Consider the following 72089-nt stretch of genomic DNA (forward strand, 5'->3'; position numbering starts at 1 on the left):
TTCGGGGAAGTGGATACTTGTTCTTGATGGTCACTTTATTGAGCTGTCTGTAGTCGATACAGAGTCGCATTGATCCATCTTTCTTCTTAACAAACAAAACTGGAGCTCCCCAAGGTGATACACTTGGTTTAATAAATCCTTTGTCTAGTAACTCATAATTGAATCTTTAATTCTTGCAACTCTTTTGGAGCCATCCTGTATGGTGCCATTGCAATGGACGTTGTTCCTGATATTATCTCAATCTGGAATTCTACCTCTCTATCCGGAGGTAAACCTGGAAACTCTGTAGGAAATACATCGGGAAATTCTCTGACTATAGGAATTCATTCAATCTCTTTCTCCTTGGATCTAACATCCAACACATTAGCAATGAACCCTTGACATCCTTGTAGCAATAACTTCTTCGCCGACATTATTGAAATTACATTTACCAATAGATTCCATCCTTCACTAAATACTACCACATCTACCCCTTCTGGACTTCTCAGCGTTACTCTTTTCAATCTACAATCGACATTAGCGTAATAACGATATAACCAATCCATTCCCAGTATCACTTTAATTTTGTCGAAAAGTAATTCCATCAGATTAGCAGGGAATTCAATTCTTTGAATTCGTATGGGACATCCTCGACTCACCATATTTACCCGAGCACTGTGTCCTAACGGATATGTCACTATCACCTCATTGTTAGTAGTTTCTAACGGAATGTTCAATTCTCTCACTAACTTACTTGTAATGTATGAGTATATAGACTCCATATCAATCAATACAATAACACCTTTGTCAAATAATAGAAAGGTACTTGTTATAATATATGGGTCATCACAATCCTCATTGGTCTTGAGGTTGTACACTTGAGCAGTGGAGTGTATCTCCTGTTCAGCAGAGGATTCCGGTTGGCTTTTTCCTCTGCCTCTACCTCTTCCTCTCTGGCCTATAGAAATAGATCTCTCTGGCTGTGTAGATTCACTGGTTAATATTAGACAATCCCGAACAAAATGCCCATCGTCCTTACATCTAAAGCAGACTCCAGAAATCATATGGCATATCCCTGAATGATTCTTTCCACAATGTGGGCATTGTCTGGCTTGACTCTGATTAGATCTCCCAGCTCCAGATCCCACTGACTAAGTTTGTCTATCTCTCATATGATTTGATCCTCTAGCGGAGGATGCCACTGACTCTGATCTAACTTGGGATCGAAAACCAGCATCTCTGCCCCTTTTTGATGGTATAGAACTCGAAGAAGCACCCGTTCTTTTGACTGTATGAGCTCTCAAATTTTCAAACCTCTCGTTCTGAGCTCTTTCCAGAGCCTTGGCACGGTTGACTACCTCTTGAAACGAGGATAAATTCAAGACAATTAACATTTCCTTCAACCGAGGACGTGACCCCTCTATAAACCACTCACAAGTATCCTTCTCCGTAAGAACTAGCTCGGCAGCAAAGTGGCTCAACTTATTGAATTCACACTCTTACTCATATACAGTGTGATTCCATTGCTTCAGATTCATGAACTCTTGCTTCATTTGACGAACAAATTGATCTCCGATGTACTTATGCTTGAATTCTTCTAAAAATAATGACCAAGTTACTTGGGCGTTAGACATCCTTAATGTAACATTGGTTCACCATATCCTTGCTTGTCCTCTCAACAAGGAAATTACTCCATCCAGCTTCTCAGCATCGGAACAATGAAGTCCCGTAAGCATGACCTTCACGTCATTAAGCCAAAGGTCCGCTGTAACAGGACCTTCATCGGTTTCCCCTCTAAACTCTGAAGCTCTTAATCCCTTCAACTCTTTCGCAACATTCATTTTTGGAGTTGAAGTAACAAGAGGTTGGAAACGCGTCAATACCGCGTCTAACGTTCTAAAGAATATATCTTGATCATTTACAGGCATTCCAGAGGATGTATGTTCTTCACTCTGCCTGGCCAGGGCAGGTGAATTACTGCTTTCAGTGGGTCTGTCATCTCCCGCTTCATTCCTAGAACTACCTCGTCCGGACATCTATAAAAATACAACCATATAGTTCTATTAGCAAAACAACATACTTAATATTCTATCAGATCAGAAGTTTCCACTATTTTGTTGGTATGTATACATTATCAGACACTTTAGACTCCAGTTTATATCGAGAATTGACTAAACCGTAGCTCTGATACCATTAAATGTAACACCCCTAACTCATATTCGACCCGAATACAAGTCCGAGATGTCACATTGACTTTTCTAACTTTGATTCTTAAAGAAAAACCCCGGGAATTTAAAACTTTCATTAAAACAAAATACTTTAATTTACATAAAAGAGACCACTTAATACAAAATCGATCAGAGCATTCGTAATTAACCACTTATTACATACCAACACTCTATACACAATAAAATACCTACTTTGTCAATTACTTCTGATCTGATTTCTTAGTAATGTTGCTGTCCGTGCCACTTCTATTCTGAATCTTCTTATTTCTTAGTACCTACGTGTAAATCACTTACACGCTAAGTCATAGACTTAGTGAGACAATAAATGAATATGCAACAATATCTTCATGAATATGCATTCTTATCATTTCCTTCATGACATTTCAATATGCATGTATCTATTACACAATAACATATATAATCATATCATGCATGTATGAAACTTACCTTCTTGTACCACTTTCACTTTACTTTGTATTTCAATTGCCCATGTATATTATTCAGAATAGAGGTATGTGAGTACATGAAGGTTGTACACTAATGCTGTCACCACAGCTCGTATCAATTCCCTCATGGAGCACCAAACCTTAGTTCAGTATTCGTCTCGAATGACTGTCATATATGTCCCGTAGGACCACTACATCCCGAATGACTATTATACCCTCGACTCTTGGCATGCCAATTACAGCTATAACTCTCATATCGTATACTATGGGCATTATTCTTATATTTCATATGTTCATGTACTCATGACATTTCTCTTGTGATCATGTAGCTCATGTCACTTACTTCATGTCATGTTCTCATATCGCATATCATATCACATGTGTATTTGAATCTATTCATATATATACATCATTTATCCATCACATGAACATATATATGCCTTATGCATGTATTACAATAATTATCATGTATGCATGTTCACAACTATTGTACTATGAAAATCAATATAGGGATTAGACTTATCACAAGTCTTATTCCATTATACTATACATATAATATGCACTCACCTTAGCTTTGCTTTGATTCGATTCTAATCCTTTGATCGTTCCGGAATAAGCTTACTTTTAGTATCTACATAATCACACATGCATCTATATTAGTATTATAGCTAATATACTCTAATGGTTCGCTCTTTAGATTAAGATAAATGCCAATTTCCTCTTTTAATGAAGGTATGCATCGATGCACTACTTGTGCATCGGTGCATAAAATGCATTCGATGTTTTATTATTAATGGGATGCATCGGTGCATGCCTTATGCATCGATGCACTAATTGCATTCGATCTTTTTATTTTAAAAGAGTGCATCGATGCACTACCTGTGCATCGATACACCTTCAAACAATTTCTGGGTTTTAACCTTGATGCATCGATGCACTATGAATATGCATCGATGCACTCTGCCTAGAATCCTCTTTTTGAACCCGAAAATTCATTCATTTTGGATTAAATCCTTCATGTTTAATCCCCTTTTTCATTCTTAACTCTAGTACATATCCTTAAACCAATTTATACTCATTTATTTCATCTTAAACCTCCAAATCCTATCTTTCATATGTAATTCAAGAGTTACATCAATAATTCAACATGTTTGAATTCCACTTTTAACACTTCGTATATCTTAACTAGATTGATGACAAGTCAAATTTAACTTTCAATTCTAGTTAAGAACTCTCTTCCAAGATTTCATTTAAGAACTTCAAATCTTAAATCTCTCCTAACTCCATTATCCTTTGATGTTAAGATAACTTAAGCTTTCCTTAAGCTTAGTTATCATCTAATAATCAAAACCCAATATTAAATTTAACAAGAAACTCAATAATCAGAAATCTTACCTTTGCTTTGGTTCACACGCACAAGGAAGAAAGAAGAAGAAAACTCTAGAATCCTTGGGTGTTTTCTCCCCTTCCACCCACGTGTATCCTTATATATATATACTTATCCTTTCTTTAATTATTTTTCCTTGCAATTACTCTTTTGTCCTTCTATTCCTTATTCCTTTCAATTCCATCCTACACAATAATTTACATGTAAATCTTTATACTATTCATTCATTTTATTCTAACCACTAAATTCTGAGACTTTACAATTTAGTCACTAACCCGTTATTGAGGATGTTACACTCTCGTTGAGGATCATCCATATGAGTATGAATTCGAGTAATTCAAGTCGACCCTTCAACTTCCTTTGTAATTGTAGATTTGGCAACCATTCTTCATAAATTGTTGGTGGCCAATAAGCATCATTTGGGAGATACTTAAACTCACAAATGTATATGTTGCGCATAGTATGCATGCTATAACAATCATCAACATACGAGTATGGATCAACATTAGCATGCAAACATGCAACAACAACGTGGACGCATAGGTATCTGATTGAGACATACTATTATCATTCTATGTGTAATACCGGTTTGTTTGTAGAGGTCGTTGATGTCGACCTTGCTCGTATGGTTGAGGATGCTGCTTCCAGCTCGAATATCCCACCAACTAAGAATAATGATGAAGAAACAAAGGTAGATGATGGAAACCCGGAAGCATGGTTCCAATTTGTACGTGAACACCAACAAGAAAAAAACATGGAGAATTGAATAACTTAATATTACTTATGATGAGTATACTGATTACGAGGATTAAAACAAGAAAAAAAATGTAGAATTGAACACCAATGCGTTAATTTTTTTGTTTATATCTTTTTAATGTAATGTTGTTTTTATATTACAAAATCTATTTAAGTGTTCAATCACATCATTTAATACTTTGAACTAAATAAAACCTCAAAACATTTAATATTTTAAACAAAATAAAACATCAAGATCGAACTCATCACGCCAAGGTAACGAGTTCCTTTTTTTAAAAAAAATGTATAATAGACTCAAAATATAAATATATATTATTTTAATAAACTCATCACATAAAGGTGTCGAGTTTCAATAAAAATAATTAAATATTGATACGTTGATTTAAAAATAATTTTTATTAAAACTCATCACGTCTAGGTGACGAAAAAAACATTATAACAAATACCGTAGATTCCAAAATAAACTCTAACCTACCTAATTAGGCTAAATAATTAAAATATTTACCTATTGAAAGAAAAACCCACCAAAGACCTATCTTTTGAGGCCACCGTTCACGTGTGTGCAGTAAAGGCCTGAGGAGCCTGCTCCCAAATTTTAGCAAATTAGCATTTGCCCACTCAAATATTTTAAAATTTCAATTTAATCCATTCAAAAATTTAAAATTATTATTAAGTTTTGAAAATTTTAAATATATTTAAAATCTTCTCTTATATATATATAAATATTTCATTAAATCTCAGAAATTTAAATTCTTTTATCCATATCTTTAAAAATTTTAAATTTTAAAAGTCCCACAAATTATAATGTATGATTCTTTAAGTGCATTACTGTTTACTTGTTTGCTTATTCTTGACTTAATAAGCACCTTGTCCTTGAGCTGCCCAAGTAAAATCATTATATATAAAAAAGTTATTTGATGTAGAATTAGGTCAACTTCAACTTAAGATATCGTCATGGGATCCTGGTTTGTTGATCCGTGAATTAGGATTTAGGTCGGTCCCATAATTTTTTTCTTAAGAAAAAGATTAAACAAGCCAAATTCTAACAAATTTTCATGTGGATGGGACTTAATCATGGTGATCCAAAACTTCAACCAGGCTTGACCTTAACCTAAAACAAAGCTAAACCAAGCTTAATCATGTGAATGAGTGACAAAATCTTCAATCATATTCAGCCTTTTATGCTCAGATGTTCAACCATATATACCAAGAAAAGATGGTTGCATTTGTTCTTAATCATGTGAATGAACTTTATTGGCCCGATGGATACAATAGTCATTATTGGTAGATAATACCTTTTTGACATTGATACTCCATGACAAATTATGGGAGGTTCCTTTCATTTGTTTTCTCGAGACTTTAAGTAGTAAATTATTAGTGGATGATGGGTTGGTAGCATTGCATCAAGTTACTTTTTCAGTATTTTTATATTGATCAATAAGAATTGAAATTTAATAATCATATTAGTTATATTTTTGTCAAATTGTAGTTTTGGTCCTTTTAGTATGTTTAAATTTAAGACTTAATATGCTTTAATCTTCATAATTTGTTTTCTATTTTTATATTGCTATTTGTTAATATAACAAATTAACGTCATAAACTATTTCGAATTAAATACAGATGTTAATGTTAGGTTAGCATGATGATTTTAAATGAGAAATTCTATGAAAAATTTTGTTCAAAATTTATTTTGATATAATTTTAAATTACACAAATATCTCTAAGTCATTATTATAGATACTATATACTTAACTCACGTCCTCTTGAATAATCATGTCAATCGAATTAATATTCGATTATTAGTTTAGGATAAAATTTTAACTTAAAGTGTTAGTATTGTTAATGATATGAACTAACTAAAAACATTTGTATTCTCAATTTCAGAAGAAGAAAAAAGGTTCTGAAGGATACAAAACACAAAGGAGGCTGCCTGAGCCCTAATGAATTGCTGGCTCATGTAAGTAGAAGAATAGAAGGTGGATTGAGCTTGGGGCTAGGGTAGGCTACTATTGTATTGCAGAGCAAAGGGCTTGAAAAAGAACCCAAAGAGCCGGAATGGTGCATATGGTGGGTAAAGTTGGTGTGGCTTACCTGTCCTTAACAGTTTCCAATGCAAGTCAGATTTGACAGTCATTTCTCCTTTTCACTATCCCCTTATTTTCAGCCTGTTTTGCCCCATATGACAAAGAAATTAAACTCAGGCTCAGCTAGTCTGTCTCCTTCGATTCCCACTATTCTCCTCTATTCCCTTTCCCTCTCAGTTATATTGTCCATTTGTTTTGTTTCCTCTTGTTATCAATTAGGTGGGGCTGCTCAACTTCTCTTTTGTCAGAGTTTTCCTACAAGTCCCTGACCAAAAAAAGCATTTACCTTCCCCACTCCCGATATGAGTTAATAGATTGGCACTCTTTGTTTATTTATATATACTTGGTTCTCTCTTCACTCACCCAAACATAAAACTTGTTCCAATATGAAGGCAATCACAGCTAAGAGCCCCTACGATTCTTCTTTCTCCTTCTCCAGGCGATATTTCAACTGGAAAAAGAAGGTCGAAGATGATGATGATGGCAACGATGAAGAAATCCTAACCTTCAGCTCCTCGTCTCATTTTTGTGATGAAGCCAAGGAAGCAGAGGAGCTTCGACCCGGTCAAGTTCCTTTAGCTTCAGCACCGAGAAAGAAAGTGGCAATCGTGTCGGTTTCTAAGCTTCGGTCGGCTCTGAGTGTGTTCGGGAAGAATCGTTCAGGTTTAGGCACTAAAGTCATAGGAACCATGTTCGGATACCGGCGTGATCACGTACATTTTGCGTTTCAAGAAGATGCAAAACAAAGTTCAGCGTTTTTAATCCAGCTCGCAACACCAACTAGTGTTTTAGTCAAGGAAATGGCTTCTGGGCTGGTTAGAATCACCTTGGAGTGTGAAAAGAAGATGGGGAAGAAAATGGTGAAGCTGCTGGACGAGCCTGTTTGGCGGACTTACATCAATGGCAAGAAATGTGGGTTCGCAACGAGGCGGCAGTGCGGCCCCGAGGAATGGAAATTGTTGAAAGCCGTGGAGCCTATTTCGATGGGCGCCGGTGTGCTGCCGGAAAGCTGCAAGGGGAATGGAGGTGGTTCGGAAGGCGAGGTGATGTACATGAGAGCCAGGTTCGAGAGGGTCGTAGGGTCTAAAGACTCGGAAGCCTTTTACATGATGAATCCCGATGGCTCCGGTGGCCCTGAACTCAGTGTTTATCTGATTAGAGTTTAGGGTCTTTTCTGTTTTGGTGCTCCAAGCTTTATATTTTGTTGTTAAGCGATGAAGAAGATGAACTTATAGTGGAGGACCTGGAGGTTTAGTTTGGCTTTCTCATAATAATGGAAATGGCGAAAATGGGTTATCATGTTTTTATATCGTTCTAATTCCAGTTTACTATATTAAATAAATCATTGGTAATGGCTAGAGTCCTGCTGCTCTCCTTCGTATAACTTTCGATTACATTCGTTTATTAAAACTTTGGCTCACATTTGTTTATTGAACAAAGTGAATATGAACAAAATTTATATATAATAAACGGACAAACACAAATACATGTTTATTTAATTCATATATGTTAATAGATAAGTTCATTGAAAGTTTGTTTATTGGCTTGTTTACTTGGTCCTCTTTTTTATTTTTATTTTTATTTATTACATTTTATATATTTGTTTAAGGCCGTATTTAATATACGATTGGGTTTATGCATGTTAAACAAATATGTTGAACGCTAAAAAAATTGAACACGAACACTTTAAAAACTAATACGAATATGAAACTAAAAATTTAGTCAAACACGAATCAAATGTAAACATCTTCAAAAGTAAATAAATAAACACATATAATCTTATTTGTTTAATATGTTTTTTTGGGGCAATTTTAATTTGATGGTGTTGTCGTGATAAACTTTGAAGTTGTTAATATCATGACACAGGGTACGTACTTTATCACTGTGCGTACTTCATATATAGGCATGTGTGTTAAATGCATTTGAAATTTATAGACTACTAGAAAATATATGAGAGTAGTAATTTTCATTCATAGCATGAGAGGAGCATGACTGTTTCTTTTATACAAGAGTACTTGATTCTAGAAAGCACTGTAACAAACTATCAATATTGATTTTCACGATGATGAGGGCTAACGTTACTTTGTGGATGACTCATCATGTAGCTGGCTCTGTATTCTAGAATAGTCTTCACATTCTTCCTGATGTTCTGTGGGTTGATCATAGTCATAACATTCTTTCACTTCTTCTGCAGTTTGATCGTTCTCAGCATGTATTTTTTCTCGGAATGAAACAAAGGAAGCTTTTGACAATGGTTTTGTAAGACCATCTGCAATTTGATGAATAGCAGGGACATAATTCACTTTGAGCTCATTGTTTGTCACCTTTCATGGACGAAGCGCATGTCAAGTTCAACATGTTTCGAATTGGCATAGAAAACAAGGTTCGCGCTCATGGCTATAGCGCTTGTGTTGTCACTCCATACCTCTAGAGTTGCTTCTTACCTTTCACTCATATCATGCAGCACTGTTTTCAACCATACAACTTCAAATATAGTGTCGGCGATGCTTCAATACTCAGATTCAGTGGTAGATCGAGCCACTGTTTTCTGTTTTCATGAACTCCATGAGACCAGGTTATTGCTGAGAAACACACATTGTCCTAAAATAGATTTCCGATCATCAGGACTACTCGCCCAATCGGCATTAACAAAGGCCACAAGTTTGGTTGTCGAGCTGTTCGCATGAAATACAAGGCCATAATTTATGGTGCCAGCAAGGTAACACAATATTCTTTTAACAACTACCCATTGTCATTCACAAGGGTTATGCATGTATTGAGCTACCGTATGTATGCTGAAAGCCACATATGGTCAGGTGTGGCTAAGGTATAATAAAGAACCCACGGTACTTCGAAACAATTGTCCATCGAGAATGCATGCCAAATTCTTTTGAAAGCTTGAGTGATAACACCATGGGGGTGGGAATTGGTCTAGCATGACTCATCCTTCTTCTTTCGAGCAGATCGCGAAGAAGCTATTATTGCCTTAGAACAAGCTTGTTATTATCTCTCGTAACTTCCATACTGAGAAAGTAACTCAAGGATCCGAGGTTCTTAAGAGAAAACCGTTGTCCTAATTGTTGTACAACGATTTCAATTGCATATGAAGAATATTCGTGTTATGGTTCGAGAGAAATAGAAGAGAATTCGATAATAAGGTAATAGGAAGAATGAGAGAATTGAGAGAAAAGAAATGTTTTCATTCATAACTTGAGGAAAATATGCCTCCATAGTCCAGTATTATTTAGTTACAAGGGCTAAACGAAAAATCTAAGGAATGACAGATGGTTGTCCTTTCTAACAGATTAGAACAAACTCAACTTATATTTTCTTCTCTTTTGTAGGTATTGGGCTTTTGGACTCGGACTGCTCCAACTCTTCTTGGACTGGTTTAGAATGCTCCACTTCAGATGGTAAGTAAATCATCTTCCCTTCACGTGCCTCAATCCCTAATTCCTCCTCTTCAATCCCTAACCCTTGACTCTCTCTTTCCCCAAATTCCTCTTCGTTTTCACGTCATTCTCCCTCGACTGTGACAATACCCGCCGCTGGAGACGATCCTTGTCCCTAAGGATCAAAGTTTGGAAACTGTCCTCTGAGAATGGTATAATCTTCCCAAGTATCACTTGTCTCGTTGAGGTTTGTCCATCGCACCAGTAATTGAGTAACATGTTTGTTTTGTCAATTCACGATTCTTCTTCCCAATATCTTATATGGCTCGATTCGAAACTGACCATCTTCATCCACTGCAGGAGGATCCCTTGGGGATATTACTGAATTCCCAACGTGTTTCTTCAAGAGACTCACATGAAAAACCGGATGTAAGCGTGTTGTCTTTGGTAAGTCTAAACGGTATGAGACCTCTCCAATTTTCTCCTTAATTTTGTAAGGTCCATAATACTTAGCTTCTAACTTCAAATTTTTTCGCAGGGCCAGGGAAGTTTGTCGATAAGGTTGCAATTTCAGGTAAACTTCATCCCTAACTGTAAATACCCTTTCTGATCTTTTCTTGTCTGCTTGATGTTTCATTTGATTGCATGCATTTTCTAACTATAATTTCACTAGTTGTCGAATATCTTCTCTACTACGCATTAGTTCATTGACAGACTGCACTTGTGTCTCTGTTTGCCATACCATTGTAGGAGGTTTGTAGCCATATAATGCTTGAAAGGGTGTAAGTTTTAGGGCAGTGTGATAGGTGTTATTATACCACCACTCTACATGAGGCAACCATTTAGCCCACTGCTTTGGTTGAAAAAACATAAGCCCCTTAGATATTGTTCCAGACACTGGTTAACTCTTTCTGTTTGGCCATCAGTCTCTAGATGGTAAGCAGTACTAAATAGGGTTTTAGTACCCAGTTGCTTCATTAGTTCTCTCCAGAAGAGACTAGTGAATGTCTTATCTCTGTCAGAAATAGCCATTTTAGGCTGGCCATTAAGCTTATAAACATTATCCAAATAAAGTTTAGCTACATCAGCTGCAGAGTAAGGATGTGACAATGCTAAAAAATGGTTGTATTTAGTAAACTTGTCAACTACCACCAAAATGCAATTTTTTTTCTCAATGATGTAGGTAAACCCTCTATAAAGTCCATAGTAATTACCTCCCAAGCCTATTGAGGAATAGGTAGTGGTTATAACAGTCATGGTTTAGCAATATGCTCCACTTTAGTCTGTTGACACACTGTACATGACCTTACATAAGTTGCTGCCATAGCTTTAAGCATGGGCCAATAGAAATAAGCTCTAATCCTTTGATAGGTGGCATGGATTCCTGAATAACCTCCATGAGGTGAATCATGCATGGTTTGAAGGATCTATATTATTAGAGCCCTAACAGTACCAATATAGACCCTATTCTTAAATCTAAGAATACCCTTAGGGTGTGTTTGGTTCACGGAATGTAAGATTACTAGTGGGAATGTAAGATTACCAGGGAATAGGATTACTGGGAATGTTGTATTTTGTGTTTGGTTGACTTAGCAGGAATGTAAGATTACCGTGTTTGGTTAATGGAATAAAAGATTATTGGAATATATATTTGACCAAATTGTCCTTATTATATATTTGTATAATATTACAAGTTGGAAAATATTTATATATTTTCTTTAAAAATTTAAATTTATAATATTTATATAATTTTTTTACAAAATTAAAAATATAAAAAAAGGTTTAATGAAAGGGTAAAATTTTATTTTAACCCCTGAACTTTATATAAAATTTAATTATAGATTTTTTTTGTAAATCTAAAATAATTTAAGGATAAATTTGTAATTTAACCTTCATAGAATTTTTATTATTCAATGACAGAAGAATGATATTTTTGAAAAAAAAAAAAAAATTTAAGGGCATTTTAGTCCAAAACACCGGTAATCCAACACCTAAGGAAATGGAGGTAATGACATTCCCGGTAATATACCCCAAAAATCCACTATTGGTAATCTTATATTACTGGGAATGAGATTCCCGGGCTAACCAAACGGGGGAATGTGGATTCCATTCCCATGGGAATCCCACATTCCCCCATCCAAACATCCCCTTAGAATATTTCCACTTAGGATCAACATTGGGATTAACAATTAATATATAAATCCATTCAATAGCCATTAGATCCTCCTTATAACTTCCCTCAACTTTCTAAACCCAACTAGGAATGACCAAGGTAGTTCCCATAGGAAAACATTGACCTTGATCTTCCCACTGTCTAGATAAGGCATCAACAACTACATTTGACTTGCCTTTCCTGTATTGAATAGTGTAATCCAATCCCAATAGTTTAGTCAATCCTTTCTTTTGAATTGCAGTAGTTAATTTATGCTCTAATAGGTACTTTAGAGGTTCATGGTCTGTTTTGATAACAAAAGGATTGCTCTCTAAGTAATGTCTCCACTTAGAGACTGCTAAGAGAATAGCAAGATACTCTCTTTCATAAATGGAGAGGGAAACATGTATGAGACTAAGAGCCTTACTAAGATAGGCAATAGGTCTACCATCCTGAGATAATACAACACCAACGCCCCCTGAACTGGTATCTGTTTCCAAATAAAAACTCTTATCAAAATCTGGTAAAACTAAAACAGGGGCATCACACATAGCTTGTTTCAAGTTTTCAAAAGCAGTTAAAGCTTAAGTGTTCCACTTAAAACTGTCTTTCTTAAGCATCTGTGTCAAGGGTTTACTTATTGTTCCATAATCTTTTATAAACCTTCTATAGTATCCTGTTAATCCCAAAAACCCACGCAAAGATTTAGGCACAAGCCAGTTCCTCATAGTTGCCACCTTGTTAGGATCAGTAGATACTCCAACAACTGAAATAATATGGCCCAAATATTCTACTTGAGTCTGTCCAAAGAAATATTTGGACAACTTGGCAAATAACTGATTATTTTGCAGGACTTCTAAAACCAGTTGTAAATGAGTAATATGATCTGTCATAGAGGTACTGTAAACTATGATATCATCAAAAAACACCAAGACAAATTTTCTGAGGAATGAACTAAACAATTCATTCATTAGAGCTTGAAATGTAGCAGGGGCATTAGTGAGACCAAAAGACATTACCTTAAATTCATAATGGCCCTGATGAGTTCTGAATGTTGTCTTGTATATATCCTCAGTCTTAATCCTGATTTGCCAATAACCAGACCTTAAATCAATCTTTAAAAATAGATTGCTCCATGTAGTTCATCAAGTAGATCCTCCACAACAGGAATGGGAAATTTATCCTTCATTGTCATACTGTTTAGCTTACTGTAATATACACAAAACCTCCAAGTACCATCTTTCTTTTTGATTAAGAGACATGGATAAGCAAATGGACTTTTACTAGGTTGAATAATAGAGGAGGAGAGCATGTTAGCAATATGTTTTTCCACTTCAACTTTCTGATTATGGGGAAACTTGTAAGGTCTTAAATTAATAGGAATAGACTCAGGTTTGAGAGGAATAACATGGTCATGGTTCCTTGTAGGTGGTAGACCTGTAGGCTCAGCAAAAATAAAGTTATATCTTTCTAAGAGAGGTTGGAGAGCTGCAGGAATAGGCTTTGAACCCTCAGACATATTCAACAATACCACATGTCCCAAAATAGCTGAATCTGAGGCTGTCATCTTCAATAGTGTAGTCCATGAAATTTGCTACAAAAAATTAGATGGTTGTTGTCCCTGTATAATAATATTTTCACCATGATGTTCAAAACTCATTGTCATTTGATTGAAGTCCATCAAAATTGGACTGAATAATTTCATCCAATCAATACCTAACACCATATCACTGCCACCAGTTTAAGGAGTCTAAAATCATGTATAAAAGAATGTCCTTGCATATGCCACTCTACCTTATTACATCTTGATGAACGGTAGAGTTGCTGACTATTAGCTATTGTAATAGCCAAAGGGTAAGGGGTAAGCACTTGAATGCCAGCATCAACCCATTGTGGTGTTAGAAAACTGTGAGTACTACCACTGTCAATCAGAATGTTTAATGGCATGCCTTGAAATGTTCCCTGAATCCTTAATGTATTATGGCTAATGCAGCAGTAATAACATTCATAGATATTTCTAGGCTCTCATTTTCTTTCAACATTTGCTGATCTGATTCAATAAGTAAAGTTTATGTAGGTATAACAGGCTCCTCAATCATCATATTTAAATTCCTTACCTTACACTGATGCCCTGGAAGAAATTTCTCTCCACACTTAAAACAGAGGTTATTTTGTCTTCTATAGTCTATAAGGTTCTTTTTAGGGTTTGGTAATACTGTGGTCTTAGAAGGTATTGGCAGTGAATTTTCCTTAGAATTAGTAATGAGGTTTGGGTATGGTGGGTTTTTAAAAGAAGGCCTCAATCTTTTTTTTTCAAACTCAACAGATAATTTATAAAGTTTAGCTTGTTTGCATGCTTCAGACAAGTTTTTAGGATAGAGCCTTAACCTTGTGTTTAATATCTTCCCTGAGTCCACTGATAAAAAGTGATACAAAGAAATCCTCATTTAAGGTAGGATTTTGTAATAACATATGATGTTGTATCTCTTCAAATCTTTCTTGATAATCCTCAACAGACCCCTTCTGAGTTAACTTAGTGAATTCCTCTACTATATCAGAAAAAGACATGTCACTGAATCTGTGACAAATATATGCTTCAAATTCATGTCATGTCACATGGTGTTTCTGCATGATGTAGCCATCAAACCAAATTTCTACTTTTCCAGTTAGATATATAGTGGTTACTTCCACTCTCTGATCTGTAGGAACACTACAAAGAGAAATATTTAAGGCATTTCTGAAGCCACCCTTAGGATTGACCCCTTCTAAAAATATCAGTTGAATTTTAGGTCGATGTCACATAGACCCTGAACTAATAAAGAAACCCCCTGGGCCTCTTCTTTCTACTTCAGAACCCAACAAAATAAGTCTAGATTCATTGTTTTCACCCACTTGATTCTCATGTTTAGAACAATTTTTAGGGGCTAAACAAACATTAGGTTTAGCTTTTAAAATCCCAGGTTCGTCAGTTTTGTAAGTAAATCTTGTTTTATCATTCACTAAAGTAACCAAAACAGGGTTCTTCCCTTCATTTTTAAAGGTATTAGGAGTTTGTACCTATTCACCAGCAGAATTTTCTTGCTCACCATTTCTGTCTGTTAAGATCTTTAACAGCTCCTCAACATAACCTTGATTAGTAGACATCCTTGATTCCAATGCAGTAATTTGATTTTCTAAGTTTCCCACCATTTAGGTGGATTAGTTTTTTCTTGGCCTTGTTTCACCAACGCAACTAAATCTTCAATATGTTTTTGTAGCGCAGAGAAATCAGCTTCAACCATAAGTCTAGATTCATTGTTTTCACCCACTTGATTCTCATGTTTATAACAATTTTAGGGCTAAACAAACATCAGGTTTAGCTTTTAAAATCCAGGTTCATCAGTTTTGTAAGTAAATATGGATTTGTCATTCATTACAATAACCAAAACAGGGTTCTTCCATTTATTTTTAGAGGTATTAGGAGTTTGTACATGTTCACCAGCAGAATTTTCTTGCTCACCATTCTGTCTGTTAAGATCTTTAACAGCTCCTCAACATAACCTTGATTAGTAGACATCCTTGATTCCAATACAGTAATTCGATTTTCTTAAATTTCCCACCATTTTGGTGGATTAGTTTTTTATTGGCCTTGTTTCACCAACGCAACTAAATCTTCAATCTGTTTTTGTAGCGTAGAGAAATCAGCTTCAGTCATATTCTGGTTCTTTTTGGCATACCCACTGAAACTTGCCAGGAATTGAGGCTCTGATACTAATTGTTATAGTTCGAGAGAAATAGAAAAGAATTTGAGAATAAGGTAATAGGAAGAAGGAGAGAATTCAGAGAAAAGAAATGCTTTCATTCATAGCTTGAGGAAAATATGCCTCCATAGTCCAATATTATATAGTTACAAGGGCTAAACGAAAAATCTAAGGAATGCCAGTTGGCTGTCCTTTCTAACAGATTATAATAAACTCAGCTTATCCTTTTTTCTCTTTTGCAGGTATTGGGCCTTTGGACTCGGGCTACTCCAACTCTTCCTGGAACGGTTTATCTTGCTTCACTTCAGATGGTAAGTAAATCATCTTCCCTTCACGTGCCTCAATCCCCAATTCCTCCTCTTCAATTCCTAACCCTTGACTCCCTCTTTCCCCCAAATTCCTCTTCATTTTCACGTCCTTCTCCCCCGACTGTGGCACTCCGGTGAGGACTATGTCGTCAACATAAACAAGCATGAAGATACGCTCCCATTCTTAAACCGAACAATGACATCTGCAGCTGTGTCTTAAAACCTAAGCTGGTCAAGAAATGTCTTAATTTGGCGTACCATATTTTTGGTGCCTGGTTGAGGCCATAGATGGCTTTTCATAACCCACAAACCAATATACTTCCAGTAGGCCCCATTGTTCAAAGCCTGGTGGTTGTGTCATAAAAACCTTTATTGTAGTTCGCCATTTAAAAATACATTATTCGCGTCCACATGACGCAGTGGCCAACTATGAGAGAACCACACAAATAACAATATTGATAGTGGATGTTTTAACCACAAGGCTGAATGTATCCAAAAAATCACAGCCTGGTGTTTGTGAAAATTCTCGGGCAACTAATCTGGCCTTGTGACGCACCACAATTCCATTAGCATTGTGTTTAACCTTGAACAACCATTTGCAATCCACTGACACTGGATCAGCAGGTAATGGTTCAAGTATCCCAGTTTCATTACGAATAAGAGCATTATACTCGTCGACGACCGCTTGTTTCCAAAGAGGTGTTTCAAAAGCTTGAAATACCGTTTTTGGCACACTAAGGTCAGTATGAGTTGTGGAGATAGTAACAAAGGTCCTGGGTTTAAAAATCCCAGCTTTACTCCTTGTTGACATTGAATAGATATTACGAGTATGACTTGCTTCCTCATGAACTATAGGAGGTGTTCGTAGCATGCTTAGTGATATTTCTGCAACGACATGTGAACCAAGAGCTGCACTGGATTCATCAGATATAGGATCATCCTGAGGTGCAGAAAGAGGAACGGTAAGAGTTTGAGTTGAATGTTCATTACTCACTGAAGTCAAGACAGGAGTGCCTAGCGCTCTAGATGAAGTGCTAGTCGTCTCCATTACACACCAGTAGTTTGTTGAGTATTACCCACCCGAGCAGCACCTGGAATTATCAATAAAGAACTAACAGACTGACTTGGTATGGGTCGAGCACCATTTCTAACATCCTCCTTGTTAACATAAGGACAGACTTCCTCATCAAAAATCACATGCCGAGAAAGATACATTCTGCCATCTTTCGCCAAAAAATGATAGCCTCGATGCAGTAAGCTATACCAAATAAACGCAAGGTTCAGACTTGAAAGTTAGCTTATGCGATTGAAACGGACGAGTGTAAGGGAAAACAGTGGCACCCAAAAACACGTAGGTGAGTGTACGAGGGCTTATTCCCAAACAGACGCTCAAAAGGTGAGAGACCATCTAAAACAGAAGACGGCAATCGATTTATTAGGTGAACGACTGTAACGGCTGCATATGGCCAAAACTTAAACGGTAGAGAGGCTCGAGCTAGCAATGTAAGAGCCATTTCGATCACATGTCATGCTTTCGCTCAACCACACCATTTTGTTGAGAAGTGCGAGGACATGTAATCCTACGTTGAATACCTGCTTGAGAAAGAATGGGAGCAAACGATCGATATTCGCCCCCTCCATCACTTTGCAAAACAAGGATTTTAGAACCAAATTGTGTAGACCATCTGATTGAACACTTGAAAACACTGCAAGGCTCGACTCTTTTCTTTTAGAAGGTACAACCATGTAAGGCGAGAATACGCATCAACAAAGGAAAAGCAGTATTTGAACCCATTCGATGGAGTGTGAGTAGGACCCCATAAATCGGTAAAATTCAATTGAAAAGGCTGAGTGACACAATCAATGATTTCGTGAATGGTAATGCAACCTTTGCCCATTTGACAAGCAAAACACAAGGAAGGAGGCATTTTATTCAAAGCATGAAAAGAAACTTCATTACAACTATTTCTTAACTGAACGAAATATTGTGAGATGGGTGACCAAGACGGTCATGCCAAACACGATAATCAACGCCTATTCCATTCGAAACATAAGCTGCTGAAACAGAACCATCTTTGACTACTCCTGTGGAATTAAACTCGTATAAGCCTCCAACCTCCTTTCCTCTCAATAAGACTGCACCAGAAACTTCATCTCTCACGACACAGCTATCGGCATGAAACTCCAAATATACTCGGTTGTCTCTAGCTAACTTTGACACCGAAACAAGGTTCTTTGTTATGCTTGGCACATGTAGCAAATCATTTAAACTCAAAGAACGAGAAGCAGTTTGTAACGAAGAACATACAATCTTACCAAGACCATTGTAGTCTGAACCATCAGTAATAGTAGTGTCATTGGCAGTGACATGGTTAGTGGCTCCAGAATCGACAAACCAAGTACTTGTCTCACCACGATTCTTTGAAACATTAGAACCTCCTTGTCCATGACTAGTAGCATTTCAAAAAAAAAGAACAACTTGATGCAAACACCCACAAGGATGAGAATCTGAATAGAGACAAACATTGGCGGAAGAAGATGAAGTACGCACTCGATCATTGTTTCCTTGAGCAGAAACGCCAGGGAAACTTTTGTCGAACCAATACTAACATCGATCGACCAAATGTCCCATTTTTCCACATAACTAACACTGAAGCTTGCTTCGACCTCGTCTATATCCGAAAAACTTGACCCAAACCCGATTATCCGAATCGATTTACCTAACTCAATACCCAATATTAACCCGAATATGATAATCAAATTTGATCTGATACCCTATTCAAAATTTAGCGAAACTGAAATCAACCATAACTAAAATTAACCCGAACCAAAAGCAACCTGAACCGAAATTAAACCGAACCGAAAACAACTTGAACCAAAATTAACCCGAATCGAAGGAAATCTGAATCGAATTTTACCCCGATCTAAAAGCAACCCAAACCGAATTTAACCCGACCCGAAAGCAACCTGAACATATTGAAATTGATAAAAGCTACTAAACTATAAAAGTTATTTTTAATAATAAATTAATTTAAATAAAATTGATAATTTGTTAAAATGTTAGATTTATAATAAAATAATAGAAAATTTAAGAGAAATATAAAAGTAAGAATCTAATTGTAATATTAAAAACAATAATAAATAAAGTTTACTTATCTTATAAAAAAATATTAGATTTATAATAAAAATAATAGAAAACAACTAAAACAAAGGAAAAATATTAGATTTATAATAAAAATAATATAAAGTTTACTTATGTTATAACTAAAACTTAACAAATAAAATTATGTATTATTTTTTAAAATTTAATCAAAATATTAAATTTATACTTGGGAATAAAAATTTTAATGAAAAATTATTTTTTTTATAAAAAATCACATTATAAACTTTTCATACAATATCAATATAATATTTTGATAACAAATTCTAACACGTATTATAGAATCGTATTTGTGTCAAACTATCGATTGACCATCTCCAAATAATGGTTTAATTCAAAAAATTGAACGATTGAGAACCAAAATTAAACATAAATGATAAAATTAACAAATAAGAAGACATATTTTTACAAGTATATATCAATTATTCTATATATATACTTGATTTTTATTAGACTCATAACTAATTCAACCCGAATTGATTTGATTTAAATGTTAACCTAAACTGAAAAATCAGTCGATCCCATATTGATCCGACCCGAAATCTAACCGATCTGGTAACAATCGATCTAGTATTGACTTGACCTAATATTAATCCGATCCAAAAATCAATCGATCCGATATTTGATCCGAACCGGAAAACAACGGATCCAATAATCTCCCGACCCGATCCGATTCACCGAACATCCGAATTAGATCGAACCGATTCAAACAAATTAAATCGAATTTAATTTAGACCAAAATTACCATATCCAAACCCAATCCGTATGACCCGTTTGCCGCCTCTAACCACAGATACGACCTTCATTAAAGTTCTGAACGCGACTCGGTTGCGAAACCAAACCATGGTCTCTATTATCCCCGTGATTAGATTCTGACGATTTTAGAGACATACTAGCAAGATTGGCACTCATATGCACAGCATCAGTGTGCTCAAAGCTTTTCTGCTGAATTTCAGCATCCACTAGAACAGAGATAACACCTTCTGCGGTTAAATGGCTCACGACTGGCAGTGATGACAGCGATGAAAGGCCAATATTCTGAAGGTAAGCCGTTGAGGATGGTAGCTATTCGTTCAAACTCTAAGATGGGACTGCCGCACGCTGCTAGGGCATCACAAATTTTTTTTTACTTGAGAGATGTAAGGTCTCATTCCAAGCTTCCCTTTCTTGACCATTTTGAGTTTATAATGAAGGTTCATTAGTGTTGTCGTGGACTTGCTTGCAAAGAATATGGTCATGGTTTGCCAAACTTCAGCAGCAGTTTCGACACCAACAAAGTGCGGAAGTAAATATGAACTGATGGTGGAAAGAAGCCAGGACGCCAATGCACTGTCCTGAGCCATATAGACCTCATAGTCTTCATTTTCAACAGCCAGTCCATCAGCTCCAATAACAGTAGCAGCCGGTGGTTGAAGAACTTCAATTAGAAGCTTTTCCAAGCGGTGGCTCCTTACTGCCAACAGAATTTACTGCTTCCACAGTAGGAAGTTAATCTCATCAAAGACAACACTTATCTTCTTATTGGTGAAGACCTTACCACTAAGATAATCGGACGATCCACCTGAACTGGAATCGCCAGAAGCAACTGCTCCACCAACCATAACAAGGAGCAAAGGAAAAATAAAAACTAAGCTGCCACAAATCCCCGAACGCCGGTGACTGATACCATATTAAGAGTACTAAAAATATATATGAGAATAGTAATTTTCATTCATAGCATGAGAGGAGTATGATTGGTTCTTTTATACAAGAGTACGTGATTCTAGAAAGCACTGTAACAAACTAACAAGCTGATGAGGGCTAACGTCACTTTGTGAATGACTCGTCATGTAGCTAGCTCTGTATTCTAGAATAGTCTCCACAAAATTTAAAAGCAGAAGAGGGGCAAAGCAGAGCCAAAAATATATGGGGATTCTGGAATGGTCAAATAAGACGGTGTTGTTGATTTGATATTTGGAGTAGCTGTTTTCATAAAGAATGTGAGCATCATGTTTTTTGGTATATGCTCCAATACTTGATTGTGTAGGTACCACTGCATGGAGTTTGGTGCATTCATTTCTGTTAATGGTGGTTATGTAAAACCATTTTGGTTCACGTGCCCCAACCCCAAGGTATAAATGCATAATGCTTCTTCATCAAAGTGAATAAAAATAACTCAGAGTATGATTAGAGTTCTAATATTTCCAAACTGCTCTAAACCATCTCAAAACGACATCATTTTAAAAAGACTATTCAGACCCAAAACAGTATCGTTTTAGACTTCAAATTTGATCTTGGACTTGCACCTGGCTCGTATCTACCGTCAGGATCCACAAATTTTCGAGCCTTTAAAGTAAATTTTATTTTCAGCCTCTCAACTCTGTATATATTGTAATTTGATCCATTTTTAATACAATTTAATTTCATTTTAGCTCTTTAATTTTGTTTTCTTTTAGTTTAGTCCTCTTTTACATATTATTGCCTTTGGACACTTGTAAGTCCTATTTTTTTTTTTGCAATTTAGTCCTAACATATTAATTAATTAGTCAATTTATTTAACTATTTTAGCATTGTTTGTTTACCTATTTATTTATTTTATGTATTATAGTAATATTTATTATAATAATTATAACTAATATTTTTAATGTTTCATTCATTTAAAAACAATCGAGGTAATATGTTCTTTTGAAGGTATCAATTTTGGATATCATGAGGGTGTTCTAGCCTTCTCCATACACAACTAAATCTTGAGCATGGTTTTGATTTTGTATTTAGACGAAAGCCTATTTTGAAGGTATTCAGTCATGCCTAACTCAAAACGATCGTTGGTGACTTTATCTCTTGATGAACATTTCACAGACTCAACAAATTCAAACCATCAAATAATGAGTTGGATAGTTTAATAACTCCGCTGAGAACATTTAAAGAGTCAGATCATAATTAAAGGAAAATATTGTCTTGAAAAAGGAATATGGCCCTGGAAGTAAAATGTTTCCGTAACCAATATTACGAAGGTTGTTTTACCATGGCTAATTGTAGTATTAACGCCCTTTGTGAACATATGTGCATGTCATTGAATTTTTTTTTTACCAGAATTATGTCCCAATTAAGTGGGAGCAAGAGGTTTTTTTACCCAATAGGGAAAATAGTTTTATTAATTAACTTAATAGGCCATATTGAAGTTTATTTTTGAATCTACGACATTTGATATAGTGTTGAAGAAACTCATCACATCGAGGTGACGAGTGCTATTAGAAATTATATTTCATTCGATCGATTAATATTTAATTATTTTTCAAGGGCACATCATGTTGAGGTGACAAGTTTCATTAAAATATTTTTTTTTTAATTTTGAGTGTTTTTTTAAAAAAGAAAAAATAATGGAACTCATCATCACAAGGTGACGAGTTTCTTTGGTTTAAAATAAATAGTGGTTTATAGCTGTTGGCAAACCAACGCCATGATTTTTTGAATTGATGAAACTCATCGTATGGAAGTGACGAGTTCAACGATTTTGGCAAAATTTTCATTATAAATAGGAGTGTGATGAGTTGATAGAGTGTAAATGAGATTGAAATCATGCATTTGTGGGAAAAATATTGCAAAAAAATTCTAAATGACATATTTGGGTCTGATTACTCAGGATCAATGATTCAGATTATAGCTCGTCTTCAGACGACGAGTGGGTAAAGGAGGCAATAAAGTTGATACTTGGTCAACGTAAGGAAAGATGAAACTTGAAGAAGTGATAAAGAGATGAAAATCAAGAAGAAAAAGAAGAAAAAGAAAAAGAAGTATGAAGATTTATCTTTCCGACGTAGAAAACGACTTATAGAGAGGAATTAAAAAATGAAAAATAATTGTGTAGAAATTAAGAAGAAGAAGACAAAAAGTTATTTTTATGTTGATTTTTTTTAAAAAAATTAATTATATGTATGAATTGGTGTTTAGTTAAAAGTTATTTATGTGTAGTTTGCAATTATGTATGAAAAGTTAAAAATCTAGATGGATAATGATGTTCATAAATTATCTAAAAAAAGGTACAACAAAAACATAAGAATAGAATTACGAAGGTTTTATCGGCTCGCTCGATATTTAGGAAGATGTGGACAATGCTTCTTGTTGTGGCCTTCACCTCTGCAGTGGTCACAAAGTTTTGGCAGACCTTGCTCTCGTTTGTGCACATTTGTCTGCCCAACTTTACCCAATCGAAAGTGGAACAGATGTGGAAGCTCATTATATGACTGATCCAAATCATCATACATTAGTGTCATCACATTCATTTTTGCCATCCACGACTTGTAGTAAGACAAAATATAACCAAATGTATTCCAGATGGATACAATTATCATTGAAAATAAGATCCTTGTATTTTTCTCGACCAAAAGATTCATATGAGCATATAAAATTATCTAAGTGTTTGTGGTCTTGTGTCAATGAGCTCAATGTACAACTATGTTGTCCATAGAACCTTGTGACCTCCATAACATCTTTTACTGTAAGTATGAAACATGTATCCTTCACTTACAACCGACATTGTGTTTTATACACCTGACAAAATATGTCTTTCGATCATACTCCACCACATAGAATACTATATGAGTTTGATACACAACTTTTGACTACTAGTTGGTCATCTTGGTTAGTTTCAAATTGGGACCCAACTGCTAACTTCGTTGATCCGTTGTTAAGGTACGCTAGTAGGCTGTACATATATCTGACATATCAGGAATCTCAGCATTCCTAATGACATGTAGTTTGTGTCATGCATTACAATTGGATAATGATAGTGAGGCATTTGGGTTGAGGAATTTGGGGTTAAAGGGGTGTTACTGAATGGGCTCATCCCCTTGAAGCATTTTGCAATTCATGACCCCGTGAAACCACTACCTCCTAGACATCACTCTCATCAAAACCTTGTCCCTTTGAAGTAGACTCAACGATATAAAAATTATCAATTATTAGTGTGTCATTGTCTACTATCATTGGAACAAAAGTTTCATCATCTCCGCTAAACTCAACAAGGCTTTCACTGATCAACCAACAAGGTTATCATTTGTTGATGGTCTTACTTCTTCAATGACGAACAAACCGCTGATGAGGTAGGAATATCTGTAATATTTTGTTTAAGCGTATATCTCGATCATTGATTATTGAAAATTGATGTAGTTCAACTATCACATGAACATCGTCATCATCCTAAAGCTACATCATTCCATATGTGAGTGGAGTCTCTAAATTATGTGTCGATAACTCAAACATGAAACAAAAGCTCCAGTTTTCTTTTAATTTCTACTTCATGCGGTGATGAACATCTATAGGGAACATCATGTTTACGAGCATTTGTGACGTAAACACAACACCATCATCAATTTGTACTATTTAACCATTTGAATGGACAACTATGAAAATTTTTGGTCATCGCTTGAGAAAAGTTTCTGGTGGTTCAATGAAGTTGTAAAAGTAGAAGTTTTGTGAAGATTCACATAACATAAGCAAATTTAAAAGAAAAATGCTATCATCATGAACATTCAATTCGCTAACAGAAACTTTTAGTCATTTATCACTTCATTTCAGAAAAGCATCTTTTCTCGTACACCATTTAATACACAAGACAAAAAAAATAGTACCCAATTACTTACTTCAGAAACTTTTCAGTGATATACTTTATTTCCAAAAACTTTTAAACAAGATATCTTCAATGACCATTTATAAACAATGACAAAAACTTTTGAATGTCCAATTACTTCACTTTAGAAACTTTTCAGTGAGATATCACTTCATTTCAGAAACTTTTCAGTGATATATCACTTTATTTAAGAAAAATCATTGTAATATCTCAAATATCAGACCAGAGACTATCAAGAAGATTTGAAAATTTAAGATTAAATTGAATAAGTGGTAAAATGAGAAAAAATGATTGGAAATAGTGCTTAGACTAATTTGTATCAATAGATAAGTTAAGAGGGCACTTTGGTCTTTTAAGAGGAAAATGAATTTAAAAATAGAATAGGGATTTTAAATAGAAGAAAGAGGAAAATAAGGCATTCCTACACTTCTTCTTATTCTTCTTCAGTTGGTGCTCTCCTCTCTAGCATAAGGTAAATTTCTATTAGCTAGTGTTTTCTTTAAAATATGGGTTGCTTTGGTAACATCAAGTGATATATACATAAGGATTAGATGAGATTAAAATGAGGAGATAATGGAAATAATGAGATTTTAGAAAATGGGTTTTGAAATGATATGTTAATATATAAGTGTTTATTGATGTTTAATGGTAGATTTAACTTGTTAAAGAGAATGAGAGATTAGAAACATTGGACGAATTTAAAACAAGATAGAAATTGTGGTGTGATTCTTAGAATCAAATGATCTTGAGGGATACTAGATGTTTTGAGTATCTAAATGAGGAAAAGTTAGTATGTATAAGTATGAAGAGTTTGGTAGCATTTTGGGAGGTAATCATAACGAAATTTGACCTCATTTGTGTAATAATCGGTTAAAAATTGAAAAATCTGGCACATGTATCGTACTGATAGAACATTACCGATACTATAGGCTAAAATGGGATAAATCAGCTGCATAGTATCGATAATGATTCAATCATATCGATACCGAAGGGAAGATATCGATACCATTTTAAAATAGAATGCAATAATGGTATCGATACCATGGGAAGGTATCGGTACCCTAGTATGGTAGTATCAATACCATGGTAGGGTATCGATACTGTGGAACCAGAAATTGTATGAAAGGCTAAGATTGTTGTGGAAAGTTAATAATTAATATTTTTGAGTAATGTTTAAGTATAATTGTTAGGAAATAAAACAATTGATATTATACATGTATCTAATGGATATGAATAGATTGAAATCAAGTTCCTGAGTCAAGTAAAGCAAAAGACAAAGGTCAAGTTCCGGAGTAGTTATTTATGCGTTTTAGATATCAAAGCAAGGCAAGCCAGGTGAGTACATTTATTGTATGTAATCTATTTAAAGACAATATGCAATAAGTCTAATTAGAATGTTTAAATTTTAAAGTATGTTTTACTGTAGTTATTAAGTTTATTTAATGTATGGATAGAATATGAATGAGTTTTAGAGTATGAACTGCTCTAGAATGAATGAATAAAAGATAATGCATATGGGTGCATTATTACATGAAAGATGCCATAGCTGAAATGTATATGGGTGCATTATCGACATAAAAGAATAATGCATATGGGTGCATTATTGGCATGAAAGGATGCCATAGCTGAATGCAGTTGAGTGCATTATCGACATAAAAGAATAATGCATATGGATGCATTATTGAAAGGATGTCAAAGCTGAAATGCATATGGTGCATTATCGACATAGAAGTATGCTATACTTGAAATGCATAATGGTGTATTATAAACATGAATGAATAGTTCAACTGAGAAGGATTATAAAATCCTTAAAGAATATACAATTCAACGCGAATTCAATAATATGACATACTTATGTATACATAAAGGTTACTTTACAATATATGACTCATTAAGTATTTACTTAAAGTGTGTTTTACACACGTAGGTAACAACAGTGAATAATCAAGTAAGGAGTGCAGCCGTAGCAGCAGATATCATCCACTAAGGTTGACTTATCAGTAACATTAGGACAATAGAAATCATTTTGGAAAATTTTTTGGCATGCAATTAAATTTAACAAAATATTTTGTAATATGTATTAATGAACACTTATCTATTATGTTCAATTATGTGGAATTAAGTTTGCAACAAATTTTAAAAGGCTTTTCAAAATGAGTAAACATATTTTAAAGCGATGTGACATTTGTATTTGTATATGGAAACGATACGGTATATGGTATTATATTTATTGGTATCAGAGCTAGGTTTTAACCGATTCTCGGCAAAACTAGTTCTATTTTAAAATAGAAAAGGATGACATGCCAATAAGGTTGTCAATGTTATATATATGGTGTCATTAGAGGGTGATTGATAACACCCTTATTAATTTGTATTGTTATTATTATGTATGTTTTAATAGATGTCAGAATCCTCAAACTCGCGAAGAGTGCGGGAACAAGAAATGAAAGAAGGAACATGAAGTGAAAGTTATGAGCATACTAGTGCACAACCCTTCTCTCAAAATGCAAGTGCACCTGCACCTCAAGGGATTTCGGTGCCTGAGTTTGGAACTTTCATGCAAGCCATTGATACCATACTGACTCGTTTTCAACCTCCCATTGCTCCTTCAGTACCTAGAATTTTGATCCCAAAAGAGCTGAAGAGTTGGGAGCTCTAGAGTTCCGAGGAGATAAGGGTGAGGGTCCTATGAAGGCGATATGTGGTTAAATATGTAATGTTAATGCTCAAAAGTATACATGCTCAGATCCAAAAAATTGGGAGGAGCTGTATCTTTACTCAGAGGATCAGCTCAAGTATGGTGGTCAACCCTACGAGTATGCACCACCGGAATAAGTTACCTGACAATTGTTTTGGAAGAATTCAAGAACAAGTATGTGGGTAAACAGTTCAACGGCAATATTGTTGAAGTTCCTTAATTTAAAGCAAAGTAATGAGTCGTACATGAATTTGAGGCTGAGTACTACAAGTTAAGCCATTTTTGCCACTGAAGTCATTCCAAATGACAAGGCAAGATGATTGGTTCATAGAGTGTTTTAGACCAAAGCGAAAAAAGATATGTTGGCCTTGAACTTGTCGAGTCTACAAGAATTCATAACAGAGTCAAAACTATTGAAAGAGCTCAGGAGAAAACATTACGGCGGAGTAGAGTGTTTAAAAGGGGAAAAGAGTGAGATACCTTCCACTCCCCATCATGCGAAAAAGGCAAGGACTCAAGTTTTAGATATACTGATAGAGATAATTTTGCAGCATGATCACTTGTAAATGCATATGCTAAGGCAAGCAAATCTGTGCAAGTATACACAATCGATGCAAGTAATAGTAGTGAGTGAGTATCGTCTCTATAGGATTGAAGGGCTTTTAAAAGATTGCTACATCTAGGAATAGGTGTCACTAACTAATCCTAAGTATCTAAGTCTAATGATATAACAAGGAAAATATCAGACAAATGGTATGAACAAATGGAAATTAGTATGCCGAGGCAAGAAAATTGTAAAGTGAAGTGAGTAGAAAAGTTTTGTCGAGGCAAGAAAAATATGCAAAGGTAAACAAAATAAAAGTTGTCAAGGCTAAAGTTGTCAAAACTCTATAAATAAACTAGAAACCTCACACAATCAGACTTCTAACGGGGCACTTAGGTTGATTTTGCTATGGTGAGAAGTTATTTCATGCTAAGAATGATTTGGTATGCTATGCTTAGGTGCCCGACAGGATTACTGAGTATTCTTAGACGGTTACTATGGCAATACTAGTCGTGAGCTATAACCCTTGGTTTGTCAGAATGTGTTGTGGCAATACCCCTCATTGTGAACTATAGTCATTGTCTATCCTACTCATGCGTTTTCACTTTTAGTCGATTGAAACCCTCTCCTTATTTCTAAGGCAGACAGGTTAGAACATCACCATCCCGGATATATTCAATTGTTCACGTAGATCTATCTTAATTCTCTCAAATCTTAGAATCTATTTCTAGAAAATAGCAATCTCTCGAAAGATCTTACAAGGTCTATAAATATTTCGCCTTGGCACCAAGCAATCTCTCGAAGCTCTTATAGTATCAAGGCAAAATGTTAAAATGAACAAAACAACACTTAACAAAAACATACTTAATATTCATTAACGTAAAATAAAATATCATCCAAGCATTCCAAATACCAAATAAAACAGTTTATGGTGTGGTTAACATCATCCCAAAAATATTCATTAAGTACAATCCCTTAGAAAAAAAACATGAAAGAGGAAGAAAAACTCCTAGAACAGAGCTCTGTCGTGACATCAGACCACCATGACTGCTCCAATGCACCAGCTTCTCTTGAGGGCCTGGCCGCCGCCCCGATAAAGCCTGGCTATGGAGGGCATCAAGGATGGATGAGTGGGGGTGGTGGAAAAAAGGACGCCACAACCGCCTTTTTCCAAACCTAGGGTATTTTTTGTATACGATTCCTCCTTCTGCCTCCTCTTTTTGGCGGTTGTGACTGGATATTTATTGAGGGAATTTTCCTAGGGTTTACATAATTAAATATTCCCTAAATACCCGTGTTTTCTTATCCAAGCTATAGAAAGACGGCTGGCTGTTGTCAGAATCTTAGGGGCTTGCTTGGACATGAGGTCAATCAGACAGCTTGTGGTGACGTCAACAGTTCGTCAGATCCGCGTTAGACTTGCAAGATAAATCTGCCTTGGCAAGGAAAATCTATTCCTCACTGTCTTCGTCTTCTGTGTTTCATTGGCCCTAGAAAATTAATTTGTCTTGGCAAATAATATTTCCTCAGTCATTTCCTGATCATCACAATCAACAAACAATCTTTCTCATCCGTAGCATCAGTTTAATCAAATAAACTTTGCCTTGGTAAAACTTATCACATGAAAATGTCCTAAATGAAACTATATACAACTAAAATGCTATGTCAATGGCTTTTAGACAATCAATAACTTAAGTAAAAAGACCTCAAATATAGTCTTTTACGGAGTTATCAAGTAGCTTTACAAAAAGTAGATAATTCAGTCTTTTGCTGATAGCTTGAGTAGAGCTTCTAGGGAAAGGAATCCATGTCAAACCTGTGACAAATTGCACCGTGGAGTATGTAGATTTATCAGTGGATCTTGTTTTCTATGTGGAGATATGGGTAACTTTGCCTAAATGTCCTAAAAATATGGGGATAATTTGGCATTATCTGAAAGATCGGTGGTAGACTCAAATAGAAGCAATGAAGGGGTAGATCCATGGGACAAACAGATTCAATGCAGAGACAAGAGACTCAGGGAGTCGCTAATTTACAACATTAAGACTAATGAGGATTGGGACGACCCTGAAATCATAACAAGTATTTTCATCTTTTTATGAACATGTATTTGTTTTAGTCGACCCTGGTTCTACACATTCATACATTAGTACAAAGTTGGTTAGAGCTACAAGAATTCCTTTAGAACCAATTGTGAGTGAGATGATAGCGGTAAATCCTATGGGTCACGGTGTGAGAGTAGCTAGATTATGTAGAAAATGCTCTATAAAGATCCAGGGGATTATGTTTTTGGCAAACTTAATGGAATTGCCCTTCGATGAATTTGAAATTATTCTAGGCATGGATTGGGTGTCTTCACATTATGGATGGGTCGATTGTCATAAGAACAATTATTTTTAAAGAAGGCCAAAGGTTCAGAAATTAAAGTAATCGACGAAAGATCGAAATCACCATCAAATGTGATATCAGCCATGACTGCGAAGAAGATGATGTCAAAAGGATGTATAAATTTCTAGCCAATGTGATAGATACTCGAATTCTGGAAGTTAGAATAAATGATATTCCCACGGTTAGAGAATTTTTGGATGTTTTTCCTAAGGATTTACTGAGATTGCCTCTAGATTGTGAGATAGAATTCAGGATTGAGATTTATCGGGTACCAAACCTGTTTCTATGGCTCTGTATAGAATGGCTCGACTGAATTGAGAGAATTAAAAGCCCAATTGCAATAATTACTCAATAAGGGGTTTGTAAGACCTAGTGTTTCTCTGTGGGGAACACCTGTACTGTTTGTGGAAAAGAAGGACGTGTCTATGCAATTATATATCGATTACCGTTAGTTAAATAAAGTCACAATAAAGAAAAAGTATCATCTTCCGAGGATTAACGATCTATTAGACCAATTGAAAGGAACATCAGTGTTTCTAAGATAGACTTAAGGTCGGGTACCATCAGTTGAAGATCAAAGAGGATGATATTTCAAAGATAACTTTTCGAACTCGGTATGGGCATTATGAATTTGTAGTTATGCCATTTGGTTGACTAATGCACCTGCATCATTCATGGACTTGATGAACCGAATATTTTAACCGTATTTGGATCAATTTGTGTGATATTTAAAGATTATACTTGGTATATTCCAAGTCAAGAGAAGAACATGATGTCCATCTTCGAGTAGTTCTCCAAACACTACGCGAGAGAAGTTGTATGCCAAATTATCAAAGTGTGGATTTTGGTTAGCCGAAGTTACTTTCCTTGGTCATATAGTCTCCATAGAAAGATACGAGTAGATCCAAGAAAGATCCAAGCTATAGTAGATTGGCAATCTCCAAAGAATGTTTCTGAGGTTCGAAGTTTCTTAGGACTTGCCAATTATTATAGATGGTTTGTGAAGAACTTCTCAATGTTATCTTTGCTGCTAACTAAATTATTACGAAAGGATATGCCATTTTTCTGGAAAGATAAATGCTAAGAAAGTTTTGAAGGGCTCAAGAGAATATTAACAGAGGGCTCTGTAGTACAACCTGAGTCAAGAAAAGACTATGTTATGTTTAGTGATGCATCATGGACTGGGGTGTGTGCTGATGCAAGTTGGAAAGTTTATGGCTTATGCTTCAAGATAGTTGAAGAATCATGAGAAAAATATCCAACGCACGATTGGAATTGACAGCAGTTGTGTTTGCATTGAAAATCTGGTGTCATTATCTGTATGGGGAACGGTGCCGTATCTATACTGTTCACAAGAGTTTAAAGTATTTATTGACTCAGAGAGAGTTGAACTTGAGGCAAATAAGGTGGATTAAGATTTTAAAGGATTATGATATAATTATTATCATCCTTGAAAGGAGAATGTGGTAGTAGATGCACTAAGCCGAAAGATTTTACATCTTTACGGGCTTTGGATGCGTATATGTTATTAAAGGAAGATGATGCTTTAATTTCTTAGCTTAAGTTAAATCTGATGTTCTTGGATTAGATTAAAGAGCTACAAAGTCAAGATGAGAAATGTTTGGCGAGAATCACAAGTAAAAAAAAAGAGACCAAAGACTTCAAAGTAAGATGATGAATGTCTATATTATATATGAAGACTTTGCATTCCTGATATGATGATTTGAAGAAAGATGTTCTTTATGAAGCATTATAGTCCTTTGATGATGTATCCCAGAGGTAATAAGTTGTATCAGGATTTAAAAAGTCGTTATTGATGGTTTGGTATGAAAAGAGCTATATCGGAGTTTATGGTGAAATGTTTGACATGTCAGCAAGTGAAAGCTGAACATCAAGTACCCTTGGATTACTTCAACCGATATCCATTCTAGAGTGCGTGGAACGAGTTACCATGAATTTTGTTTTTGGGTTACCTTATCGCCTGGTAAAAAGGATTCCATATGGGTTATGTAGACCAATTAACCAAGAAGTTCATTTATTCCAGTTCGTGAGATTACTCGATGGATAAGTATGTGGAGTTATACATAAAGAAATGTTAGACTGCATGGAGTGCCTATATCAATAGTGTCCGATCGAGACCAAGGTTTACTTCAAGGTTTTGGAAGTCGCTGCTTGAGGCATTGGGTACTCGATTGAACTTTAGCATAACTTTTCATCCACAGGGATGGGCAGTCAGAGCGAGTCATCCAAATACTTAAGGATATGCTAAGTTACGTGTGATGAGTTTAAACGATCATGTGAAAGACCCTTAAGATGGCCCCGTATTAAGAATGCTAAGGTACCTTTAGCCGAATTTGTATAATAACAGTTACCAGTCAAGTATTAAGAGGCCCCATATGAAGCATATGGGAAAGTGACGTTACACCATTAATTATTTTGAATTGAAAGACCGAGACATAATTGGGCGGGGTGATTAAAGAGATGGATGAGAATGTAAGATTATTTAAGAAATCTCAAGTAGCCTCGATGGCAAAATCTTATGCTGATTTGAAAAGAAATCGAATTTCACGTAGGAGATAAAGTGTTCTTAAAGGTGTCACCTTAGAAGAAAGTCTTGAGATATGGGCGTAAGGGAAAGTTGAGTCTGAGATTTATTGGACCTTATAAATTTTCGAAAACAGTCAGAGCAGTAGCATATCAGCTAGTTTCGCCTCCAGATATGGACAAATCCATACTATTTTCCATGCATCTATGCTCAGAAGATATCGATCCAATCCATCCCACATTATTAACCCAGAGGAAATAGAGGTCCGAACGGATTTAACTTATGAAGTAGAACCAGTGCGGATATTGGCTAGAGAAATCAAAGAATTGCGCAACAAAAAGATTCATTTAGTTAAAGTACTCTGGCAAAATTATAAGGTGGAAGAGGTTACTTGGGAAAGAAAGGAGGACATGAGAATGCAGTTTCCATACCATTTTGCTTCAGGTATTTATCTAAATTCGAGGACGAATTTTCTTAAGGGGGAGAATTATAATATCTCAAATATCATACTAGGAACTATATCAAAAAGATTTGAAAATTTAAGATTAAATTGAATAAGTGGTAAAAGATGAGAAAATGGATTTGGAATAGTGTTTAGACTAATTTGTATCAATAGATAAGTTAATAGGGCACTTTGGTCATTTAGGAGGAAAATGAATTTAAAAATAGATTAGGGATTTTAAATAAGAAGAAAGAGGAAAGTAAGGCATTCCTACACTTCTTATTCTTCTTCACGTTGGTGTGCTCTCCTCTCTAGCATAAGGTAATTTCCATTAGCTAGTGTTTCCTTTAAATTATGGGCTGCTTTGGTAACATTAAGTGATATATATGCATAAGGAAGAATTAGATGTGATTAAATGAGAAGATAAGGGAAATAATGGAGAATTTAGAAAATGTTTTGAAATGATATGTTAATATGAGTGTTTATTGATGTTTATTGGTAGATTGACTTGTTAAAAAGATGAATGAGAGATTAGAAACATTGGATGAGTTTAAAAACAAGATAGGGTTTGATTCTTAGAATCAAATGATCTTGAGGGATACTAGATGTTTTAAGTATCTAAATGAGGGAAAGTTAGTATGTATAAGTAATGAAGAGTTTGGTAGCATTTTGGGAGGTAACCATAACGAAATTTGACCTCATTTATATAATAATCGGGTTAAAAACTGGAAAAATCTAGGCACGGATATTGTTACTGATAGAACAGTATCGATACTATAGGCTAAAATGGGATTAATCAGCTGCATAGTATCGATAGTGATTCAATCAATATTGATACTGAAGGGGGAGTATCAATACTGAAGAGAATGTATCGATACCATTTTAAAACAAAATGCAAAAATGGTATCGATACCATGAGAAGGTATCTGTACCCTAGTATGGTGTATCGATACCATGGTAGGGGTATCGATACTGTGGAACCAGAAATTGTATGAAAGGCTAAGATTGTTGTGGAAAAGTTAATAATAAGTATTTTTTAGTAATGTTTAAATATAATTGTTAGGAAATATACTAACAATTGATATTATACATGTATCTAATGGATATGGAATATATCGAAATCAAGTTCCTGAGTCAAGTAAAACAAAAGGCAAAGGCCAAGTTCCGGAGTAGCTGTTTGTGTGTTTTAGATATCAAAGCAAGGAAAGCCAGGTGAGCACATTTATTGTATGTAATCTATTTAAAGACAATATGAAATAAGTCTAATTAGAATGTTTAAATTTTAAAGTATGTTTTATAGTAGTTATTAAGTTTTATTTAATGTATGAAAAGAATATTATGAATGAGTTTTAGAGTATGAATTGCTCTATAACGAATGAATAAAAGAATAATACATATGGGTGCATTATTGGCATGAAAGGATTACATAGCTGAAATGTATACAGGTGCATTATCGGCATATAAGAATAATGCATATGGGTGCATTATTGGCATGAAAGGATTCCATAGTTGAAATGCATATGGGTGCATTATCGACATAAAATAATAATGCATATGGGTGCATTATTGGCATGAAAGGATGCCATGGCTGAAATGAATATGGGTGCATTATCGACATAAAAATATGCTATACTTGGTGTATTATAAACATGAATGGAATATAGTTCAACTGAGAAATAAAATCCCTAAAGAATATACAATTCGACGTGAATTCAATAATATGACATACTTATGTATACATAAATGTTACTTTACAATATTATGACTCACTAAGTATTTACTTAACGTTTGTGTTTTCACGATTAGGTAACAGCTAAGAATAATCAAGTAAGGAGTGAAACCGTAGCAACATATATCTTCCACTAAGATTGACTCACCAGTAACATTAGGACAATATAAATCATTTTGGAAAATTATCTGGCATGCAATTAAATTTAACAAAATATTTTGTAATATGTATTAATGAATACTTATCTATTATGTTCAATTATGTGGAATTAAGTTTGCAAAAAATTTTAAAGGTTTTTCAAAATGAGTAAACATATTTTAAAGTGATGTGATATTTGTATTCGTATACGGAAACATATACGGTATATGGGTGTTACAATCATTTTTTGATACACCAATTAATACACAATGACAAAAACTTTTCAGTGCATAATCACTTCACTTTAGAAACTTTTGAGTGATATATCACTTAATTTCAGTGTTATATAAGACAAAGACTGATATAAACATATTTTTATATGTTTTTATTTAATATTATGTTGTTTTTCATAAACCTTTTTTTGTTATATCATCTCATCCTACAGGATATGTTTCTTGAGGGCTTATAAATATGTGTGAGGTGAAAGCTATTTTACTCATTTGAAGCAAAAAACATCTTAAATTTTTTTTGAGTCTTTCACTTCCAAAGCTTGACTTTTTTTCCTAACATAGTTACTATTCATGCAACTGTTTTTTATGATTGCAAATCTTTAAGCATGTATTTAAAAAACATTAAACTAAACGAGTTTAAGTTGGAAATAGAAAGAAGGGTTCAACTTGGAAGCAATAGAAGAATATATTCATTATATTATAAATTATCACTATTATGCACGAGGTTTCATTTAAGCGATGATGTTGACCTTACTGGTATGGTTGAGACATATTACTATCATTTTATATCTAATGTCGATTTGTTTGTAGAGTTCTCTATTGTCGACCTTGCTCGTATGGTGAGTTGTTTCTAGCTCGAATATCCCACCAATTAAGAATAATGATGAAGATAGAGATAGATTATGGAGACCTCAAAGTATGGTTCCAATTCATACGTGAACGACAACAAGAAAAATTATGGAGAATTGAATAAGTGAATATTACCTTTGACGAGTCTACTGATTATGAGGACTAAAACACTTAAAGAATAGTCGTATATTTATGATTGTATTTACTGTTTAAAGTGTGTAAGATTTGTTATTTATCTTGGCGTAATGTGTTAAGTTTGGTATTTTATCTTTTTAATGCAACGTTTATGCTTCGTTGTTTTTATCTCCTAAATGCAATGTTTTCTGGTTTGGGATTAATGTAATGTTTTTATAAACAAAATCTATTATAACCTCCTTAATTTTTTTAGTAATATATAACTTCATTTCAGTGGCCAATCACACTATTTAATGCTTTGTACTAAAAAACCTCACAATGATATACGAAACTTGTCACATCAGCATGACGTTGATTTATTTTTTATCTTCGTATTTTAAAAATACACTTCATATTAGAAAAAATATTATTTTATAGACTCGTCACTTCGACAGGACGATTCCAAGAAAAAAAAAAAAAATTCAATCAAATAAATCGATCGAATAAAATATATTTTCCATTGGAAGTCATCACCTCAATGTGACGAGATCCAGAAATACTATAACAAGTGTCGTAAACCCCAAAATAATTTTTTACATGCCCTCGAGCTAATTATTTTCTCCTTTTACTGTATTGGGTCAATTTTGCCGGAGCAAGATGCTATGACGCAATATGGAATGATCCCATGCTACTCTCTTTGTGGATTGGAAAATGGTGGCGCCATTTGACCTCAAATTGGAGAACATTTCTTGGAATTATAGGTTTAATTCTTGGCTTGATAATAAGGTTCCGCTAGAGCAGAGTTTAGTAGCAGTAAACCCGAATCATAACCTAGTGGCAGCCAGCCTAGGTTCTAGATTCCGGTGAGATTGGAATTCTCTCATCACGTCTTCACGGTAGAGGTCTTAAGAAAGATTGCAGCTTTTTCGTCTCCAAAATTCAAGCAAATGTGTACCATGATCCATCAACATGAAGCTTCCCATCTTACCTGTTCCCATAATTTCAGGTCGACGTGCCATTCCGTACTTGCTTTGTTATTCTAATTATTAACAAATTGTTAGGTATGGCTCATAAATATACCAGTAAAGAGGACAGGAGATGGAGCGGAGTGAGCGAAGCGAACATCAACTGTCCTTACAAAGAAAGTCTCGTGGGGTTACAAATTATGTGGGTTGGGGGTGCGGGGGCGTAGCCCTCGCGGTACGGTACAGGGTTGATTTTGTAATTATGTACCAGGGTTTTCTATTATAAATAGAGATGTAACCTAGACCTAAAATATCATTGAACAAAATTTGAAGTCGCGAAATTCGATGGTCAGGGTAACTTCGGATTATGGCAAACGAGGGTGAAGGATCTATTGGCGTAGCAAGGGATCTTGAAGGCTTTGCGACCTACAAAGCCGACGTCGATGGATGAGGAAGATTGGGAAGAATTGCAGCAGCGAGCGGCAGGAACCATACGATTATGCTTGGCGGACGAGGTCATGTATCACGTCATGCATCTATCGTCTCCAGACGAAATTTGAAGGAAGTTGGAAAGTCAGTTTATGTCCAAATCCTTAACGACAAAACTGTATCTGAAGCAGCGGCTGTATGGGCTGAAGATGCAGGACGATCACGATTTGGCGCAACACGTGAATGTCTTCAATCAAATCGTTTCTGATCTGGCTCGGCTTGATGTGAAAATTGAGGATGAAGACAGAGCGATGATTCTGTGTTCGTTGCCTTCCTCTTACGAACACATGGTGACTACTCTTACATATGGGAAAGAGACTATCAACGTTGAGGAGATTACTGCAGCCTTGTTGGCTCACAACCAGCGGAAGCAGAATGCAGGGGAAAGCTCTCAAGCCGATAGCTTATATGTCAAGGGTAATTGAGATCGTGGACGGAAGCCAGAGAAGGCAGGGTCCGGGAAGCGGAATTCCAGATCCAAATCCAGGGATAAGAAGACGATTCACTGTTACAAGTGCAAGGAGGCGGGACATATGAAGCGAGACTGTCCGAAGTTGAAAAAGCAGACTGATGAGAAAGCGTGATGGCTCATCCAAGTCTGTGAACGTGGTCGAGGATGATACTTCTGATTGCAGTGAGGGTGATATGCTTTCTATTTCAACGACACAATTGACGGATGCTTGGATTCTTGATTCTGGATGTTCTTATCACATCACGCCAAATAGGGAATGGTTTTCGACATACAGGCCGGTTAATTCTGGTTCGGTTTATTTGGGTGATGATCGATGTTGCAATATTGTTGGTATTGGTGATGTCAGAATTAAGATGCACGATGGCTCCGTTCGGACGTTGAGTGGTGTTCGACATATCCCAGACTTGAAGAAGAATTGATTTCCTTGGGCACTTTGCACAAGAATTGTTTTATCCCTAAGGCTGACGAGGATAGGGAAACCATTCGGATTGTTAAAGGAGCATTGACTGTGATGAAAGGCAAGATGACTGCAGGGAATATCTACAGATTGTTAGGGAGTACCGTTGCAGGTGGAGTTCACTCTGTTGAGTCCTGTGATGATACGACAAAATTGTGGCATATGCGCCTTGCTCATCTTAGTGAACGTGGGTATGGCAGAATTACACAAGAGAAACTTGTTGCATGGTGTCAAAAGCTGTAAGCTCGATTTTTGCAAGTATTGTGTTCTTGGTAAACAGACTAAAGTCCGTTTCAAGACTGCGAAGCACACAACTCAAGGGATTCTTGATTATGTGCATTCTGATGTATGGGGGCCTTCCACGACATCGTCTTTGGGTGGATCTAGGTACTATGTTACTTTTATTGATGATTTTTCACGGAAAGTTTGGGTGTATTTTTTGAAACAGAAATCTGAAGTTTTTGAGAAGTTCAAGCTGTGGAAAGCTGAGGTAGAAAACCAAACAGGACGAAAAATCAAGTGTTTGCGGTCTGACAATGGTACGGAGTACACAGATTCACAGTTCCTACAATTCTGTAAGGAGCATGGGATTCAGAGGCATTTTACAGTGCGCAAGACACCACAACAGAATGGTGTTGCGGAACGAATGAACAGGTCGTTGAATGAAAGAGCCAGATGTTTGCGGTTGAATGCGGGGCTTTTTGGTAACTTACGGATTTTTGGTTGTCCTGCTTATGTGCATGTACCTGCTGATGAGAGATCCAAACTTGATGCAAAATCGAAGGAGTGCATTTTTCTGGGTTACAAGAAAGGTGTCAAAGGATTCAAGTTCTGGGATCCAGTTGCGAAGAAAGTTGTGATTAGTAGAGATGTCGTTTTTGATGAACAGTCTATGTTGCAGAAGAAGCAAGACACGACAGTGGTAGATTTCGAGCAGTTTCCAGTTGAGAAACCAGAAACTTCTCAACCGACTTCTGGTGGTTCCACTACGGATGATTTGCAGGATTATAGTCTCGCCAGAGACAGGGTGAGATGGACGAATATAAAGCCTCCGAACAGATTGGGTTTTGAAGACTTGGTATCTTTTGCACTTACTGTTAGCAGTGATGATCCAGTTACTTTTCATGATGCCGTTACTAGTCAGGAAAACGACAAGTGGATGGCAGCCATGGTTGAGGAGATGGAGTCTTTGAATCACAATCGCACATGGGAGTTAGTTCCCCTTCCTGAGGGTAAGAAGCCGATTGGTTGCAAATGGGTGTATAAGAAGAAACCAGCAGTAACAGAAAAAGAGGGGGAGAAGTTCAAGGCTCGTTTGGTAGCGAAGGGTTTTTCACAGTAGAAAGGAGTTGATTATGATGAAATCTTTTCTCCTGTGGTCAGGCACACTTCAATCCGAGCAGTACTTGCATTGGTGGCTAGTTGGGATTGCATTTAGAGCAGATGGATGTTAAAACTGCTTTTTTGCATGGTGATTTAGAGGAGCAGATCTACATGCGGCAACCTGAAGGTTTCACTCAACCTGGAAACGAGCATTAGTTTGCAGATTGAAGAAATCTTTGTACGGGTTAAAACAGTCTCCGAGACGTTGTATAAACGGTTTGACTCCTATATGATCAAGATTGGCTACAACCGATGTGAGTATTGTTGTGTCTATGTTAAGAGCCTTGATGATGGTTCTTTTATTTTTCTATTACTGTATGTTGATGATGTTGATTGCTGCGAAGAACATGGATGATGTTATCGGTTTGAAAACTTTATTGAGTCAGGAATTTGATATGAAAGATTTAGGTGCTGCAAAGAAAATTCTTGGAATGGAAATTTGCAGGACAGAGACTCAAGGAAACTGCGGCTATCTCAACGGGGTTATGTTGAGAAAATGCTAGAAAGGTTTGCGATGAGCAGCGCGAAACCATTAGCACTCCATTGGCGAATCACTTTAAGCTCTCATCAGAACAGTGCCCTAAGACAGATAAGGAAGCTGAAAATATGGCAAAGGTTCCGTATTCTAATGCTGTTGGCTGCTTGATGTATGCGATGGTATGTACTCGTCCTGATTTAGCTCATGCTGTTAGTCAAGTTTGTAAGTACATGTCTAAACCTGGTAAGCAACATTGGGATCAGTCAAGTGGATCTTTCGGTACTTAAAGGGTACTGTGGGACATGGAATTGTTTTTGGGTCAGCGGATAATCCTTTGGTTGTAGGATATGTGGATTCAGATTATGCAGGTGACTTGGATAATAGAAGATCTACGACAGGGTATGTGTTTACTCTTGGTGGAGGGCCTATTTGCTGGAAGTCTACTGTTCAATCTGTCGTGGCACTATCTACAACTGAAGCTGAATACATGGCAGCGGCTGAAGCTGCAAAAGAAGCTTTATGGCTTACTGGTTTAGTGAAGGAGTTGGGTATTCAACAAGGTGGAGTTCAGTTGCTTTGTGCTAATCAAAGTGCTATTCACTTGGCTAAGAATCAGGTGTATCGTGCTAGAACTAAACATATTGATGTAAGGTTTCACAAGATCAGAGAGTTGGTTGCATCTGGAGGTTTTGTTTCAGAAGGTACTGATGAGAATGCCGCTGATATGTTCACCAAGCCAGTTACGACAGACAAGTTCAAGCATTGCTTGGACTTGTTGAATGTTTTCGAGTTGTTAAAGAAGCAAGGTAACCCAACCCACATTGAAGTTTCCAAGGGGCAGGATATTCGCCAAGGTGGAGATTTGTTAGGTATGGCTCATAAATATACCAGTAAAGAGGACAGGAGATGGAGTGGAGTGAGCGAAGCGAACATCAACTGTCCTTACAAAGAAAGTCTCGTTGTGGGGTTACAAATTATATGTGGGTTGGGGGTGCGGGGGCGTAGCCCCCGCGGTACGGTACAGGGTTGATTTTGTAATTATGTACCAGGGTTTTCTATTATAAATAGAGATGTAACCTAGACCTAAAATATCATTGAATAAAATTCTAGCGCCGCTTAGGCACCGAGGACGTAAGCACATTGTCGAACCTCGTAAAATTCTCGTGTTCTTTCGTTTTCTTTACTCGTTTTCGTCAACACAAATCCTTTTTAATATTCAATTGAGTTAGGCAATTTTGTAACATATGTCAAACGTGATAATATACAAAGAACTAATTTTTTTTTAACAATTTAGAGTGATTATCAGATAAAATTTGTTTATAATTTTTTAAAGATAAACTACACCAAATGTCATTGAACTTTTAATTTTACTAATTATAACACTAAACTTTGATTTTCGTTTCAATTGTACCATTAGACCGTTAAATCATTAACAACCATCAGTCACATCATCATGTCGTTAATGATTTAACGATTCAGTGGTATAATTGAAACAAAAATCAAAATTCAGTGCTATAATTGGCAAAAAAGAAAGTTTAGTGGCATAGACAATACAATGCCCAAGTTCAATGGTATATGATGTAGTTTACTTTTCTTTTAATCATTGATAACATGCGCATCCTATATTCGCAATTGCTCAAATTTAGAGAACAAAGTTCTTTTTAACTATTTAGGTTACTCAACGTTTTCGAACACCGAAATTCTTAGTTGCATGGGTTTGGTTTAAAATATTCTTTAGGTTTATCTTATCTTCCTCAAATTGTTTTCTTTTTCTTCTGTTCAATAAAAGTCATTCATAAAAAACTCTGCTTCTTCTTCAATTCCACATCGAATGGACGACCCTAAATAAGTGGGGCGAAGAAGGCGTGCCCAACTCTAGGCTATTTCAATACCAAAGGCAAGATGGTTTGGATTTGAACGGCAGCCATTGGAGTTTACTTTCCTAATGCATTGAAAGTCGATCTAAATGCTGGCTTTTATTGACAATCTAAAGTCAAAAACCCCATTAAAAAACAAGGATAAACTACGTATAGAGTCATCTATTTATTTTTACAGTTTCATTTTGGTCACTTAATTTTATATTTTCAGAATCATATATAACATTACATTTTAATTCAATTTGGTCACCCGTTGTTAGTGCTGAGCAACGAAACTTAGAAAACCGAAAAAATCTATTTGAACCAAATTATATGATTTGATTTGATTTGGTTTAAGTTTTATAATTTGTGGTTTGATTCAGTTTTAAAAAATAATTATACAATTCAGTTCGATTTCATTTTTTTATATGAAATTGTTTTAATCGAACTAAAAAGATAAAAGAAAATAAGTATCCAAAGCAAATTTATTTTAAATTTATTATAAGACAAATTTAAATAAATAAAATCTTAAAACTAATAATATTTTTTATGAATTTAAATGTATATATTTGCATTCGATTTAAACTTTAAATTTATTTTTTTAGAGGTTGAGTTTAAAAAATAGTATTAACTCAAAAATGATAAAATTGAATACAATTGAGCCGAACTAAATCGAACAAAAAACTGTGGTTTTTATGTCATTCGGTTTCAGTTTCGATTTTAAGTTTTAAAAACTCACAAAGTGGTATTCGATCCATATTTTATTAAAAAATCTAACTGAGCCAAATACACATGTATCCGTAGTTAAAAAAATTAACGATGTTATTGACGTGTCATCATAAGATAATGTCATATCATCATTAAATTTTTTAAAAAAAATTTGACACGTGGTAATTCTATTTGATGTTCAACGTAGACTAATTAAAACGGAATCGAAACATAACGGTATGTATGATTTAAAAAAAAAAAGGTGAGCAAAACAAAAGTACAGGAATATATGGGCAGCTAATTTACCCAAAAGACAAACAGAGTCTAGAGAGGCAGGTAGCCCTATGCCATCCGAGTTTGCAAAGATAAACGTGAAAACAGAACCAGATCGTCTCCAACATTTGATTATATAATTCATAACAAATTGAATTCATTTCAACAAAGTGTACATCCTTCTGCATTTTTTCAATATTAAAACGAATACCAGTAGAAATTTTCAACAAACAAATCTTCAATACTACAGTATATATCTATGAATCCCAAAAATCTTAAAAGAGAAAAGCCCTGTTTTTACCAGAACAAACCCTTTTCTGCAGACAATCCTAACACCTATATCAAAGAAAAACTTTAAGACTACAGAAGAAGGAACAGTTTACTCAGTTTCGAGTAGATCGACGACAGAATTGTGCCTTTTAGAGGGACCAGAAGATGGTATAGGGATCCCTTTGGGGAAGAAGTTGAACATATGCCCTTGGTATACAAAACCCATCTCGTACTTTCTCGGGAAATTGGCCATTGAAACTCTGTCGTCGATCACCATGGTTTGCCAGGCCGGCTGGCCAAACTAGAACCAGCAACAAGTATAATTAGGAAGACAACGTATATTATCTTCGAAGCCATTTGAAGATGAAGAGAAAAACAAAAGCTTTGATCTTTGGGAAGTGATAGTAGGGTTTTAGGAGTTTTAAAGGGTTTTTTTTCACTGGGAAAAGGAGACAAGTTAGTGTATAAGAGGTGAAGATTTATTTTTTTTACATAATGATTTATAGTTCATTATACGGTGGATGGATGGAGGAGTCAAAGATAGCAAAAGAAGGTGGCAAATGAGAAAGCAAAGTGTAGGAAACTGGGAAGAGCACGCTAAGAGACTGGAAATTTGATATAAGATTTGTCAACGCTTTGGAAACAATTAGGGAAAACTGTATTTAGTCACCCACTTACTCTCGCACTTCTATTTTGACCACTCAATTCATTATTAAAAAATTAATTTGATGATGGCATGTCACTACTACAAGGTAATACTACATCATCAATGAAAAAAATTAAAAAGTTACCATATAAACATTTATATTTATTTTTAGTGGCTTGTAATCAAATAATATCAAAATGTAACATTAAAAATTATTTAAAAAATAGTTGACTGAACAAATCAAAATCGTGGGAATAGATATGTGGCCAAATACATAGTTTCCAAAAGTTATTACACAAAGTCTTTCATTTGAATTTCTTGAACTGTTGGTTGTGCGTATCTGGTGGCGGCATAGACTTTTTTAATTTATTTCTGGTTTCTTGTTATAAGAAAATTCCTTGCTAGTACTGTTTTGTGCGAGTTTAAGCAAGAAGAGGGTGCTGATTTTCCTAGAAATTTTGGTCACTTTGGCGTGGCATGTCAAAAAGTAAACAAGTGGAAGATGAAATTTGAATTAAAAGAACGTAACACTTTTATTATATAATTCAATTTCCAACCCTAAAAAAATTGCATCTTATTGGGGTAAGTTTATATTAAAAACCCCAAATAAATAATTATTTAAAGAAATATGGTCATCTAGAAATTATTTGGAAGAATAACCCCTAAATCGTCCACATCGGACGATCTTGCAACCTGCAAACAACATGTTAAATCCTCGCACCATTCAACACGCGAGATACATCCGATGTGGGCACTTTCCAGATAAGCCAATAAACAACTGGATAAAATGACCTTGTGTATTACGAAGCGCGGGGCAACCTTTATGATCCAAAATATCACGAGATTTATAGGGGATCTAGCGGCCTGCAAAGCGCGAGGACAATAGATTTCCTATCATCCCTTTAGTGTCCATAGACTTGTTCGGATACTACTTCCGGGTGGGAAACTGGTTTTTTTTTAATTTTAATTATAAATGCATAGTGTTGCAATTTATCTTTAAGGTGACTATAATATAATCATATATAAGACATTTTAAGTAGGATAAAAATGACGTTGAAAATGGTTAGAAATCATGGTTTTGTGAAGGAAGAAGAAAAATGGTTTGATAGACATATTGAAGTGTTATTTCTGGCTTGTAAATATGAGTGATTTCAGAATTTATATGCTCAGAGGTATAGTATTGCAACTTATATATATGTTAAGGCTAATTTGGCCACGTACGAGATATTTTAATGAGGGTAAAAATCGTGTTGGAAAAGGTTGGAATGCATGATTTGGTGCATGAAGAAATCAAATAAATTAAAAACTAAGTAATATGTGTTGTTAATTAAAAAAATAATGCAAAAAGCCCATTTAATTGATACTGGGCCTGAGTAGTGGGACATTTGTTCTTCGTGCGTCCAGGATTCCTACATATAGAACATACTTTCAGTTGTCTAGTTCTTTCTTGATGTTCGACCAAATCCCCATCACAAAAATCTGGGTTGACCGTGGAAGACCAGTTTTTTTCGTTGTAGTGCATAATCTGGTCGTATTGTAGATTCATCATCATCTTTCTAATGGGAGGGAACTCATATTCATAAACCTTGAATATAATTTCAAGTAAGTAAACCCGATCAATGAATCTCATGTAGATCCGAACAGAAGAAGCAGCATCAATGGTGTGCGTACACGAGTATTTGAAAGTTTGGAAGAATCCGTACTCGTATGTTTGTTCTCGTAAATTAACCACGTATGCATTGTGTAGTACGCCTTCCAATGGCCTCGTAAATTCTGATACACGAAATAATGACATTTCGCGAGAGAAGCATATGTTACTCATCGCGTTGGAATGCTGCTGGAATGTTTGCAATTTTCTGAGGAGGTCTGGTGGATTTGGTGGCCACATGCAATCCAGTCAGCTTGCCTTCCCAAGGTTGCAAAAGGGTTGCCAGTTTATAATATTTCGCTTTGACAACGAACATGATAGGCAAATGGCGCACTCTCTTTAGTGATAAATTTATTGCCTCAGCCAAGTTCGTTGTCATATAACCATACCGTCTACCCCCATTAAATGATGGAAGTCATTTCTCCTTTGGATTCTAGCAAGGTAGTTAAAGCCCTTAAAATTCATGTGTCTCAGTTCCTGCATCAGGTCCTCAAACTCACGTACAGACTGTGTGTAACCTATCAATAAAAAGTGAAACAATTAATTTGAAATAATTTTTGTATATATGGTAAACCGAAAATGATGAAAGTTGTACCCATTCGAAGCACCATTAGATGCTCATCTTGACTCTTGAACTTCTGCAAATAGTTTATGACAATAAGTCGTAAACAATACCAGTGATAATTATTGTGGGGATGTCAAGATGGGCCCAAATGTTGGAGTGCGTATTTGATACCAGCGCCTCTGTCAGAAATAAGACAAATCCCATCATCTCTATCCTTCATCACATGTGATAAAACATATGTTTGTAAGTTCGTAAGGAAGAATTCCCAAGAGTCGATATCTTCATTTTCAACAATTGCGAAGACGAAATTTGAACAATCGGCTTGCAGTGTCGGAATGCATTAATGCATCGCGAAAAAGTCCAAAAGAGTCGGTAGAATTGGTAGACACCTTGTACAACACGATTATTTTCGTTCGCTAGGACTGTTTCCAATTTCACAATTACTCCCAAAATGTGTTTCTGCATCAGTTTAAGCCATGTCCAGAATTCATTGTATGATTCCTCCCATTGGCTGAATTTTTTTTGTGCCGATACCTTGCATGCCATGCTTTATGGTAGTCAGCTGTGTACCCGTATAGTGATGTAACTGAAGAAATACAGGTCAATACCGTAACATGGATTTGATTTGAGCAGCAGAATGAAGGCTTCTGAAAGCACGTGCGCATCCAAGTTACGGTGATCTTGTTTCAAGATGTGGCGGTGCATGTATGTGGTTGGATGTATTTGTGAGTTTCCAAAGGTTGTTCATCGTCTTTAACCGTGATACACGAACCCTCCAATTACATCCCTGCTTCTTTTGGAGAGATTCGACGATGTACTTATCCGCATAAGTTTTTTCACAGTTGACGTGACGAGCGATGTATGTTGTAGTTCTTGATTGCCATTGCTTGTTCTTTTGTCCTAAAACTCATTCGTAAAAAGGGTAAATAAAATTGCAAACTTACCAATAAAAAATCAAAATAAATAATGAAAATTTAAAACATTATATTAACATGAAAACCATTCCAACATAGAGATCACCATCACTATATTGATTGTATTGCTCAATGTGTGGGAATTGGGAAAATTTCGGAGCATTGAATGCTACCATATAAATTGTTGTAAAATGCGATGGTGGTTGGTAATAAGAAATATGCATTGCAACATGTGGAACCGTTGTAGCCGCGTCTTATTCTTTGTTGTCTTCTGCTTCTGGTGGCATGTCAAGGTCTTATGGTTCTTCATAGAAGGGGCCTAACTCATCACCATCGGGGTTGAGCTCCCTTATAGGTTAATCGTTATAATGATCCTCCTCAAAGCGAAATAGTTTAGCCTCGTTTAAATCAAAGTTAACCGCTGCTGCAGGTGTTCTTCGTTCATGAGACCGCTCATGAACCGGTTCCCAAAGATCAACGTCAGGTACACCAGTAAAAGAATGTCTCCCCATATGTGTTGAGACGCTATCCAAAGGGATATATTATTAAAAATTTATTTAAATACCAAAATAAATAAATAAATAAATAGTAAAAATAAAAATAATATTAATTAATTTACCTCATCATTTTGCCTCCAATAATCGAATATGTGACTTCGATCATGTCTTAGTAGACTCGTCGTCATGATATGAAATCTTTGAATTTTTGAATGTATGAAAGAGATGGGTGTGGTGATGAATAGGAGTGGAGAACCCTAGTTATAGCCCTTCTCGTACCTGGAGAAACGCAGTTTTAAATATAATTTGCGTCCTGCAAGATGCGAGTAACATTGAAAATACACAGAATTTATTCTGTTCCCAGTACCTTGCAATTTGCAAGACGCGAGATTGATGCTAACTTTTATCTTTTAAGTTTCAAAGTATATTATAATTATAATAATATTAATTATTTATTATATATAATATAACACATAATTTTCATTATTTCAAAATTTACAAAATATATTATAATTTTTTTGATAAAATATCTATTTAATTACTATATTTATATATTATTATTTTTAATTATTTATTATATTTAATAATTAGTATTATTAATTCATATCATTATATTTAATAATTAATATTATTAATTAATATCATTATATTTATTTATTATATTTATTTAATATCTACGTTTCAAATTAGGATATTATATGAAATTCGAAAGAACCTCGCGCTTTGCAGACAACGAGGTCTCCCATAAATCTCGCGATATTTTGGATTATAAAGGTTAACTCGCGCTTTGCAATGCGCGATGTCATTTTATCCAATTATTTTATTGGTTTACCTGAAAAAATGTGCCCACTTAGATGTATCTCGCGTGTTGGAGGATTCGAGGATTTAACACACGATTTGTAGGCAACGAGGTCGCCCGACGTGAACGATTTAAGGCTCTATTTCTTTAAATAATTATTTATTTGAGGTTTTTAATATAAAATTACTTCTTATTGGTCCAATTCAATCCAAAGCCTGCGGTTGCTTGGCAGACAAGAAGTCTTGTGATTTTTCTTCCTTCTTCTTTCATTGTTACTTGTATGAATTTCGTTGATAAAATGATAATCTAATTGAACACGGTCTTGCAGAGAAAAAAAAGTTGGGGATTTAATATTCCACAAGCATATGTATATATGATCGAATATATAATTGTGTATGTGGATGAATTTAGCAGATGCATGATCTAATGATTTTATGTTTTTTTGGTAAATTCACAAATGGTCAATCGATATAAGACGTTAATTTTTTTAGTTCATCGACTATTAAAAGTTATAAAATTATCTTACAATTATATATCATTATTTATTGTAACCCAATTTTTCATAAATTTCAAATTCGTTCTTTTTCGTTAAAAAATTGACGACCGTCTAAGCTAGATGTTAACATATTGTCTTAGATACAATAAATTTGATCACAAAATCGTTTGAGTTGTATTTTATGGATCAACTCTTCATTTTTCTTATTTCATCGAACTAGAGGTTGAATGCAACAATAGTGCCAATAGACACCATTAAAATATAATTTTTACTATATCACAATTTATATGTTAATGTCCAGCTCAGGTGGTCATCAATTTTTAACAAAAAATGATGAGTTTTGAACATATAGATAGTTGAGTAATCATTTTATAACTTTTAAAGTCAAATGACTCGTTAAAATAGTATACTATAGTCAAAGGATCATTTGGAAAATTTCAATAGTCGAAAGATTTAATAAAATAATTTTCTATAATTAAAGGACCATTTGTGTATTTTACATATTTTTCTTATAGCAAACAAATATGTTGATGAGTTAATTTAAAATAAGTAAGACGTGTTTCTGATTTGATGGGGTAAAGGAAATGAAGCGAGGGGTTTATTTAGAAAGATAGCAGTCGTGCCAACTCTTATGAAGACTACCTTATGGCTGCTGCGTCTAATCACTGAAAATGACATTTTTTATAAGAAAAACTGAAAAAGGAAAGAACTTTTCAAAATCCATTTTAAAACTTAATGTCTTTGTAATTAAAATGATGTTTATATATATATATATATATAAAAACTTGGTCAAAAATTACTAAAAATGAGTGGCCAAATTGCCGAAATATTGTTGTTGGAAAAAATTCCTGAGATATGGAACATTGAGGATTATTTCTCCACCTAGGGTGAAATATACAGTAACAACACAAAGATTTCATGATTGTATAGCGTCTTCAGGTCAAACGTAAAGACTCCAGAAGTTCACGGCGTCTTCAGACTACACAAAAACAGGTAGGTTATCTCTTCTCGGCCTGAAAATACCGTGCACTCCTTGAGTCTTTACGTTTAACCTGGAGACGCCAAACAATCATAGAGTCTTTATATTGTTACTGTAAATTTCACCCTCAATGAAAATAATTCCGAATATGACTTAAATTAGGAATTTTTTCCCACCACAATATCTCAGCCATTTTCCCAAAAATGAGTTGCTTGTGCTTCGCCACCTCCTTATGAAAACGAAATAAAACAAAAATAGTAGCTTTGGCCTTTTTGAGTCATTAATTTCAAACTATTTTGCAATAGTTGTTGCATATCAATGGACAAAATGATAATTATTTTAATAAAATCTATTTCATTTTTTCCGAATAATCTGATGTGATTATTCGAAATTAAAAATAATATTTGTTTATTATCTATTTTAGTAATTGATACTATGCACACATATCATACAAATACAATTGTTTAAACTTAGAATTTCAAAGGAGATGAATATTTCCTTTAATCACTCAATAAATTCAAAATCTATCTCATTTATCAACATTAACTCAAAAACGTAATTGATTTTTGAACAATGATAACTGAATTTCATTGATAAAAATATATGAATGAATTATAATTATAAAGCACCCAAATATAAAGATAAAAATAGAGACAATAGTCCTAAAAAATCATACAAAAAAAATTTTGAACTTAAGATACGAAGATAAACGAAACATTCACTTGAGAATAACAACTAACAAAAAAAACCTAATAACATTCATAAAAACTTTTTGTCTCTGTGAATGAAACGTTTTACGAAGTAATGAGCGAAAATTATTTGGCAGGCTGCTTCACTACATAGTTCTGATTATATCAACAAATAACCTTGTATTATATATGAGCACCGACAAATCAAACAAAAAACAAATGTCATGAGAGTCTATGCGTGAGCACCAAAATGATCGTAAAGGTATGCGAAAAACGTACCAAAAGTCATAAGGATGGTGACACATGAACAGAGAAATGTGTCATAAGGATATATTCTTAATTTAAAATTTAAAAATAAGAAAAAAGAAAAACAAAATATAGTATGAAAAAGAATAAGTAAACTAATAATTACTGACAATCGACAATCATTAAGAATGATGTTACCGTCGACTAAACAAAAACTAAAGAAAAAGAGGAAATCAGCACAAGGATATTATGATGGTTGAAATCAACATTATTTTTTTAGTCTATTAACAATTTACTTACAATATAGTCACTTAAAATTAAGCTTTTTAAGAATAATAATATTTTTTTACTATTGAGATAAGTTAATAGGTTATTATTTTTTTAAATTGTTCAAGTAAATGTAATTTTAAATTTGTTCAATATTAATAAATTGTGGCAAAACCATTAACCCGATGAGCATTTAATCTATTACAATAGTTGTGCTAATATCCAACGAGTGAAATTGAGCATTAAGAGCTATTGTTACTTTGAAAGCTCACAATTAACATGGAGAGCTGTTTTTAGAGGCACAATTGGGAAGCTAGGCTTTTATTACATGTGAAAGGAAACTAAACAAAGAAAAGTGAAAGAAAGGGACATGAAAATAGAACAATGATTGGATTATGCAGCGGGTGTTTTTTGCGTAGGAAGGCGTTATAAGAAAGAAATCCAATCTACAATATTGAAGCTGACGTTGATGGACATTAATATTCTGGAAGTGGCGGACCCACAACTTTATAAAAATGAGCATACATTTATTTTGAAATTTTAATTTTTTTTATTAATGATCTATTTTATTGATAATATCTCTTCTACTTAAAAGTTATATATTAAAATATTTTAAAAATATTTTAATATTTGTTATTATTCGAGCATACAGTTTGAAGTAAAAAACGGTGGAATTCGTAACTATATCAGTCTTGGTTAATATTTCCAAATCAACAGAAACTTACAAGAAACCGTCTTTATCATATGGACAGCTGGAGGCATATTTTGGGCACATTTTGATAAAAGGGAATAAAACTAATAAAAAAGGATAGAAAAAGTCCATGTCGAGATTTTGAACAAGCCTTGCGCCATGGGCATTGAACATGTGCCAACTGGGTAGGTACTCGATTCAAGAGATGTCAATTGTCAAATGTCAATGTGCTTTGCAATACGCTTAATCCGGAAACCACGAAATTTTGGCAAAAATATTAGCATATGATTCGTGACCCACATTCACATTCCACAACCGGAGATCATGGGGATTGTGGGTTAATATTGAAAAAATTATTTCATATTGTATTAATTTATACAATTATGATTTTTTTTTGGAAAATATTAGTAGCAAATAAGATTAATTATTATTAAATAATTATGAGACTCTTCTTCTTGAACGATTCTTACGAAATTCCTTTTTGTCAAGCTAGGAGACTTTGGTGATGCATTGCATTTGAATAGGTATGAAATACACGATGATGGCTTTGGCTATGTTGACACGTGAAAGATTACATTGCCATATGCCCCTATTGTTATGGGAAAGAGAAAAATAAAAGTAAATGGTTTTATGTTTATTTCACCAACACAAAGCTTGACCGAAGATGAGCCATGGTCATGCTGGCTCCCTCTCCTCTTGTCCTGCTTAAGCCTATGGGTCTCATAACTGGAAAGTAGTGTTATCATGCCCTGTTTCTAAACAAGTGATACTGACTTATTTTTGTCAAATTTTACTATAAGTTTTGTATTGTTGTAGGTTTAGTTCTATATTTTAATTTGAATAATTTTGGTTTAAATACACAAGGGATTTTTATAGTATTTTAAAATTTAGTTTTTATATTTTACTGTTATGAAATTGAGTTTTTGTGTTTTTTTTATTTAAAGTTTTTGACCTTTATTAACTTGTAATGTCTCATACCTGATCCATAAATATCGGGAAGATGATGTTACATTTGAATAATGGAGTGAAAATATATCTAATAAAATTCAAAATTTTATATTGTTCAATCAATTATGTGTTTATTCAATGTAGGGACTAAATGATAAAGCATAATAGCCATATTGGTAACCAATCAAATAATATAATTATTCAATTTCACAATTAATGCTATTCTAAGGTTTGCATTTTGAAAATTTGATTTTAATAAATCAATGGATGCTCTTTCTTCTTGTAAACGATACTTATTTGATAAATATGATACTCATTGTAATTATATATATATCTTCTTCTTACTATTTTAAATTAGTTTCAAACATAGTTTATTATGGTTTTAGTTTTTGTTATGGCATGCTTGCATATGCAGGCACCGGAGTTTGATTTTCTTTATGACATCATCACTTGTCAATTGTTAATTATCAGCTCCACCAAAAACGACATGGCATAAGATGATGACTCAAAGCCAAACTATTTCACTAGTGCTTTGACAGGCTAAGCGTGGACACAGTTAATTTTAAGTCTACAAGTGATCATCTTAAAATTTAATTTTTCCCGAATAATTATTTATTTTATTAATAATATCTATCCCAAAATTTTATTTGTATTCACCCAATTAAAAATATTTATATGTTAACTGGTATATGTTTGCATTTGGATATTCTACTTTGTTGTTTATCTAAATGGGGTTTACACATGGAGCACCCTGATTAACACCTTCAAGAAAAATAGTATATATAATTAATTATGTCAAGTTGACGTAGATATATGTATTAACTGGTAAAACTTTAGATCATGCAATTGAGGAAGATATGGAATTTTCGTGCAAGGATTTCAAGGTAGGGAAATGCCAAGGCCAAAAGCTGGTGGATGGTGAAACCATGCCCTTGGTTCGCAACCCCCGAGGCTGACAAGGCTGATATAGACTCACTCTTGTTGGCTTTAAAGACCAACAAGGATTGGTTTGAGCAATTGATAATCAAGAACAGTACTGTCCTCCTCCGAGGTTTCGAAGTCGAGAATGCTAAAGCCTTCAATGACATCGTCGAAGCCTCGAACATGTAAAAGGCCTATATTGTATTGAAGGAAGTAAACGGTTTTGAATTAGTAACAGAATCTGTAACGGGAGTTAATTTGTTTTGGGACAACTGACACAATTGACAATTTATTCTAGAAAGTGCTGGGCTATACGTCCATATAAAGAATATTTCATATCCAAAATCAAATCAGAGTTTTGACAATGAAATTCACGAGTATTCTCTTCCTTATCTGCTCTCACTTTACTGTTCCTGCGTCTAAACCTTTCCTTTGTTTTAGATCTACTCTTGACCAATTATTCAACATGATATTAAATGATCGGGCTGTTGAGTTGTTAACGAACGCCTTACTCGTCTCTGCTTGTTGAGAAACCACGTAAAACAACAATACTAACAATAATTTCTGTGAATATATCCATGCATTAGAGTACAAAACTACACTGCCTTTTATAGCACCTGCTAGTGCACAACTAGGCTTACTGAAACAGGTAGGTTAGACTAACTGACACCCTAACAACTCTCAACTACTAGCTAACCGTGCAACTAACTGTGCACTGGATCCTACATTATTCCTAATAGTCTCCCCACTCCTTCCAAGCTCATTCTGCATGTTAACAAGGTAACACACAAATCTTTTCGCAAAAACTTCAAAAGCAGTCTTGGTCAGCGGTTTCGTTAGGCCATCATCCAATTCACAACTGGCTGGAACATAGCTAACACGAAGCTGATGAGAAGACACCTTTTCACGGATGAAATGAATATCCAGGTTAACGTGCTTCGAACAACATGATAAAGAGGATTCGTGTTCAACGCCACAACAATGATTGTCGCACCAAATGACAGGTTCACTGCATACATCCATTCCTAGATCAGCTAATAGAGAACCAACCAATGTAACCTCAGCAACAGCATCAGCTATGCTGCGATATTCGACATCCATCGTGAACCGAGACACGGTTCGCTGCTTCTTCGAGCTTCAAGAAACAAGACGACTGCCGACAAATACACCATAACCAGACATAAAGTGGCGATCACCAGCATCACCACCCCAGTCAGCATCAACAAAAGCTGTAATTTTTAACCCAGCAGCATCAAGAGAGAAAACTAGACCGTGATCGAGCGTGCCAGCCAGATAACGGAGAATCCTCTTGACAACCACAAGATGAGCAACACGGAGCATGCATAAACTGCACGACTTTGTTCACACTAAATGCCACATCCGGACAAGTGTGACAGACATAAAGCAGAGCCCCAACAATACTACGGTACTCATGAGCATTAGCAAGCAGGTCACCAGACTGCTTCACCAACTTGGACGCAATAACCATTGGTGTAGGTGTGGCCTTGAGCATATTTGTTTTTTCAAACAACTCAAGTATATACTTCCTTTGACTGAGAAAAAGAGTGGCACTAATCCTTTTAACCTCTATACCAAGGAAGTAGGTAAGAGGGCCAAGATCCTTTAGTGAAAACTGATAATGAAAAGCTTGAACGACACCATCAATCTCATCATCAGAGTGTCTTGTAAGTATAATATCATCCACATGGACCAAAATATATATACACACACCGTTCCTTCTTCATATAAACAAAGATGTATAAGCTCTCGAGGCCTTGAACCCAAGGTCTATTAAGCTTCCTTTAAGCTTCTCATGCCAGTTTCTCAGTGCTTGCCGAAGACCATAGAAAGCCTTCTGGAGTTTACACACCAGAGGAGAGCCATTCGAGCCATATTCCTCAAACCGGGGGGGCTATTGCAAGAACATATCTTTGCTTAGATCACTATTCAAAAATGCATTGTTAACGTCTAGTTGCCTCAACGACCAGCCCTTGGTAACTGCCATGGCAAGAAGCACATACACCGTTGAAAACTTAACAACGGGGCTGAATGTGTGGACAAAATCCTGACCCGACACCTGAGAATATCCCTTCGCCACAAGCCTAGCCTTGTAACGATGAATAGAGCTGTCAAGATTCTTTTGGGTTGAACAACCCTTACAACCCATAATATTATGACCTCTAGGAACCTGAACGAAAGTCCACGTGTTATTCTACTTAAGAGCGTTGAACTCAACATGAACTGCCTCAGTCTATTTTGATGACTGAAAGGCTTCACATATTGTGGTTAGTACAACAATATCCATCCAGGCTATGTGAACTTGAGGTTTAAAAACCCCATATTTGCTAGTAATCATAGGATGCCAATTAGTACCCAACACGTCATCCGATTGACCATATTGAACATTAGGACCCTCATACAAAGAAGAAACAGTAACAACATTATTATGTGAGACAGCTGGACTGCTGGCAAAACCATCAATAGGCCTACGATCATTTACAACCACAGGGTGAACCGGGGGGAGCAACAGTAGCCTCTGCATGAACACTAATATCAGCATGAGCACTATGTTTATCAAACTTGCTTATATCATTCACTACCTCAAGTGATTGAGGCACCATTGATGGATTAGTCCAATGCTAAGCAAGCCTTGTTTCGGTAAAAGAAAAGTGCCATTCGTAAAAAATAACATGCCTTGAAACAAACACACAACCATCAACACCAAGACATTGAAATCCTTTGTGATAAGGGTTGATTCCTAAAAAAGTGCACGACTAAGACCGAAACTCTTGCTTATACCGATTAGAAGGCCTTAAATACAGAAAGCATCGACACCCAAACACCTTGAGTATGTTGTAATTTGAATTCTTCCCAAATAACTTCTCAAACAGAGACACACCATGAAGAACCTTTATTGGTAACCGATTGATAATATGAGCAGTCATAACCGCTGCATAAGCCCAAACCGAATGGGTAATGACCTTGAGCAAGTAGCACAAGTAAGCTCCACGATGTGTCTTTGTTTCTTTTCAACAACACCATTATCTCTAAGGTGTGTGAACATGAGAGACGATGAATAATACCAGCCTTAGTGAGCTATTGAGACAAAGTACGATACTCCCCTCCCCAATCACTCTGAACAACAAGAAGTTCAAAGGCAAATTGAGTCCTAACATATTACTGGAATAGGCGAAATGCATGAATAACTTGAGATTTATCAGCTAGCAAATAGAGCCATGTATGATGGGTGCAAGCATCCATAAAGCTCACATAATATCGAGAATTATTCGACACAACATGGGAGGGACCCCATAAATCAGTAAACAATAATTGAAAGGGAGAATTATAAAGCGTAGTAGAATAAAAAAATGGCAATTTGTGGCTCTTTCCCATATGACAAGCAACACAAACTTTATTAACATCTTTTGAAAATTTTATATCAATTGTCTTGCAAACATTTTCTAAAGTTGCACAAGCAGGATGCCACAGCGTATAATGCCATATCTCATACAGATCATCCAAGCTCGTTCAGACAAACACTTCAGTAGGAACATAACCACTTAACATAGTATCCAAAGCAAGGAATACAAACCATTTGCTCTTGTACTCTTAGCAAGACCTCACCAGAAGCTTTATCACGAACATAACAATGTTTGGCATGAAACTCAAAGAAGATTACATTATCCCTAACAAGCTTTAAAATGGAGAGAATATTCTTGGTTATCTTTGGAACATGCAACAAATCATTTAGCACCAAAGCACGATAAGACAAACTTAATTTAGAACGACCAATAACATTAACGTCTACCATTACCCATAACTAATTTACCTGGGCCATTAAAATTAGTTTGGTGCAACACATTCGCAGTATCGGGGGTCACATAATGCGCGGCTCCAGAATCAAACACCCAATGGTCTCGTGTAGAAGTAGTATCGTGCACTTGTGAAGAAGAACTGATATTTTGTTCAACTTTAGGCTGAGAACAACACACACAACCTTCTGTGGATACATTTCCAATATTAGCATAATGAACACCGACTGATCTCTCCTTAGAACGAAAAACAATATCATTAGCAAGACTAATAAAGCTTTCATCAAACTGATACCCACAACTGGAAACCATATGACCATTCTTGCCACAAAATTGACATAAAATTCGTGAACGACCCCAACCCCGACCATGAGATCTGCCACCAGACTCTTGGCGAGAAAACCTTCGATCTTGATAGTCATGGTGAGCACTGCCAAGTAACCGTTAGCTTAAGCTTCAGTGGTGAGCACTAGAGTTTCATCTAGGACCATGCAGACCCCGAATTACAATCAATATGGTAGGAGACACTCAGGTGAGTGTCATAGAGCTTCCAAAGCATAATATGGGTGTGGTTCGTTCAAGCACCTTATAAGATACTGCCATGAGGTAGGGAGTATGTCACCACCAATTATTCAGAGATCGACTCAGACTGTGTAGAGGGGTTGAGGATCCTATCAGAGAGGAGGTATTTCATATTCCAGATAGAAGAGTAGAGGTACTTCCAGATCCATAACCGACCCTGAGGTTATAGTTACCTCCCGCTAGTATGCAATTAGAGCTCAGGATGACTGTGAGGTTACTAATGTCATCTCAAGTATATTTACAATTTTTGGTATGCATTCTACTACTTCAGTAGATCCAGATTTCACCTACTCCTATATTTGTAGTGACCTTGTCCGAGAGAGCGGCATCTTAGCTGAGAGGTTAGAAGTCAAGGTTTGAGTTTCGAGTCCTCTTGGACTATATGAGTTAGTGTAAAAAGGTATGTCATAGGTGTTTGGTAGAGATCCAATGACAAACCTTTCCAGCCGACTTGATTGAACTACCCTTTTGAGAGTTCAATGTAATCCTTGGGATCGATTGGTTAACCGAGCATGATGCGACTCTAAGATGTAGGTATAGACAACATAAACTTCATAAGTTAGATGAAAACGAGATTATAATGACAAGTAAAGAACTCAGTTGCACCTTGGTATTTTCGGCCTAAAGGTCCATAAGATGTTAAGTAGGGTAGTGAGACGTTTTAGCTCATGTGGTTGACACACGTGTTTTAAGTTCGATGTTAGAGGAGATTTACATAGTGAGAGACTTTCCTGATATTTTTTCAGAGGAATTGTCGGGTTTACCACCAGATATAAAATTAGAGTTTGGCATGACATGTTCAGCTATGGTCTTCATTTCTCCCTATCACATGAAAATGACAAAATTGAAGCAGCCTAAGGCTAAAATCCAAGAACTTCTCAAGTGAGGATTCATCCGACCAAGCATCTCATCGTGAGGAGCGTCGATGTTGTTTGTGAAGAAGAAAAATATGCCAATAAGGTTGTGCATTGACTATCACTAATTTAATAAGCTAACCTTAAAAGATCCATACCTGCTTCAAAGAATCAATGATTTGTTTAACTAACTAAAGGGAGATAAGATGTTCTCTAAGATTGACTTGAGGTTGGTTACTACCTATTAAAGGTGAAAGAGTCAGACATAGCGAAGATAACGTTTAAGACCTTGTATGGTCACTATGAGTTCTTAGTGATGCCCTTTGGTCTCACTAATGCCCCAACCACATATGGACTTGAAGAATATGATCTTCCATCAGCATTAAGACCAATTCGTAGTGGTGTTCATTGATGACATCTTTGTGTACTCGCGTTTAGAGGAGGAATATGACCGCCATTGCTGTATTGTGCTTCAAACTTTGAGGGAGTGTCAATTGTTCACTAAGTTCAGTAAGTGCAAATTTTGGTTACCAGGGGTGTCATTTTTTGGGGATTGTAGTGTCCGTTGAGGGTATCTGAGTCAACCCTCAAAAGATTTAAGTTATGGTTAAGTGGGAGCCACTGAGGAAAGTATCAGAGGTGTGTAGTTTTCTAGGGCTTGCCAGTTACTATTGTCATTTCATGAAAGCGTTTTCCATGATTATCGCTCTAATGATAAAACTACAACAAAGGGGAGTATCGTTCGTATGGAATGATAAGCATCAGCAGAGCTTGAAGAGACTAAAAGATATTTTTGACTCAAGCACCAATGTTTACTCTTTCGGAGTCGGATAAGGACTATACCGTGTTTATTGATGCTTCAATGAATGGTTTGGGTTGCGTTTTGATGCAAGAAGGTGAAGTAGTTGCATATGCATCCCAACAGTTTGAGCCGTATGAACGTAACTACCCCACTCATGACCTAGAGCTAGCAACCGTAGTATTTTCCATAAAGATTAGGAAGCACTACCTCTTCAGAGAAAAATGTTATATCTTCACCGACCAAAAGAGTTTGAAGTATTTGCTCACAAAAAAGGAGTTGAACTTAAGATAATGACATTGGGTGGAGCTGCTTACGGACTATGACTACGTGATCGAGCGACAGGTGCCTTGAGTTTAATGATAGTGTCCAATCTTCGTGTGTTGTTTGCATAATTGAGTTTGATCACTTATAATGGGTTGTTAGCCGAATTACAAGTTGAACCTGAGTTGGTTAAAAAGGTGAGGGAACTTCAAAGGTTCGACAACCGTTTGTTAGCTAATATTGAAAAAACTCATCGTGGTGAGGCACTTGGTTTTGAGCTAAAGAACAAAGATTTGTTGTATTTCTGTGGATGCTTGTGTGTCCTGTTGAGCGAGGAGTTGTGAACTAAGGTCTTTAGCAAGGTACATTCCAGTCCATTTTTAGTCCATCCTAAAGGGAACAAGATGTATCAAGACCTTTGGAAGTGGTATTGGTGGCCATGAATGAAATAAGAAATATCTGAGTTCGTGTCTAAATGCTTAGCTTATCAACAAGGAAAAGTGGAAGATCAAGTATCTTCAGAGTTTCTTTATCCTATACAAAATCCGTAATGGAAACAAGATAGAGTGACCATGGATTTTGTGACTGGGCTACTAATAACGCGAAAGAAGACGCAATCTAGGTAGTAGTCGACCGACTAACCAAGTCCACTCATTTTCTGTCGGTTCACATAGATTTCACCCTAGAAAGGTTGGCTAGGTTGTACGTCTAGGAGATAGTGAGACTGCATGGAGTACCAATATCGATTATTTTTTTTATCGAGATCCACGATTCACATCGAGGTTTGAGAAGACACTTTATGAGGTGTTAGGTACACGCTTGCATTTTAGCACCACCTTCTATCCGTAGACTGATAGTCAGTCTGAGCGTGTGATTCAGACCTTGAAAGATATACTTAGATGTTGCATGATATACCTCAAGGGTGGTTGGGAGGACCATTTACGTTGGTTGAGTTTGTGTACAACAACAGTTATCAGTCGAGTATTCAGATGGCTCCCTAGAGGCCTTGTATAGAAGGAAGTGTATGACACATTTATGTTGGACAATCTTAGCGAAAGTACGTTAATTGAGCCTTATCTAACTAGAGAAGCTGAAAAAAAGTTTGATTAATTCAGAATCTACTATAGGAAGTGTTTGACCGTCAAATTTTGCATACAAATTTAAAGCGCAATGACATAGAGTTTGATATGGGAGAAAAGGTGTTTTTAAAGGTATCACCGTGGAAGAGAGTGCTCTAGTTTAGACCCTATGAGATTCTTGAGAGAGTCAGACCCGTAGTTTTTCGACTAGCTTTGCCACCGAAGATAAAGTGCAGTCATAACGTTTTCCATGTTTCGATACTTATAAGGTATCATTCTAACCCTTCCCATTTCATTCCACTAGAGAAAATTGAATTAAGACAAGATATGACCTACGAAGAACAACCGATGAGCATTTTAGACCAAGATGTCAAAGAGTTGAGGAACAAGCATATTCCATTACTTAAAGTCTTGTGACGAACCATAGGACCGAATAAGCAATGTAAGAGACTGATGAGGATATACAACTTCAGTATCCACATCTATTCTACTAAGGTAAATTTTGATTACAAAATTTCTATTAGGAGGGGATATTTGTAACGCCCTGATTCCTAGGTTAGTAGTTTCGGGTCAACCTGATAAAGAGTTTAGATGAACCTAATAGATTTGTGTGAAGCCCTTGTCCAAATATGAAGTGCTTTGGGATTGTATAGATCCCACTTTGGTTTAAAATGGGTATTTTTTATTTGGAGTTGAACTAAGAAGGACCAAAACAATAATTTACCCCTCATTTTTTCAAAAGCTGAAATATAAAGTCACCCAATTAGAACTCTCACCTCCTTTTCCTTCATCCTTTATTTTCTTCTCACCATTCAATCTTCTTCTATTCTTCTTCTTGTAACAAAGCAAATGTGAAGACTTGTAAACGTTCATTCCCATTCCAGTTTAGTAAAGGTAAGAAATAAAATCATCATCTTTCAAACTTTCAATCAAGCTCTTCTTTTAGAGTTTTGGCCATAGAAAAGGTTTAGTAGGGTTTATGGTTTTAAGGACCTTAGAAAGATTCTAGCTTTAATGTATAAAATCATGTTCCTACCCCTAACAAGCCTTTTATATAAGCTAATAACTCAAAAACCTTGATTGTTCTAGTAAGAGAAGTGGGTGAGAGCTCAAGAAGGAATGACAAAGAGAAAGAAGTGCTTGAGCGAACCTTGAGTTTTTTCTTTATCCTCTAGGTGTATGGTAACTCATTCCTAAACTTTCTTTACTTCTTGTAGATTAGCATGTGTAGTTTTGATGCATGTTTGGGTGTATGAGCCATTTGTGTGTGCTTGAGGATTAAGCATGAAAATGAAGGTTTTAGACGAGTGAAATAGAGTTTTCTAGGCTTAGGGTATCAACACAGGAATAATAGTATCGATACTACTCGTTGTGAAAAGGAAAAATCAAAAGGATTGTGAGGTGAGTATCGATACTTCATAGGTGGTAACAATACTTCACAGGTGGTATCAATACTCGAGGCCTAGTATTGATTTTCGGGGACTCGATAAAATTCTAAAAGGTTATTTTGGTATCGGTACTTATGAGAGTATCGATACCTTGGAAAGAGTATCAATACTCCCATATAGGAATATTAGTACTAAGGCAGTTTTCCAAACATCGAATCAATTTTTTGTACTAATACATGGAGAGGTATCGATATAATATGAGAAGAGTATCGATACCCAAGAAGGAATATCGATACTGTTGGGATTTTCAGAAGCTCGAATCGACAACTGGAATTGCTTGCAAAAAGGGTCGGGATCAGTTTTTGTGTTTAGGGAGTAAGGAGATTAAATGATAGAGAATTACACAGCGATTTAGAGTGGTTTGACTTCTCAACCAAGTCTACATCTACTACCTTAGCTCCTAACCAAGGATTTTCCAACAAATTCACTAATTTGTTCTTTCTTTTGAGGACAAAGAGTAACCTTACAAACTCCCTAGTTTTTCAGGGCTAAACTAGAACCTTTCCCTAGCTTTTACACGGGATTAGCTAGAACCTTTCCCTTTTATAAAATGATAAAAGAAGTAAACAAGAAAACCTCTCTAAGGTAGGTGTTTACAAGATTGAGCTCACAATAACAAAATATTTACAAGAGAAAGATGAAATAAGAATAAAAAACTCTTCTCTTGTGTTTGATTAGCTAGAACCTTTCCCTTTTATAAAATGATAAAAGAAGTAAACAAGAAAACCTCTCTAAGGTAGGTGTTTACAAGACTGAGCTCACAAGAACAAAATATTTACAAGAGAAAGATGAAATAAGAATGAAAAACTCTTCTCTTGTGTTTGAATACTTGGATAGTTGTTCTCTTTATTCTTCAAGTGTCCTTAGCTTGTATTTATAGCTTGGAATGTGTTTGATGTTGTATATAGCCATTGGGGATGTTTTGGAGCCATTTGGGGATGATTTTTCTACTCAAAAAGGCTGCCCATAACATGGTGCATCGGTGCACTATCATGGTGCATCGATACCCCTTCATTAAATTCAAATAAACTAGTCGTTACTAGCCGTTGCAGCCTTCGTGCATGGATGCACAGCAGGATGCATCGATGCACAACCTTGATGCATCGATGCACGACCTTGATGCATCGATATACAGAAGAATGCATCTATGCACTAATTGCATTCGGTGTTTGAGTGCATGGATGCACTGCATGGTGCATCCATGCACTAGTACAGGTGCATGGATGCACTGCAGGGATGCATGGATGCACTGCAGGGGTGCATGGATGCACTTTGACACCCTTTAGCATTTTGGCTCAAATTCAAATTTATTGGACTTTGAATTATTTTTGAAACCTTTTAAAACTTTGAATAAATTCAATTAAGTCCAAAAACATTTTGTAAATTCAATTCAAGTCCAAAAACCATTTTGCCTTAAATTGTTATATCAAAACATAGTTCAACAATCTCCCCCTTTTTGATATAACAAAAAATGCGAAAAATTGTTTTTGGCAAAACTCCCCCTTAATAAAATGTTTAATGAAAAAGATACCAATTGGTAACAAATACCAATTGTTTGAAAATATATAAAAATGTTGCTCCCCCTTTTTCATTAAGAAATTGAATTTTTCAAACCAAAACTTCTCCCCCTTTTTGTTATATCAAAAATAATTCAATCTTTGAAGTTCAAAATAACTTTGGAGAGTAAGTAGTAAATTTGACATTTTAAAACTTATTTGACACTTAATTTAGCTTTAAGAACTTGACACTTAAACAAAATTGAATTTCAACAAAGAATAACAAACATGTTAGTAGCTCATGAAATTCAATGTATCCAAGTCTAAAATACTTTATGCAATACCAATTGTTGAATTTAAGATCATATGCATAAAGTTTTCCAACAATGTTATGCATTTGAAAATTTTTGATATCAATTGTTAGAGAGACATCATTTTTATTTAAACCACATGCATAAACATTCAAATTTAGGTCAAAAATTTAAAATTTGTAAAAACAAAGTATTTGAAAAGTTGATATCAATTGTCAGAGAGATATCATTTGCATTTAAAACCAATTTTGACCAAAATTCATTATGATGAACTAAAAAATCTGAAAAAATATTAAGACATTAAAATGTTCATCATAATTTCCTTTTAGCATACATGAGATACATAATTATTTAGAATCATAACTCATGCATGCTTAAAATTAAATGAGCAACCAAATAACCAGAATTAAAAGCATTAAGCTTAGAGGTTACCCATTCCTTTTTCATGTGTGGCTAGAGCATCTTGAATATCATCATCTTCATCACCATTGCTCCCACAAACCTACAAGAGACATTCATTTGGTATCCAAATTGCTTTGGATCATTGGACGTTAGTTTCATTGCCCCTTGTTCCCTTAGGAACCCATACTTGTCTAATTTTAAAATGTTTTCATTTCTTTAAAGGACGAGTATGTTCTTTGTGACCATGATAATGACAATGTGAGCATATTGTCATTATTGAACTAAATGAATTATTTGAAATGATTTCTTTTTCTTTTGTTAAGCATTCAAGCTTAACTTTTAAATCAAAATTTTCTTTTTCAAAACTTTCAATTTTTATTTTTGAAAGCTCTAAATCCTTTTTCAAAATTTCATTTTGGCTTTCAAAATCTATTTTTGTTTTCAAAAGAAAATCGTTTTCGATTTTAAATTTTGAAATCATTTTCTTATATTTGGAGTTCATGGTCTCAAACTCCGAATATAACCTATTAAAAGCATCTTGTAACTCATCAAACGTATATGAATTAAATTCATTTGAGTTAGAAGATACCTTGGGCTCTTCACGAGCCATTAGAGACACCACCTTTGTTGGTTCTTCTTTCTTGTTTCCATGGATTTCCTCAAGCTTATTCCAAAGCTTCTTGGCACTTGAACACGAAGAAACTCCTTCATAGATTTCAGAACCAAATGCACACAATATCATGTCCATTGCCTTGGCATTAAGTTGAGCTTTCTTCCGTTCTTTGTCACTCCACTTCTCCTTGTTCTTTGGAGAAGAGTAGCCATTCTCGATTATCTCCCATGCTTCAAGATCATTTGATTGGATGAATACCTTCATTAATTTCTTCCAATGATGATAGTTAGCTCCATTGAAGTATGGAGGCTTGTCGTTTGGTAGGGAGTCTTCTATTTGGAACGAGCCGGAGGTGGAAGCCATCTTCTCGGTTGTATCGGGAATTGGTAGAGCTTCTTCTAGGATCGTCTCAAGGTGGTTAAACCTTCTAACGAGTTAGGCTCTGATGCCAATTGTTGGGATTTTCAGAAGCTTGAATTGACAATTGGAATTACTTGCAAAAAGGGTCGGGATCAGTTTTTGTGTTTAGGGAGTAAGGAGATTAAAAGATAGAGAATTGCACAACGATTTAGAGTGGTTCGACTTCTCAACCAAGTCTACACCCACTACCTTAGCTCCTAACCAAGGATTTTCCAATAAATTCACTAATTTGTTCTTTCTTTTGAGGACAAAGAGTAACCTTACAAACTCCCTAGTTTTTCAGGGCTAAACTAGAACCTTTCCCTAGATTTTACACGGGATTAGCTAGAACCTTTCCCTTTTATAAAATGATAAAAGAAGTAAACAAGAAAACCTCTCTAAGGTAGGTGTTTACAAGATTGAGCTCACAAGAACAAAATATTTACAAGAGAAAGATGAAATAAGAATGAAAAACTCTTCTCTTGTGTTTGATTACTTGGATAGTTGTTCTCTTTATTCTTCAAGTGTCCTTAGCTTGTATTTATAGCTTGGAATGTGTTTGATGTTGTATATAGCCGTTGGGGATGTTTTGGAGCCGTTTGGGGATGATTTTTCTACTCAAAAAGGCTGCCCATAACATGGTGCATCGGTGCACTATCATGGTGCATCAATACCCCTTTATTAAATTCAAATAAACTAGTCGTTACTAGCCGTTGCAGCCTTCGTGCATGGATGCACAACAGGATGCATCAATGCACAGCCTTGATGCATCGATGCACAACCTTGATGTATCGATGCACAACCTTGATGCATTGATGCACAGAAAGATGCATCTATTCACTAATTGCATTCGGTGTTTTAGTGCATGGATGCACTGTATGGTGCATCGATGCACTAGTGCAGGTGCATGGATGCACTGCAGGGATGCATGGATGCACTGCAGGGGTGCATGGATGCACTTTGACACCCTTTAGCATTTTGGCTCAAATTCGAATTTAATAGACTTTGAATTATTTTTGAAACCTTTTAAAACTTTGAATAAATTCAATTAAGTCCAAATACATTTTGTAAATTCAAATCAAGTCCAAAAACCATTTTTCCTTAAATTGTTATATCAAAACATAGTTCAACAGATACCCTCGTATAATTTCAGGCTAAAAGCCTAGTTTGTAATAGAATGACGAAACAGGGGATTTTGGGAAGCGAAACCTTCTAATATGATTTCAAGTGAAATATAAATAATTGTATGATAATATAAAGTCTATATTCAGGGCTTATATCTTGTTTGACGCTCAGGAAAATGTTTAGGACACCCGAGTTACTTGTGTACGATGTTAGTATTGTGGAGTTAAGGATTATCCGAATATATCCAAATTTAGTGCTTGGCACTATAAATGCTAGTTGGATGGAGTGTCGATGCTATGTGACCCGGGCATATCCCAAGTATTCTAGGGGAGAAGGCTAGCCGTGTGAGTTTTCGATGCTATGTGACCTGGACTAAGCTCGAGGTCCAAGGAGACGCTGATGTTGTGTGACCCAAGTCTCGCCTAAGGTTCTTTAGTAAGCAAAGAGGGGTGTAAGTTCCGTGATGCTAAGTGATGAATGTTCTATATTGATTTTATTTTCTTGTTAATTCTTCTGTGTTATTAATTTATCATTATTGATTCGGTTCTATTATACTTATTTTTGTGCAGGAATTAATTTTCCTGAATTAGTAGTAAGAATGACACAATCTACATTTTTTATTATCCGATCGCGGTTGGAGACATGTGCATGACGCTGGGCATGCCACAGTCTGACATGATAGTTTTCAGAAGGTCCAATCAACATCGGTAGATTCTAGAAGTAGTCGAGTCAGCACTATTTGCGTAGATCTTTTATGAATCTTATATTTAAGTTTGAATTCAAAACACTTGAGATTTATCTTTTAATGTTTAGATAATTTAACTTTTAATTTCCATGTTTTTTAGGGATTTAGAAAGCTATAAATACTCTCCTAGGGTATAGCTTGGATATATAGATTTTATTTTGTTTACTTAGTTTTTTTATATAAAAAATTCCTTTTCCTTTTCATCTCTATTTACTTTACTTTAAGCTTTTTACTATTTTCATAAAAAAATGCCAAGTATGATTTCTATCATGCTTAGCTAATTTTCTCATTTAGCTGAGAGCTTCGTATTGACTCAATTCTGAATGTGAGAATTGAAAAGTACTTATTATCTTCAGATTATTTTCTCAATTATCTGCAAATTTGGATTGACAATCGACATTTCCTTTAACAATCAAAATGCTTTCATTTCAAAAAAGTCGACGTTGGTTTAAATATTGTTCTGATTTAAAATTTGAAGCAAAAATCGGTTGGTAGCAAGTTCGACTTCCTGGGAAGACGCTTAGTGGTTGTCCTCTAAGGGAAATTGAGATCAGATTTGATTCTCATTGAGACAACATAATCTAAGTTGGTCTTTTCAAAAACTTAAATATGTTTTGTACTAACGACGATAGTCGTAGTTAGTCCATTCAAGGACTAAATTTTGAAGGTTGACTTGGGAAGATCAGTTTACTAAAGAAAAAACAAGTTACAAAGATTGAGCCTTGTAGACTATAACAGGCATGAATCTCAAAGTAAAATCCATTTCGATGCTCAAAGTTAATTGAGACAAAGCGAAGCATGTGGCTGTTCTCCATCATAATTGTTTTCAAATTTTTTATTTTCATTCTCAGTTATTTTTCGTTTAGTCAACTTAATTTATTTCTTATTTCACCAAACCCCCTTTTTGTTTTCCTTTTGTTACAATTTACCTGGATTTTAATTAATGCAACTCAACGTTATAATTGTTAAGTCTCTACAGATCGACCATTTCTTCTTTATACTACGTTCACTCCTATTTAATTATTTATTTTGAGAAAAAAGAATTTTTATTTTTACAATATACGATGCTTGTCAAATTGTAGTCATTGCTAGGGAACTTCGGCAAATTATTGTTTTAGTATTGTTTTTTATGACCATGCATAACCCGGGAAAATTCGTAGACTTTGACCTGGAGATCGAAGCACGAGCTCGTAAAATTCACAGAGATATGCTTCGACAAAAGAGTCAACAACGATAATTATTTAAAACAGCCTAAACATTTCAAAATTTTAAAACCATTTAAATCATAATAATATATTATATATATTCTACTCATTCATAATTACGATATAATTAAACTAGACAAAATAAAATGGTCCTAGTTTACTATTACAATCCATTTAAAAACCAATCCGGTAAAGAAAACTACTGACATAATTATACATGCCACTAAAAACCAAAAGGAACATCACAAATGTCTTACTGATACAAATAATACATATGATCTCCCTAGACATCTTCACGCTCTAACTAAAACTTAGTGGGGCAATAATAATCTAAGGAGAGATAAAACGTAGATAATATCTTAAATACGATAAACATTAAAATTAATTTAAATAAAATAATAAACTTTCAAACTGACTATTCAAATCAATTTATTCGTCGTAGATCTGAAAATCAATATCATCTCATGATTTTGATAAAAACATAATAGTCATTATCAAATATCATAATCACATCATATTTTCTGCAAATTTGAGATATTTCATACTTTTCATATTTCATTTTTCATAGCTCAATGCATATTTAAGAGAATACAAGGTACGTGAGTAGAACATATGGTGCGCACTAGGCACTTCACGGTGCTAATCATAAGTTGCACTCCAAGTACAAATCATAACATATACACCAATGGTGCAATACATAATGTACACGAATGCACCATAACTTAACTTGAATTTACCCAACTTAATGGCATGTCAAATGTATCTACGACTCCCCATGCAACGTACAATGGGCTTATAAATCGTATTATAATCATCTCTTGATCAATGTCTTAAAATCATAAACATCTAAAAATTTATCATAAAAAATCGTACTTAGGCAGTTCATACCCTAAATCATCCATAAAACATTTATATAAACATTATAGAAATGATCCATAATTAAAATTATAAATCATACTTTAAAATAATATGAGGTTGACTTATCGCAAGTCGTCCTTAATCGGAATAATTAAATAAATAAATTGTACTCACAATTGCCTTACTACCAAAAATTTATACAATACTCTTTACTCGTGTGCTTTATTCTTTCCTTTCAGATCGCTCGATTCGCTAGGTTTATCATGATCTGACAATGTCATATAATAACATAAAATATTCAAACTATATGTTAGTATCAAACTAACATAATCTAAATTTATTAATATAAATTTTTTTGTAAATATAAAAAATAAAAAAATCGATACTTAATCAATATAAAACTAAATCATACTTCCATCATAATTTCAAACTTCTCAAAAATACTCATTCAATTCCATAAACATTTATTTTCATCATCAACTCTTTAACTTTTATTATCTTCAAAATCAAGTTACTAATTATGATTTTTTTTATAATTCATATCAACTTTTCAATTTAATTCATAATGACCCTTTAACATTATGATCATTTCACATTAATAACTAAAATTTCTAGCACTTTAATAACAAACTCAATTTCATAACATTAAAAAACTTATAATTTCATCCTAGACTTTCTTAAACTTTTCGAATTCAACCTCCCACCTTTATAAACTTACAATTTGATTCCAAAAATAAGCATGCTAATAAATTTTCCTGCAATTTATTTTTCTTAAAAAATTAATACCATCACTTTTAAAAACTCAAAATTAAGTCCCAACTATTGAGACTATTCAAATTCCATCACCGTACTTATCCAAATTTGCACCTTAGTCCTTATTCATCAACCCAACTTAAAATTCCAACACTTAAATATTAAAATTCAACATTGAACACCTCAAAGAACACATGTATGCAATAATGTCTCACTATTCTCAAAACTTGTAAATTAGCCCTTTTTCTATTTCAAGCTTCCAAATTGATCTCTAAAGCTTATAGAACACTTCTAATATCAATTATAGACCATACAAAAATTTTCAACATTTCCCCCTAATTCTTCCCTATGATCGAACCTTTAGAATTATTTAGGGTAAAATTTAGAATCATATTTAACCCTCTTACTTTGTTCATGCTATTCCAACCATCACAACATCAAATCCAATCAAAATTCAACCAAATTTAATAAACCCTAATCATGGCCAAATATGATATAAGCTTATACACTTGATTTTAATCATCACTCATGCCTTATAATTAATCTACAACAACAATAGCATAAAATCATTCATTAACTCTTCAAAATTCAATATGTTCTTCAACCACCCAGTTCATGAAACTCATCATCCAAGCATGATTTCCATGAAAGTTTTATACCAATTGATAGAAAATTTCAAAAGGATTAATTCTCTATCTAATAGCTTAATCCAAAAATGGATCGAATAAGCTTAAAAATCAAAATAAAAGCTTGCTCTTACCTTCAATGGTGTCCACAGTTTGGAGAAGGTTAAAGAGAAAAAAATTTCCTGAATTTTCCACACTTAATTACCATGATACACATGGCTTTATAAGAATTAAATGAATTTAAAATTCATTTAAAGCTACTTTACCAATTTTCCATTAATGAAACTTGATAATTACCATAAAATATCTTCCATCAAAATATCCCATGGTCAAAGATGAAACAAATTGAAGTTGACTTTCTAC

General features: G+C 35.0%; 1 protein-coding gene and 1 long non-coding RNA gene across 2 annotated transcripts; both read left to right on the forward strand.

Annotated features, from left to right (window-relative positions):
- The first annotated feature begins 7243 nt into the window (after positions 1–7243).
- Positions 7244–8108, forward strand: LOC120187467 (protein MIZU-KUSSEI 1-like). Its single transcript, XM_039191173.1, has one exon. The coding sequence runs from the start codon at positions 7267–7269 to the stop codon at positions 8044–8046; it is 780 nt and encodes a 259-aa protein (XP_039047104.1). The 5' UTR covers positions 7244–7266; the 3' UTR covers positions 8047–8108.
- A 15265-nt stretch (positions 8109–23373) lies between these two features.
- Positions 23374–44251, forward strand: LOC120187609. Its single transcript, XR_005522320.1, has 3 exons — positions 23374–23405; positions 39567–39571; positions 44139–44251. It is a non-coding gene; the product is annotated as an uncharacterized LOC120187609 (long non-coding RNA).
- The last annotated feature ends 27838 nt before the right edge of the window (positions 44252–72089 follow it).

This window comes from Hibiscus syriacus, unplaced genomic scaffold, assembly GCF_006381635.1.
Source record: "Hibiscus syriacus cultivar Baekdansim isolate YM2019G1 unplaced genomic scaffold, ASM638163v2 tig00113725_pilon, whole genome shotgun sequence".
Classification (NCBI taxonomy): Eukaryota; Viridiplantae; Streptophyta; class Magnoliopsida; order Malvales; family Malvaceae; genus Hibiscus; species Hibiscus syriacus.

Bases quoted from the DNA above. Each gene is read 5' to 3' on its own strand.
- LOC120187467 (XM_039191173.1), top strand. From the start codon at position 7,267: ATGAAGGCAATCACAGCTAAGAGCCCCTACGATTCTTCTTTCTCCTTC.